The sequence below is a fragment of the Pygocentrus nattereri genome, chromosome 11 (genome assembly GCF_015220715.1).
Source record: "Pygocentrus nattereri isolate fPygNat1 chromosome 11, fPygNat1.pri, whole genome shotgun sequence".
In the NCBI taxonomy this organism is placed as follows: domain Eukaryota; kingdom Metazoa; phylum Chordata; class Actinopteri; order Characiformes; family Serrasalmidae; genus Pygocentrus; species Pygocentrus nattereri.
Genome location: NC_051221.1, coordinates 42302662 through 42374750, shown reverse-complemented (window position 1 = coordinate 42374750; position 72089 = coordinate 42302662). Strand labels below are relative to the sequence as shown.

Below are 72089 nucleotides of genomic sequence, written 5' to 3'. Positions count from 1 at the left end.
TGCAGTGCAATTTTTTATAACATGAAATAAAAATCACTGTAGAGTTATTATTGTCATAGTATTTTATATGTGACACTACAGGTATTGTCTGTTCTAACTTAGTAAATCTCAGATAAACTAAATATTGTGATGCATATCATGTGTCCTGAAGACTGTCATTCATTCTGTCAGTCCTCAGACGGACAAGAACTGCATTTGAACGCAGCAAAGTCACATGACTCTGGAATGGCCTTCGTCCTTTTATCACCGTTCAAGTTCACCTTAGTACTAGTTATGTTTTCTGGGGTTTCTCGTGTCATTGACCTTCTACCTGTTTTTTCATTGACTCTGTTTTTTGGATTTGCCCTTTTGTACTTCTGCCTGGTTTGTTGGGTTCATGGTTTTGCTCATTGCTTGTTTTGTGGACTTGGAATTGCCCTTGTTTGTTATGGTCGTCGTTCGTACTCTGCTGTGTTTACTGGAACATGCCTGTTTTCTGACTATGCTGTACATCCCTGATTCCTCAAGTAAACTTCACATCAGCATGTTCTTTCTGGGGTAACTCATTCACTGGGATCACTACCTCACCTGCAAGCTGAACAACAATCCCAGTTGGCTCAGCTAGTCGCCAGTGTCAAAGGGCTGAGTAGTCAACTTCAGACTCTAAGCTTGATGGAACCTGAAGTCAACACTGCTACTCCTATGGCTCCCGTGTCGAACCCACTTGCTACATTCCCGGTTATTAAGCCGGATAAGTCTGAAGGTATCCCTGAAAATTGCAGAGATGATAATTCTCCTGCTAGTAATGACCAGCCTAAGATATCCTTCATTGTGTGAAGGCTAGCTGTTAAAGCTTTAGAGTGGGCTACAGCCAACTGGAATCGGACTCACCATTTGTCATATTCACAATTCCTTCAAGAATTCAAGACGGTGTTTGACCATGCTTATGAAGGTAAGATCAGTGGGGAATTACTGGCTAAACTTTGGCAAGGAGGTCGTTCTGTAGTTGATTATTCGCTTGAATTTCGAACTGTAGCAGCAAGTAGTGGCTAGAATGAAGCAGCACTCTTAGTTATGTTCAGACTAGGACTCAACCTTGATTTATTGAATGAACTTGCATGTAAAGAGGACGACTTGACTTCAGATCAACTCATTAATCTAGCTATTAAGTTAGATCATCTGTTACAATATTGCAGTAAACCCACTTCTGAAAGAAACACCAGAAGAGTCTGTTCTAGTATAAGAAGCACACCAGAATGAAACGAAGCCACAGAACCCATGCAGTGTGACTCATCTCAACTGTCATCTGAAGAGACTTCGCAGGTTAAGAAACAGCCTCTATTTGTACTGCGGGAACACTGGGTATCAAATACAGGACTGCAGAGTGAAGCCCCAAAAAAGCAAGGCGCCGACCCCTGGACAGCACGGGGAGTGTACTAATGTGGTGAGTGTTCCCACAAAGGGGTTGGTTACCTTTCAGTATATACTGTCATCCCCATTCTCTTGTTGCTTCAGCCCTCCTAGATTCGGGAGCCGAGGGCACCTTCATCTATGCCCAGATAGTGGAACACCTACAAATACCAGTGGAGAATCTACAGACCGTTTTAAAGGTGGCTGCTTTAGATGGAGGACTCCTTGGATTTCCAAGATCACCATACCCCTAACTTTACAGACCAGAACTCTGCACAAAGAAAAAATGCCATTTCTAGTTTTAGAACACTTTGAACCAATTTTAGGAGTCCACTGGCTAGAGAGACACAATCCTTCGATTTCCTGGTCAGAGTGCACCATCACAAAGTGGTTGGATTTCTGCTTACTCTATTGTATTACCCCTCCATCAGTTTCTGTTTTGTCCACCTCTGCAGAAAGCCCCAATGATGAAGCCACATTTCAGCTCCTGCCTGATTATCTAGACCTGAGAGAGGTCTTCAATTAAAATATGCCACTAAGTTACCCCCACATAGACCTTATGATTGTGCTATCGAGTTGGTAGAAAACCCTGCTTTTCCCAAGTCCAGAGTGTATCCCCTGACCCAAGAAGAACAAAAAGCACTAGATGTTTACATTCAGGAAGCCTTAGAAAAAAGGTTTATTAGACCGTCAACGTCTCAATCTCCTCTATTTTTTTCTTTACTAAGAAAAAGGATGGAGGACTGCATCCTTGCACAGACTGTCGAGCTCTGAATCGGATCACCAAATCATATCCCTATCCTCTTCCCCTGGTTCCAGTGGCCTTAGAACAATTAATAGGGACTAAGGTTTTCACTAAAGTAGATCTTAGAAGCGCTTACCATCTTATTTGATCTTATTCTGATCAAACTCATTTTGACTCATTTGATCCGAGTCAGAGTGGGAGATGAGCGGAAGACCACGTTCATGACCACTAGGGGGCACTATGAATACCTTGTGATGCCATTTGGACTGTCTAGAGCACCCTCTTTATTCCAGGCTTTCATGAGGTTCTCAGAGACATGTTAGGGAACTTTATGATAGTCTATCTAGACATCATTCCTTTACTCCCCAGACCAGGAGACTCATGTGCAGCATGTCCATACAGTTTTGAAAAGGTTGTTAGATAACTTTTATGTTAAAGAAGAGAAATTCAATTTAGAATCTGTGGATTTCTGAGGATATTTAATTAGTTCTCAGGGAGTGATCATGGATGATCACAAAGTAGATGCTGTGGTTAACTGGTCAACTCCTACGTCTGTAAAGGATCTGCAAAGGTTCTTAGGATTCGTCAACTTCTACAGAAGGTTTATTAGGAATTTCAGTGTCATCATAGCCCCTCTCACGTCCCTACTCAAAGGCTCTCCCAGAAAGATCAACTGGACTGAGAAGACAGAGACTGCCTTTCAGCGTCTCAAAGAATCTTTCACCACAGCTCCCATTCTCAAACATCCCAATCCGACACAACCTTTTGTGGTAGATGTGGATGCTACAGAGACTGGTGTGGGAGCAGTCTTGTTGCAGAGAACAGGAGCTCCTCAGAAATTGCACCCTATAGCCTTCTATTTCCACACGTTGTTGCCTGCAGAAAGGAACTATGGTATTTCGGATCGGGAATTATTAGAGGTCAAATTAGCTTTAGAAGAATGAAGACATTGGCTTGAAGGAGCTAACCATCCTTTCACTGTACTCACTGACCATAAGAATTTAGAATATTTTCAGAATGCGAAGAGATTAAGCCCGATGGTGCCTATTTTTTTGCCCACTTCAATTTCAGCATCACTTATAATACCAATACTTTGTAATACCAAGGCCGACACTCTCTCCCGAATCCACTAGAGAGACAGAAGTATCTGTGACTCTGAAAGCACAAAACTCATTCTACCCCCAGAAGTATCCATTTCATTGATACATTGGGAAATAGAAGAGGCTATAGAAGCGGCCTTAAACACTTCCATTTGTAATCAGTGCCCTTCCGGAAAACTGTATGTACCCCTTTCATACTCATTTGATAACTTGGGCACGCTCATCCCTACTTCAGGTCAGCCAGGGGAAACACGAACACCCAACACATCAGTATTGATGGGAGTCCATGGTAAAGGATATACAAGCCTTTGTTCAGTCACGCTCTACCTGTGCCCAATGTAAGACCCTGAAAACCCTGCCTGTAGGCACATTAATGCCCCTACCTATACCTGCTAGACCGTGGTCCCATCTAGCCATCAATTTTGTGACCGACCTTCCAGAATCACAAGGGTTCACCACTATTCTGACAGTAATCGATAGGTTTTCACAAGGAGTGAGATTTATACCTTTTCAGAACATTCCCAGCGCCTTCCAAACTGCTGAAGCCTTGTTTAATCATGGTTTTAGACTTTTTGGGATCCCTGAAGACATTGTCTCTGATAAAGGGCCACAATTCACTTCACAGGTATTTTTTGAGCATATAGGATTTTCAATTAGTTTGATCTCAGGATATCACCCGCAGTCCAACAGACAATGTGAACGTATGAACGTATTTTGTGCTTCAAGAACCCCTCAGACTGGTATAGGTTTTTAGTCTGGGCTGAAATTGCATAAAACCAGTTCTACCACAGGGATGACACCTTTTCAGTGCTTTCTAGGTTATCAACCACCATTAGCGCCTTGGATCTACCCCTGCAGTTTAGACTCTCACAATCTTTCCATGTTTCTCTTCTTATCCTGGTTATTGCAGGGCCATTGGATGAGGTGATAGACGGGGCTCCAGTCTACGCTGTTCGGAGGTCACTGGACTCCAGGAGACGGGATGGAATTCTGCAATATCTGGTGCATTGGGAGGGTTAAGGTCCAGAGGAGTGTTGGGTCCAGAGGAGCAGTGTTGGGTGCAGGCTAAGGATGTATTGGACCCAGGTCTCATAGCGGACTTCCACAGCCAGCATCTGGAAAATTTTGGATTTGCCCTTCTCTACTTCTGCCTGGTTTGTTGGATTCATGGTTTTGACTCATCGCTTGTTTTGTGGACTGTTATTGTTATCTTAATATTTTAGTTTAGTTTAATAGAATTCATTGGTCAGGCGTGCACTTGATTAGAACCTTTAAATTCAATGTAAATGTGAAATCAGAATGCGTTCTCCTTTTAGAGGCAGATAAATATTATGTTCTGATAGAAGTTCAAGGGAAAACAAGAAATGTGTCATTTAAATGCTAACTAACATTTAAAACGGTCAGGTTTGATTTCAGATTGACTTTAAATGCACATCTTCCTTATCTGGCTCATACTAAATGAGTGGTGGGCTGAACTGTCCCTCAGTTCTAACACGGGATATGGTCCAGTATTTTTTGTGTAATAGGAATATTGTAATACTGGTGTAGATATCTTATGTTGTAAAAAATCTGCATGTAAGCGTTTGAGAAATGCTGCAGCTGCATATCTGTCTTCCAAAATATAGTTGAATATACTGATTTAGAAATGCTCTGTTTGAAACCTGATTAGGTTTGAGAAAAACTGACATTAAGCTAAATGTTTTTTCAATTACAGCTCCTCAGTTTCAGGCACCAAAATTGCTAAATTATTGACACTGTCGCCATTTCAAAATACCACATCTGCAAAATCTTACACTTACAGAGAGGAAAATGACAGAATAGCAGAAACACTGTAGACACAGCACGGGAGACTCTCAGAAACAAGCCATCATATCAGAATGCCACATACTTACATCATATACTCATCTGTCACAAAGCACCCATAAAACACTGTGTGTCAAACATCGTCCCATCAGATTGGAAAATCCACACGAGAAAGCAATCAGTGAATCAAGTTTGGGCTTGGGAGTAACAACTTTACTGTCATGAATGTTCTATAATAAATTAATTTAATAATAATAAATTTTATTTAAAGCGCCTTTCAAACACCAAAGGACACTGTACAGATAAAATGGGAAAAAGGGTCAGATAAAGCAGAAAATAATATAAAACAATTAAGAGTTATTACAGTGTTCTGATTTTTTTTTTCTCAAAAGCAAAATCTATTTATATATAAAACATGCTTACTACGGATTAATGACATGAAGAAATAATATGAAGGAAAGATTCGAATGTTCAGGGACTGTCCTGTCTGCCTCATGGATTTGGCCTCAGGTTTCCATCTCCATCACAGTTGATATTTTCCCTGGCTAAGCAGTGGGGAAAAACCTCTTAGCGTGGTGGATTTGTGTTTGGCAAGCGCCTGTGTTAACATCATAGGCCTCTGCTATTGCCTTGAAGGCTCGTAAACGGTTACAGTTGTCTACCTACTTTCCCTAAGCAAGCCTCAACTAGACTGAGATGGACAAAACAAAAGGAAAACATGAGACACTGTCAAGGATCCGAATCTACTGAAGTCCTTTACGTTGATTTAGCTGTCCGTTATTAACACTGGTAGTAATGTACTATTACTACTTATACTAATTTTATTACCATTACATTTCCTACTACTAATACTACTACTACTAATAAAAGCTGTGTGACTGAGAAGAATCTCTTTGAAGTATGAACAACCTCCACATGATGTAGGCTACATAAATAATAACAACAATAATAATAATAACAATCTAATAATAACAATATAGCACTTTTTATTATTAGACATGATTAGACAGCACTTTACAGACAGGTAATTCAGCTCAACAGTAATAGAAAAAAAATATGATCAGTAATTTAAAGTCATGTAAGAAAACGACGGATCAGATTGAAGAGATTTAAACAGAAACAGCAATTTTTTTTTTTTATTTAAACAGCAAGTGTAAGAGATAAATACTAATTTCTATAGATAACAGCTTATTATAAGTGAGCACTGAGCTTGACTGACTAATAAAAGGCGGAATTGAGTTCCTCAGTTTAGAAGCATAATGACTTAAAAATGCCTTAAATTGACAAAGATTGCTTGCATTGTGTGAAAGTTCTTCACATCTGATTTACAAAAATTGATCTTTGGGAAACCAACTATACTCCTATTACTAGTACTGATACTTGTAGTACATCTAATGCTGCTACTAATGCTATCACTGTTCCTGCTATAGCAGTAGTGATAAATACTGTAGTAACATTGCTTGTTTAATAATAATAACCACAAGGCAAGGCTCTCGATTTACCGGTCGATCTACGTTCCCACCCTCACCTATGGTCATGAGCTTTGGGTAATGACCGAAAGAATAAGATCGTGAATACAAGCGGCCGAAATGAGTTTCCTCCGCAGGGTGTCTGGACTCTCCCTTAGAGATAGGGTGAGAAGTTCGGTCATCCAGGAGGGACTCGGAGTAGAGCCGCTGCTTCTCCACGTCGAGAGGAGCCAGCTGAGGTGGTTCGGGCATCTGGTTAGGATGCCTCCTGGACGCCTCCCTTGGGAGATGTCACAGGCCAGTCCACCCGGGAGGAGACCCCGGGGAAGACCCAGGACACGCTGGCGTGACTATATCGCCCAGCTGGCCTGGGAGCGCCTCTGAATCCCCCCCGGAGAGCTGGTGGAAGTGGCTGGGGAAAGGGAGGTCTGGGCCTCATTGCTTAGGATGCTGCCCCCGCGACCCGAACCCCGGAGAAGTGGAAGATGATGGATGGATGGATGGATGGATAGATGGATGGATGGATGGATGGATGGATGGATGGATGGATGGACATTGCTTGTATTATTGCTACACTACTAGTATTACTGCTATTGCTGCTGCCGCTTTAAAATTAGTTTTATTTTCTTGTTTGACAAAACAAAAATGACCATTTGAGAGTGGCAGTTGAGCCATTTCCTAAGAACAAGTGTACATTGATTTGACGTAAAACAGGTAATGCTGAAGCTGGTAAATTGAACGTTAGTCCTACAGAACAGGTTTGCTGGTCTAGGAGTTTAGAGAATTCATCACTCTGTGTTTGCATTTATCTTAGAACCCGAGGAACTGGGAAAAATAGTTCTGGAAGAGAAGCATTTCTTCCAGTGCCTTCTATCCTTCTTTGTTTTCTGGATGAATCCATGTGCTAGTTTCATGGAGTCTAGTACTTATAGCTCTGTGTGTGTGTGTGTGTGTGTGTGTGTTTGCTTCTTAGCAGTGGGGTGTGTGTATTTCTCTGTACTTGAGGTTAGTGTGGTATATACCATGTTATACAGGGTTCAGCCTGATGACAGCACACATGCATTCATCACTATGGCAGCAGAAAACAACACAAACAACTGATATTTAGTGATGGGTTTCTGTTACCTTTCTCAGTTACAGCTCCTAGTGCTTCCTGGAGCCTATAACCGCTCCAGTTTGACTGTGGAAGGGGATTCCCCATGTTTAAAAAACTCCTACAGCTTTACCTAGACAAGCCCAGGTGGATTTGCATCCTTTGTCCTGGTGCTGATAGACGGATGAGGCCTAGCTGATTCCTATTAACACACTGCATCTGGTGGTTTTTCTCTACACCAAAAGTACAGTTTGGCCCCTGGAGATGTAATTTGAGATGCAGGAAGCCCACCCAGAAGGGAATAGCAGTCAATTTTTAATAGGTTCATGTGGCATGACACCTTTTCTGTACTTTTATTAGCTTTATGTTAAGTCCTGTCCTATATAGCAGTCCTTTTAAACCTTCTGACCTCTTCTCAGATCCAAACTAGCACTATCCAAAAAAAAAAAAAGCCATCTTGCTAGTTCAACAGAAAAGAAAGTCTGAAACGTGCTGTTCATTTAGGTTGCCATCGCACTCTTTTTCATAACAAAGATTTTTCTAATGTTTTCCAGATGCTCTGGAAGGGGAGAGAAAGCTGTAGAGGCTCCATGGCGGTGTTAGATAATGTCTTGGCAGAGTGAGAAGGATTTCAGAAAAATAAATAAGATCGTCCCAAAAAAAAAAAAAGGTCTCGGCGTCTCGGCGCCCCCCCTTGTTAAGACATGCTAACTGCAGATGAGAGAAGATTTTCTTGTGTGAAGAGCCAATCAGACACTGTCAGACAGAATGTGTGAGTGTGTGAGTGTGTTCATAAATAAATAAACAAATACACATTCATGCACACACACATAACATGTATTTATATCTAACCAGTGAAAAACGGGAGTGACCTGCCAATAAAATACTCCTGAAAAAAAAAGCTCTATGTTTAATTTTAAAAAATCTGAACAGGTAAAACTTTATTTTTGTCTCCGAGTTTAAGAAAAGCATTAGGTTTACGGTTAAGCTTAGAAAATCATTACTTAATTGGACAAAATCAGACTTGAAAGCTTATTTCAGACTTTTAACCGACTTAAAATCCTTTGCTTTGAATGATTCTATAGCTTTATTATGCTTATTTTATTCAGTTAAATGATTAAACATCCCATTTGGTCACTGTCAGTATAAAATACTACTGAAAGTTTACCAAATGTTTGTGTGGCTGTTTCAGTGGTGAAGGTTTGCTCATTTTGAGCAGAACATAAAAACATTACAGAGTGCATCGTTAACAAACACAGCTTTGAACAGGTATATACATAAAATCATATTTTTTAAGAGAACACAATCACTTCAGCACACTGAGATCTAACTGCTGAACATGTGACCATGAGGGACGGGGATGCAGTGCTTGGGATAAGGCGTTTTGGTATTGACATGAGTTTTAAAAAAAAAAGTTAAACTCATAATAAATTTAAATTAAAAGCAACATTTAAAAAAAAATGAAAAAGGTAAGTATGACTTAGGGGTTAGGGTTTGGGACAGGCGTGTCCCAATAGAACAAAACCCTATAAGGTTTTGTGTATATTTAGCTTATTACAATTGCATTTAATAACGTAATTCTTGTAAATATTAAGGTCAGAATACCTAAAATAAAAGTATGCCTAAATAGAGTGCTGAGAATTTCAACTAAATGTACTCTTGGAATATTTGTCAAGTTTCAGGTTGGATGGCAACCATGGGAATGTAGTTTCCTCAGCACTGACGGAGTTACACATGAGCCTGTTCATCCGTGTGTGTGTGTGTGTGTGTGTGTGTGTGTGTGTGTGTGTGTGTGAGAGAGAGAGAGAGAGAGAGAGTGAGAGAGTGAGTAAGAGTGCCTGTAGAGGCGACATCAATCTTGCTCTCAATGACTATCATTATTCTAATGGCTTTGTAATGTTTGCTTTCCGGGGGCCAATAATTGTTACCAAACATGATGTTCAAAGTGCAGGTGGACAGGAAAAAAAGGAAAAACAGGGACACCGTCGGCGCAGCATGAGACAGATTCTGGCTTTCTGGGCTTACCGAACAGCGGTGGGATAAACCGGATGTTGACTTTTTCAGAAACATAGGCACTGAGTGGTCATAATTGCAGTCCAGACATTCCCTTTCATGTACATTAACTCCTGAACTTCAACCAAAACACACTACTGGAAGCTTCTAGGGTAAAACAGTGGCTTTGCCATGCACACAGGCAGAAATGCCAGTAAAGCTATCGCCATGGCAATGTTTACAGGACCTAATGCCATCACGGCTTTATACCATTGCCACTTCTTTGGAATGGCGTTTTTTTGACACTCCACTTAAAACCCAAACTCTCAGATGGTATAATCCAGAATTTTAACAAAAAAATGCCCTTATGGCAAATGACCAGCATGACAAATGTGTCTTTGTGTGTGTGTGTGTGTGTGTGTGTGTGTGTGTGTGTGTGTGTGTGTATGCGTGAGAGAGAGAGTAGCCCACCATCACCCAGTGACCCCGTCAAACCCGCATGCCCCATAAACTCCAGATGAACACAAAGCCTTGTAACCTTCGTTACACAGCAACCCTACAGAGGCCCCACCATCTCCAGCACACTCCACAGCCCTCATGTCACGTCCCTGCAGGGTGAAAGAAAGTTCTCTGAATTTCAGACGATTTTTCGATTTTTGAACATTTTTACTTTAGGCTGTCCCGCCATTTTTGTTCCTTTCATCCCAGATGGCTTTTTTGGCATCTCACTCTTCAAAGTGGACTCAGACAGCCTCACTTCAAAAGGACGGATTCCGTGGCTTTCAAAGTGTTGTAATTACCAGGGTGCGAACACACATGCTCGCCATATTGCAGCCATTGCAGTCAAACACCCATTTTTAATCACTGTGCCACTCTCGGATTGATCCTTCTGACACCCACAAAGGGCAGAAATGTGGCTTTAAAAGGAGAGGACAGAAAAACTCCCGTTGTTACAATGACAGAAAAAGTAGACCGTCTGTTGTGATACATGTCTTGTAGAACGTACGACAATCAAGGAACATTTTTGATGGAGACTCTGATAAAGACCAGGACAATCTCACTGTGAAAATGAACCATATTATATATTTCATATTATATATGTGAATATACCTTTTAATGTATTACCTTTTTTGGAGTAAGGCTAGATTTTTTCTACATGAATGGTAAATGTGTGTGTGTGTTTTGGGGTGTGTGTGTGTGTGTGTGTGCGTGTGTATGTGTGTGTGTCTGTGTGTGTGTGTGTATGTGTGTGTGTGTGTGTGTTTGTCTGTGTGTGTGTGTGTTTGTGTGTGTGTGTGTGTGTGTGTGTGTGTGTGTGTGTGGCTGTGGCTGTGTGTGTGTGTGTGTGTGTGTGTGTTGGTGTGTGTGTGTGTGTGTGTTTGTCTGTGTGTGTGTGTGTGTGTGTGTGGCTGTAGCTGTGTGTTGGTGTGTGTGTGTGTGTGTGCGTGTGCGTGTGTGTGTGCGTGTGCGCGTGTGTGTGACTCAAAGCTGCAAACGCATCTGCTTCTCCTTCACTCTGTACACACTCTGATTCAGTGGACACTCAATATGGACTGACCTAACCAACACTGACTGAATGAATGTATAAACAAGTGAGCTGGTGAAGGAGTGAGTGAGTGAATGAACAGAGGAGTGAGTGAGTGAATGAATCGATGAGCAAGAGAATTGACGAGTGAGTTGGTAAAAGTGCATGAGTGAGTGAACGTTTGTGTGACTTAGTTAAAGTGGGTAAAAGGGTGAGTGAATGAAAGTGACCGAGTGAACGAATGTATAAATGAGTGAGCCGATGAAAGAGCGAGAGAGTGAGCCTGCGAATGAATGGATGAGAGAACGGATGAGTGAATGACTGAACACATGACGCCTTGATGAGTTTAAAAACAAGATAAATGAGCGAGTGAGTGAACAAATGCATAAATGAGCATGTTGGGCAAGAGTGTGAATAGGTGAATGCACGAGGAACTGAGTGAATGGATGAGGAAGGTGGTGAAAGAGTGAGCAGAAGTGAGTAAGTGAATGGATGACTGAGGATGAGTGAGGTAATGATGTGTGAATTGCTGAGTGTGTGAGTGATTGAGTGAAAAACGTAAAGGAAAGTATTATTGAACCGCAAACATCAGCTGAACACCTCTTTCTTTCTATTTCACGTTGGATTCCTCTGTATTTTTCTACGCTTTCTGCGCTTTTCTGTGCGTCTATTTTTCTGCTGCTCCTCTTTTGTCTTTGAAGCAGCATTCCTCCTAAACCAGTTCCATGCGCTTACGAAGCAAACTTGCAAACATCTGCATTTTCCATCAGAAGTGGTTTGAGCTGTGTGCTTTAAAAGAGGCTGGGAGTTTAAAGAGCGGAGGGTGGGGGTAGCCCGATAAACGCTCGACAAGGCAAAGACAGCTAACTCACTGAACTGTAGAAGTGCTCATTTCTGTGGATTTAAACATACCAACTCCTGCAGAAACGCTGCAGAGTGAAACAGCAAGCCAAGCCACTGCCATAAGTAATGAATCAGAACAGTGGTCTGTTAGTTAAAAGACTCACTCCTCAGGCTGTGGATTAAGCAAGGCCTGTATTCAGTTCATCTTCACATACTTCCTGTAAACGTTCAGGTGAAGTGAAAAAGTTTGAAGTTTCACTCCTAAATTTGTTCATCTAACTATACATTTGGCAGAACATTTAAAAAGGCTAATTAAGCCTCAATGCAGCGTACAGTTCATTGTGTGAAGTCTCAGCTCATTTCTGCTATAATTTCTGTGCACAAGCAGGTTTGAAAAACGTTGCTTGATTGTTGCCTGACTGAATGCGTAAATGTCAATTTCTATGGAAATCATATTCTCACTAGACCTGGAATTTCGCTTTGTTCAGTTCTTTCCTTTAGTTGACTGCCAGAAGCTACCTCTCCCCCAAAAAGTGTTCCAAAAAAAAGGAGAAATTACTGCACAAAGGTCCAAGAATTTCCAGAGTTTCAGGGAACTGGTGCTCTAAATCTGTGCCCAGTCTAATCAGACTCGGGTTTAATTAGCTAGTGACTTGGCCATGGAGTCAAAGTGACTCACCTCTCCATTGCAAATGAGCTGTGATGACCTTACCTAGGACGCCCCCTCTGGGGATACCAAACAGACCTGTACGCTTTCCCCTAAGGATGCAGCCGTCCGGCTTGAGTTTCTTTAGAAGACGTCTCACAGATGTGCAGTTTGTGTGCAGTTGCAGCAGGATGAGCGATTGCGCTTTAGAGAAAGGAGGAATACTGTGAAAACGGTGATTATTGCCTTCTACACATTGCCATCGAGTGAGCTGCCCACCATCTGATCGTCACGGCCTACACTCTTAGCAAATAGGGTTATATATAGTACCAAAAAAGGTTCTCTGGTTTGTACCAATAGTGGAACCATTTTTAGTGTTATATAGCACCCTTTTCAGAAAGGTTCTTAGAACCGTTTGCAGCACATTCTCCAAGCTTTTTCACAGTGCAACCCTTTTTAGGGTTAAGAGGGAGGGAAAAAGCTTAAGGACTCCTGATAGACACTGTGTATTCAAAGATACAGACCACCTTCTAATCAGTGAATTCAGCCAACTTAGGGTAGACATTGCTCAGTTGCTACACAGCTCATATAATCTCTGTAGAAAACCTAATAGAATGGAATCCTATGGGGCAGCTGCACATGAACCTTAGGCCAATGTCAGTGTCAGCTACAGGGGTGTAAAGCCCCCCAGCAGTGGGCTGTGAAGCAATAAAACAGTCTTATCTGGAGAGATGGAGCTCCGTGACAAAGATGAGCTGGAGTGAAGTTTGTGATCCAGAACGAATCACCCAGCATCAGTACCTGACCTCACCAATGCTTTCTGGGCTTAATGCAATCAAATTCTCACAGCAATGTTCCAACATCTAATGTAAATCCATCACACGACTTAATAAGGCACGGAAATGATATAATTGAGTCGTGGCCACGACTCAGTAAGGTGTGGAAATTAGATAATTAAGCCACAGCTTAATAAGGCGTGATCTTGTTCCCATGCCTTACTAAGCTGTGGCCATGCATTATTTTTATTTTTACAGGATGTCATGAGCAGAGCTCTGTAAACACCACCGGAGGTGTCTACAAACCTTTGGACATGTAGAGTAAATGGAGGCAATTCACTCAAAAATCCTCCAGTAAACTTGAAATTAATGTTTCATAAGTTTGAAGGGGCAAATAAACAGCACTGCCATAATTACACAATACTTTCAAAAACTGAATGCAATCATTTTTATTCACTGCTTCACAAACTTCACTAAATTCAGTATTGATTATGTCTTTGTAACGAAACAGATGGAGATGGTCAGCATTTTTAAGTACTGATGATAACCACAATATGCTTAAAAAAATTCGTTCTTGTATAATTTGATGCCATTTATCGCGATGACGATACATGTCGTATTGCCCACCCCAGCTTGAGCTCAAACCATATTTCATAACATTTTAACACTGCAAGTCGCTTAATATTCAACATAAATCAGTTTAGCGAGTTGTCTGGTGAAAGGGCTGCAAGAGGTTTCCAAACCATTTCCAAGTAAACTGAAGATCTGAACATGATAGAATTTACAGTATATACAATCATCAGTTCTTATTAGAAGCGCATGTTTGTCAGTGATGGGTCAGTGATGTGTAGCATGCTGGTGAATCTTTCTCCCAGGAGTTTGCCAGAACCTGTTAGATCAGTCAATTCCACTGACTACTCATAACTCGTGAGAAATATCCCACTACTGCCCCCCAGTGGCAATAAAATATTTTTATCCTCACCTCTGCTGATCCCGCCTCTTGGATATTGTATTATTTGTTCTTTTTAAGACGTTTAGTCTTCCTGAATTGTGTCTTTATTAGCTGCACCAGAATGTGATCCGTGAATTTGTTTATCATTTTTGACAGCAAACGCCTCCTTCAAAGCCCTGCTTCAGTGTGTATTTTCTCTTTGTGGACCCAACAACAAAAATGACTCAGGAAAAAGACGGGACTTCGGCTAAATGTGAAGAAAACAGTGGTTTTGACAACATAAACGACCTTAGCATTGATGGAGAAGATGTGGAAGTGGTGGACAGCTTATGCCTACGTGATGTAGTTATGAGCAACAAATCATCCCAGAAATATGACACAGATTGGCACAGATTGGCACTTGGCATAGCAAATATAAAAGAACGTAAGATCAAATTTATTGATTTGCCTCTACACAGATCAGAATTGTCCTGGTTAGGAGGGAGGCATGGCAATAGGATGCAAGTGCGAGTTTCTTTAGTTTGAGTCCAGGTTTGAAGTGACAAGCATGGTAGTGAAATCCATGAAAAGAGATGACCAAACAAAACCACAGAGACTGGAAAACTTGTCAACTAGCAAGAGAAGAAAAAACGGGAAGCTCAACAAACTAAGCAGGAGTCGAGATCCCATCCAGGAAATACACTAAATAATCATGCACAGTGCAAGACAAGGACAAGGCAGATCAAGAGGGTTGAAATACACTGAACTTTGGCGTTGGCAAAGACTTTTTAGAGCACTTTGGACAGCAAAGAAAACCAAATGGGTCGACCAAAGCAAGCCTCACCTGTCAAAGCCCTCGAGGCCCAGATTACTCGCCTCATGATTAGATGCATAAAACAGACAAAATGATATATGAAATGAGAGATTTCAGCAGGGGGAGATCGTGGTCTTGCAAGGCGTCTGGACACAGGCATCTTTACAGCCCCCCTTAACAGCAACATGCAAACATGCATGTAAATGAACAGACAAATGCCTGAAGAGTGGAATTACACCTGTCACTTTTCTCTCGCCATGGTTTCTCTCCACTGTGGCTCGTCTCCAGTCAACTCCATTCCATGTGGATTTTATCTGCTCAAGCCTGGCCCAACAAAAGAGTTTAAAGCCTCTGAGGAGCGTATTACACACAATGGTTACAATTACATTGCACGATACCTGAAAACGATAGTTTTCAGACGGCTTTGGACTAAAATGTATTTATTTAATATATTCTTGGCGGAGGGGTACTTGCAGGGTATTGTGAGGCCAAATAGTACCCAAATAAAACTTTTAATTTCAGATTTACTCCTATTTTACCAATGTCAACTTGGCAAATTACAATTTATAAGATGTGTAGGTTCACCAGTGGTTCTGGATTACAAATAAAAACGGCTACACTTGAGTTGTAGACATCCCTGGTTCTTATCACCACCACTGACGAAATCAGTGAGTTCCTCCTTAAGGAACCATTTCACAACGAACCGCTCTGAACGACTTTGTTTACATCTCAGCAACTAAATTGATGCTTGCAGCATCAGTTAATCCGTTAATTTTCCCGTATGCCAGTGTTTATTCCACCTACTAAACCTGTAGTCAGTAACCCATCAGTGGTGTGGTTAATGCTTATAACAAATAATAATATCTAGAGATATTATGAGGCAGTTATGGAGCTCTCTGAATTTATATGGCCTCTTAACAGGAACTATGCCCCTGTATTAGCCCCACCTAAAAAGAAATCCAAGAGTCGCTCTTCTGTTTGTGAAACTGAGGAATGTAGAGGAATTTTCACCTCACACCAACTGACGGCAAATACATTTCACCTTTACACTTCAGGACATAGCATGATCATATTCTCATTAATCAGAATCAGAATCCTTTATTGATCCCAGAGGGAAACTGCATTACATGCCAAGACCACAATTAAGTCTATTAACCATAGCAAACAAAGTGCCAGGTTCACTTACAGCACAGACGGAGTACAGAGCGAAGCCAGACGTTAAAAGAAATGTCTATACACTCCTCTTTAGAGCAGCGTGGCTCTCCATCAGAGTCACTGAGCTCAGATAATAAGTATTCAAAGTGATAATTATGGACATCAACCATTACGCAACTGTTATTGGTCAATTATTATAATAAGCTGTTTCATATTTTTAAAAGATGCCTCTGAACAAAAAAAAAAACAGATTGTGATGGACATGAATGTAAATGGAGGCCAACGAAGGGTCCAACTGTTACTTCTTCCTCCACCCGAGTGTAAAGTCATTAGTGTGTTCGTTATGTGTTTGCTCTTGGTGACTTTTAATTGCTCAAAGCCCTTGGCAACAAAGCCTTTGATACAAAGGCTGATTAGGAACAACAAGAGCTGTGCACTGTTGACTCGAGGCCGCCTGCAACTCCCATCTCTGCGGCTAATGAGACCGAGACGCAGCGTTGGATGTGAGGGGAGGTCAAAAAGCTGGACTGCGGGAAACAAAAGAAGGATGCCATCCCCGCTAATGAACCCCCTGCGGATTTCAGACCCGCCGAGGTTACATGCAAATTGCAGATCCAGGGTATCACTGGCCACACTTCCAACAGAGTAAAAGTTGATTGTATCATGTTCTTGCTACTGTATGATCAAAAACTAGGCTAGAATGTACAGACCAGGTCTATGTGAAGGAGGTCACAGGCCTTACCACTCAACCATGCCAAAGACGGTGTGCACAGCTGCGGTTACATCCTCCTTATCCACTGATGTGTGAAGAGAGAATCTACTCATTTCACTTATCACAGTGCAATGAGATCTGTGATTGGGACCACTGGGTGAGAGACAAAGGAGCTCCAAAACCCTCTGGTCCTTTTTTTTTTTTGGGTAGTATGCCGTCCTTGCAGGAGAAGCTCATTTTCTCAGCTCCAGTCGTTTGGGTTCGTGTCCCCCGATATGCCTGAGGCCAGCAACTACAAGGCGTGACAGATCCGGCCGGCAGGAGAGGCACTCTCACTACCAGAGAGAGGCAAAGGTTAGCTTAATTTGGCTCATAAGGGACACCACTTGGACACCCTTCTTTTTTGGTACCTCTGGCCATTTTTGGACCAGTGTGAGCTGTTAACCTTTAGTGCAAGGACTGTCAGTGCTGGTATCAACGCCATCCTTGAAAACAGTTCTGGGATTACATTAAATCCACAAACAAGATGCGAAAAGTCCTAAGAAGTTATTCTAGACATTTTCACACTATTCTGCATTTCTGTTCCAGAAAAGAAAAGCGCTCCCATACTTTCCACCCACGCTTGCACTTGGACTTTCACCATCATTAAGGCTGTTTTGATTCTCAAAAGGTTCGAGTAAAGTTTCTGTAAGCAGCCCCTCAGATCCTCAGTTTTGCTTGTCTGCAAACTTCATACAGTGCTAAATCCTCAAATGCAGTTCAATTTGTCATCGCAAGCCTATGGCAAAGAGCTACTCCCAAAGCTAACAGCACAAGATGTACCAGCTTAGTTTGTACCAGAGCTACAACACTCACCGGCCACTATATTAGGTACACCTTCCTAGTAAAAGGTTGGACCCCCTTTCACCTTCAGAACTGCTTTAATTCTTTGTGCCACACTTTCAACAAGGTGTTGGAAACGTTCCTCAGAGATTCTGGTTGGTTATTTGAGTTCCTGCTGCCTTTCTATCATCTGGAACCAGTCTGCCCAGTCTCCTCTGACCTCTCACATCAACAAGGCATTTTCATCCACACGACTGACCGCTCACTGGATATTTCCTCTTTTTCGGACCGTTCTCTGTAAACCCTAGAGATGGTTGTGCGTGAAAATCCCAGCAGATCAGCAGTTTCTGAAATACTCAGACCAGCCCGTCTGGCACCAACAACCACGCCACGTTCAAAGCCCCTTAAATCCCCTTTCTTCCCCGTTCTGATGCTCGGTCTGCACTTCAGCAAGTCGTCTTGACCACCTCTACATGCCTAAATGCAGTGAGCTGCGGCCGTGTGATTGGCTGATTAGCTATTTGTGTTAACAAGCAACTGAACAACCTAATAAAGTGGCCGGTGAGTGTATATTGCATATTTCAGTGAGTCATATGTTGCAAGACTGTCGCTTACTATTTGAGTGTTGGAATGATGCTTCTAGCATCTCCCACACTGCAGTCATCCTGGGTTTTTTGTATACAACAGTTTCAAGAACAGTTGGCTTCCTTTTTTTGAGAGGTGATTAACAAGATGCCCCCCCCCGCCCCACACTGCTTATGTCACTTATTAAGTAGAGCCAGCACAGCAGCTCTGAAGGCCAAAGGTAAAGGGGAACACTACTACATAGGTGTGCTACTCAGAGCAACCTTTAGCTGTGATGTTATATTATGATATTATAGCTGTCTGTCTGTGTCAATTGCAACGATTTCAGTAACCACAATTCCTTTAAAGGAAATGCTGACTAACCTTCTATTTTCAGCATTATGTTAGATTCTGACAGCAGCATGGTATGCATGTTATCTAGTGCAGGGCAAACCACTGGAGTGACAGTGTTTTCTGACTTCACGCAGACACAAAGTTTAGGAGGGCGAAAAAGACATCGAGAAGAAAAACAAATGGAACTGGTGGTGAAGGGTTACAATCCACAACTAATTGAGGTCTGTTCATTTATTTATTTTAAAGAGAAAATTCCACCAATTTTTCAAGATTTCTGTGTTTTCTGTGAGGATGATTTTCCTTTCTAATGCCCTGCATGCATCTCTCTCTCCATAAATGTATTTTAAAAAGTCTTAAAACTTTATGTCTCAAATGTAAAACATCTCAGGCATCAGGCAACTAATTCATAACCATTTAAAGCAATAACTTTCTCTGAAGTGGCATTTAGAGCCTGGGTCACCATCCTTATCTGCAGAGGGTCGGTGTGGCTGCAGAAGCCCCTCAGTAACACTAATCACCTGTTTGAAGACGTAGAACTTCTGATTAAACAGGTGGAATCAGGTGTGCCTTCTGTTTGATTTGAATGGAAACCTGCAGCCACACTGGCCCTGTGAATAAGTCTAGTGACCCCTGCATTAGAGGTCCGGTTCCTGTCACCACTGCTGTGAGCTCAGTATGTTTCTTTAGAACAGCTCATTTCACATCTAACCACTCTTAATGACTCATTTCACATCTTAATGACTGCATTATGCATGAAGTTTGAATTTTCCTTCAACATTTGCGACATTGAACGTCTCCTTCAGAGCTCTGTTCTCACTGTAGGAGTATGTTCACCCTGTGGACTCCAGGAATCAGGACAAAAGTTCTGTGTTTTACTGATCCATGTGCAGACGTGGATGGACCAGGAAGATCTTACGGCACACAGTCATACAATGGTATCTTACCGATGGTCTCGCTGTTTAGAATAACTGTGACTGTTGTTTTCCCTTTGTTTCTGGCATCTGTGACCATTTCTGGATGTTATTGTAAAGAAGCTTCTTTAAATGTTTTTTAGTAAAGATTCAAGAGTTTTATTGTTGTGTGCACAGCAGAGCAGGCAGTTGACCTGTACAATGAAATTCTTACTTTGCTGCTCCTCCATTCACCAAATATAATCTTAAGAGAATAAAAAAAGAAATAAGAATAACTCTAAAAACAGTAAAAAAAAGTAAAAGTACAAGTAAAAATGTACAGTATGTGCAAAGTTGAAATAAAATTAAAGTGACACGTGCGTATGTGCAAATATGTAGAACAGCTGTTCATAAAGTGCATCAAGTAACAGTAAACAATGTTAGTAATAGATGTAATAGTGTTGTTCTAACAGCAGCAGTGCAGTGCAGGTAAGGTGCAGTTGTTGAGTGGAAGGTTAAATCAGTTCAGAGTGGGAGGGGAAGAGGTAGTGAGTGAGATGTTCACCAGCCTGATGGCCTGTGAATAGAAACTGTTGGTCAGTCTTGTTGTCCTGGACTTCACACTCCTGTAACGTCTGCCTGAAGGTAGGAGTGTGAAGAGTCTGTGCTGGGGGTGTGCACTGTCCCTGATGATGTTGCAGGCCCTCCTGATGACCCTGGCATGATAAGTGTCCTGTAGTGAGGGGACGGCTGCTCCTGAGATGGACTGGGCAGTTTTGATCATGCGCTGGAGAGCCTTCCTGTCCTGAGCAGTGCAGTTTCCATACCAGACCATGATGGAGCTGGTAAGAACGCTCTCGATCGTGCTCCTGTAGAAGGTGCTGAGAATTATGGCTGGAATGCCAAATTTCCTCAGCCTTCTCAGAAAGTACAGTCACTGCTGGGACTTCCTGATGATGAGGTGTGTGTTGTGTGACCAGGTGAGATCCTCACTGATGTGGATGCCGAGGAATTTGAAGTTTCTCACCCTCTCCACCTCTGTCTCACCAACATACAGGGGTGTGTGCAGCTCCCACTTTCTCCTTGGATCAACAATCATTTCCTTGATCTTGTCTGCATTTAAGGAGAGATTGTTGTTATGACACCAGGCCACCAGCTCAGCCACCTCCTTCCAGTACGCCGTCTCGTCCCCACCAGTGATCAGTCCAACGACTGTAGTATCATCAGCGAACTTGATGATGCTGGTGTTGTTCTGGGAGGACACGCAGTCATACATGAAGAGCGTGTACAGAAGGGGGCTCAGCACACAGCTCTGGGGGACCCCTGTGCTCACTGTTCTTGTGCTGGATGTGCAGCTGCCGACTGACTGACTGGGATCTGTCTGACAGAAAGTTCAGCACCCAGTTACAGAGGGCGGAGGACCACTGGGATAGGCTCCAGCACCCCCCGCGACCCTCAGGGAGAAGCGGCTCAGAAAATGGATGGATGGATGGATGGATGGATGGATGGATGGATGGATGGATGGATGGATGGATGGATGGATGGCTGGCTATCGATTTCATAATGAATCGGATGGATTATATGAGCAGGGAGGAAAGTTGGTCAAGGTTTCTACGACAGGGGGCTTCATTAACAAACATGCAACTCGCAAACGGAGAACATAGCTCCTCTCCCCCAGGACGAGTCCAGTGCTCACTATGCAGATCATTTAATTAATAACACACATATCATTAGCAGAATGAGTATTCACACCACGTCTGAAAATACTAATTACTGTGTTGTGAATGCTGACAATGTTTATTATAATTGAGATGCGTGGAAGCACAACGAGCTATGATCATATATCATCTTTACAGCATGGCAGGCTGAGCTTTGCTTGACCTTCACCTTATTTGTTAGAGTATAAATAGATAATTAGTAAATAAACCACTAGGAAGCCGACTGTTCAAATTAGACCTAAAAATGTTGTATAGTTGTTAACTACGGTACCAGCACCACACTCATAGTGTCACTGCTGTGTTGGGAATGTTCTTATTACAAACTTTATTATCAGCATAGCAAGCGGAAAGTAGATTTTTAAAAAATATTCAGACTAATTTCAGAATTTCTAAGTATTGAGTGCAGAAGTTCCCCCTTGTGCTTTAAGGAGCGGGCACTCTAGCTGGTATGGACTCCACATACTGGCCAGAGATCGTCCAAATGCCTCTGATAAGGAGATCAGACCCACCTGAGACTTGTCCAAATTTTGTATAAAGGCCTTTTTGCAGTGGAAGTGACAAATTGGCTAAAATTTGCATAGTGATAGAGAAATCGTGCGAAATCTGCTGGGTTTTTTTTTTTTAAATTCTAAAACTTTACTTCCAAGTTTAAATGAAAAAAATCCTAGGTTTTCAATGCTGTCTCAGACGTTTGAAACCCACTGAACAAAACATGACATTATCCTGCAATTTTTAATGCATGATTTTGGTTTAGTTTAACATATAAAACATGAATAAAATATAAGATTCAAGAATTTTATTGTCATAAAATAAACACAGAATAAAAAAAGAAAATAAGAATAACTCTAAAAACAGCAGTGAAAAGTAAAAGTAAAAAATGTACAGTATGAAAGTTGAAATAAAATTAAAGTTACACGAGTTCTGTGCAGTAATAGATGTAAACAGTGTTGTTCTAACAGCAGCAGTACAGTCACATAACATGCACAGGCCATATTTTACTGCTTAGACACCTTGTTTAGGTTGATAGAACATTCATTTTACAAGTTAAGAGCTGAAGAAGGCAACAGTGCAGGCCTAACAGAGCAGGCAAAGGCTTACAGCATTTAATAGTTACAGCATTTAAACAATCACTTATAATCGTCACACGCCCTAAAATAAAAATTGTAAATATCCAATATTCAGACATTAATTCAATTATATAATAAGAAGCCCTCTATTAATAGAATTTATCTCCAAGGAAGAAAAAAGCAAATAGATGGTGTGAATCCCTCAACTGTTATTTCTAGGTAAGTGCTGCCCCCTCGTGGCATGCCACAGCATTACAATCATCTTACTCATTCTAGTCAAGACTTAACTTTTACAGACAGGCCAGTTAGTGTTGTAACTAGGATTGTATAGACCATAGCGCCAAAAAATGGCCCTTCATTATGATAATAACTTTAAATGAATAATAATAATAATGACAATGTAATTTGCTGGGTCACCCAGTCTTAAACAAGCTGATGCTCTCAAGGAATGCCCCTCAACCCACTAACATAAACCCAAGTGTTTGTTAGATTATGTATTTAAGAATTTAGAATTATACATAATAATTGATCATGTTGCAGGTCATTAAGAACCTGATTGAAAATGGTCACCATGGATGAGATGCATCTCGAGATGGACATAAACTGGTGAGGTATGTTGTTAAGTAATTGAATAGTAAAAACACACAGAGCACAAGGTTTCATAACAACACTGTGTGAAACATTCAGTTATAGTTCAGTCACAGCAGTGGATGTAGTCGTCCACATGGCATTGATCACAGCAGCTGCAAGATCCCTGATAGTCACTCCCACTCCCACTTCACAAGCTTCTCATTCAGTCTGTCTACCCGGCTCAGACTGGTGTCCGCCCTGGTTTGTCACAGCAAGTGAAGTCAATGAGTATTCATTTATTTGCCCTTTGTGAAAACAAAAAGCAGGGCAAGTGTTTTAGGACATTCTATGATAAAGGGTGTCTCATACTGTTTTCACTCATTACTCAGTCATAACTTAATACCATATATTTAAAGCATATTGACGCTTGAAGGATCGAATTAAAATGACATTCGGAACCATCTCCTTAATAATAATAAGAAAAAAAACACAACAACATGCCATCATACTTTGTTATGAAGTTCTCCTTTTTCAGTATAATGTAATAAACAACCACACAGAAAATACAAATGTGGATCATGAATATTATTCAATTTAATTCAATTCAATTCAACTTTATTGTCATTATATAATACAGGGTAGTTTCCAGTGCAGTAATAAAAGATGCATAATAAACAGTGCAGAGACAAAAGACAGTAAAAGACAGACAGAATGTGCAGTCAGTAGGTTCAGGTGTTGAACGTAGACAAGATAAGCAAGGTGCACTGGACGTATAGACAGTTAGTGCATAGTCAGATATTCAGTGTATCAGCTATAGAGACAGAAATGTGCTGGTGAACTGCAGTCCAGTCCAGTAAATGCAGAAGTACTAGTGGTGTAAACAGTGATCTGTATATAAAGTGTACAGTGCAGGTAGAGAGGAGCAGCATAACGTTCAGGTAACATCTTAAATAAACAGTTACAGTATAAATATATAAATATACTAGAAATAAGGTTCAGTCAGAGATGAAGTGCACAGCATGCAGTCCTCTGAGCTGGTGGAGCTCAGTGTGTAGTGTGCGGGGTTGTCAGGCTGATCATTAACAGACTGTAATGTTATAACAGAGGTCTTTTGAAGATAAAGAGCCACCAGCGTTCTGTCCCTCTGTTCACACTGGAGCATGACTTTTTACTGTGTCAGCACCTTTAGGGAAAGCTGAATGCCTTCGTGCTGTTTCTCACAGGACGGTTTAACTGTTATAGGTTTGCGTCGTTAGTATCGTTATAGGTTAGTATCGATCCCTGTTTTCAAAATCCCTGCAGGCAAACTTGCCGTCCTTCTTGCTGTGAGGGATGCAGCCGAATGGGGTGTGTTCACTGAAGCAGCTGTCGAACTCTTCGCCCACGACTTTCTCCTGCAGGGGGTGAGGGGAGGTGCATGATGCTCATGTGCTACACGGTGGTCATCTATATGAGGAGGGAAATGCTGTTTGCATTCAAAATGTAGGTTAAAAATCAATTGGAAGTGATGCGTCATCACCCCATTAGTCACATTTATTATCATTAAAAAATTACTTATTATACAGCTCTTCTAAACGTACGGCCAGGAGGAGTTACAGTAGTGTTAGAAGAGCAAGGCAGGTTAAGGGAGTGGGGTCCGCAGCAGAATGGCAGGACATGTATAATGACTAGTACAGTTGCTCCATTGACTTATTTATAACTCAGTGTTGCTTCTGCATCATGTTTACATTTTATTCCAAACTTATAACTCACTACATGTTTAAACATGTATGGAAGCCCACAGAGAGAAAGAGCGAGTAAAAAGCTTGAGGACTGTTATCGGTCTTATGTTTTCTTCATGACCATGTTTGCTATATTTATGTACAGATAGAGCCGAGCAATATGATGATGTTTATCATTATCGTGATAAATACATCACCTACAACAGTTTAGTTCTGCCTATTCATCACCTATAAGTGTTAAGGAGTGTTTCCATCTAGACTGAATGGCAAATCAGAACGGAAGACATTTACATCAGTCTTAAAGGCAGAGAAACAAAAATAGCCTTTTAATTCTAAGGGGATAAAGAGAGGTTGGAAAATGGTCGTGTAAAAAACTAATGATTACAGTTTTGGGTAAAACAACACAAATGTCGAGTGAACCTTGGGGAAGTTCACAAAATAAAAGAAAAACTGAGGATAAGGCTCTCCATGATGATTTTTGGTCATCAGAAGATATACGTCATCATCTTTTTAAGCATTTTAACACAGGCAATTCACACGTAAACACTTTACCTGATGGTGCTGTTTGAGGCCCAAATTAAACCTGGAGAGTTCGTTACCAGCATTTGGATAAAGTGCCACTGCAGCTTAACAGAATGTCTCCGGCAAGTGAAAACACTGCTACTGCAGCATCCCGTCTCACCTCTGAGCAGGCCAAGCGCTTGAAGTTACTGAACCAGTCGACGAGTGCCCGGCAGTGGTCAAAGGCATGAATGAGCTCATGTGTGACCGCTCTGTTCACATGAGCCTGCTGGTGAATGTTATTTTGACATAACACAATCTGCAAAAGATGTTTTTTTCGCAGGAAACCTTTCTCATTTAACATTATGTAACATTATGCATTACAGAATGAAGTATAATTATTCACAGTTCTTTATTTATCATTGAGGCCTACTTGCCCTCAAGCATGCACAAGATCGTAGCTGAATTAAAGTAAAGTCAGTCCACATTTACAGACATTGAAACTAACATTTACATCATCATTAGTCAAGACACAACTCCTACCTGAGACGTTGTAGCATCAGTTCCAGTCTTCACAGGAGAAATACAGTCTTTGTAGACTGTACAAAGGAGATAAGAATCAAGATATTGTCAGTGACATACCGCTCAAAATTTAGATGTGTAATGACATAGACGACTGAAGCAGTCAATGACGGCAATAACTGTATCTGTACACACCAGCCTGAATTCTTCATGGCTCCAAGGAGATGTTTTGCATATGGACCTAAACGAGGAAGAAGCAGAAAGACCTGGTTTCAGGTTTGTATTTTACACATATCGTGATTATTTGCCTGGACATTTTTTCATTCAGACACGCCTTGCTGACTGTATTAGCCTGAATACCGTAGTGAACCACATTCAGCAACCAGCAGCAAGAAACGTTACGCCATAGCCCAGTGGTTCTCAGAAGTACTGCCAGTCATTATAAACCATATTTTAACTATAGTAAACTCGTCCCTTAGTCTGGGCCATGTACCCAAAGCTCTTACACTAGCAGTTATCAAACCCCTGATCAAGAAACCAAATCTTGATGTTGCCGTTTTGTCTAATTACAGGCCTGTTTCTAACTTACCGTTTATATCTAAGATCTTAGAAAAAGCTGTGGCCCAACAACTTAGTTCATATCTACACAAGAACCATATATATGAAAAATTTCAGTCTGGATTCAGGCCACATCACAGCACTGAGACGCTCTAGTTAAGATAACTAATGATCTTCTTCTTGCCTCTGATCAAGGCTACATATCTCTCTTAGTGCTACTTGACCTCAGCGCAGCTTTCGATACAATAGACCACAATATTCTCCTAGAAAGGTTAGAAAACATGGTTGGAGTCACAGGGACGGCCCTATCATGGTTCAGATCTTACCTAGCAGAACGTTATCAGTTCGTTAGGATAAACAATTTATCTTCCACTTATTTTAAAAGTAAGATTTGGAGTTCCACAGGGCTCTATTTTAGGACCATTATTATTTACACTATACATGTTACCATTAGGCACAGTTATAAGTAACCATGGCGTAAACTTTCATTGTTACACAGACGATACGCAACTATAAAGGTTTCTTCCTCAGCTCTGAGGGAGGTTCTCCTTGCCACTGTTGCCCCTGGCTTGCACACACGATCATCCCACTTCCACATCAGTGTCACTGCAGTGCTGAGAATGACCCACCACCCAAATAGTACCTGCCCTGGGGGTCCTGACCACTGAAGAACAGGGTAACAGAGTATCAGAGAAACAGATGGACTACAGTCTGTAACTGTAGAACTACGAAGTGCAGCTATACAGTAAGTGGAGCTGATAAGATGTACAGTGAGTGTAGATCCAAGCACCTAATGATGTGACTGGTTGGTATATGTTTACTTACGAATGTTAGTTGTGTACACAAGTAAGTCTTCATAGTCGCTCGTATTTATATATCACGCTTAACATGCGTGTGTTTATTAACTGTGGTCCTATTTATTGCTTATTTAAAAATCAGTTAATCAGTCCAGTCCAACCAAAACTATTTTGGAGGTAGGTTTTACAAAAACGTTACATTTTTATTCAAATAATTTCTGCTTCAATGGCCAAACACATATGGGCACATATGGGCACATAAACAACTCTGACAATCGTTTAAGTGCAATTTAGAGAGTTTCAATTTGTGGCTTATCCCATCAGAAATCAGTTATTCTAGCTGCTAAACTAAGACAGAGCTAGCTGAAAAGAATTGGTAATGTGAATTCAGGCCGTGAGCTTCTCTCAGCCGCCACCAAAACGAGATTCATCTGTCCTACTGCCAGATGGAGAATTCATCACTGCGGCGAACGTGTTTCCTCTGTTGAGAGCTTTAACAAGGTCCCATTCTGTGTGGCCTGCTGCTTCACGCTGAGCTGTTGTTAGTCTCAGATGTTTGCTCTTCACAGTAACAGTGCCACTGAGTTATGAAGACCACACCTGTTAGCATAGGATGCGACCAATACAACCAAATCCACTAATTAGGAGTGCCCTCATACACTCACTGGCCACTTTATTAGGTACACTAGTACCTAACGCTAGTAAAAGGCTGGACCCCCTTTTTCCTTCAGAACTGTCTTCATTCTTCATGGCAGACTTTCAACAAGGTGTTGGAAACGTTCCTCAGAGATTTTGGTTGGTTATTTGAGTTCCTGCTGCCTTTCTATCATCTGGAACCAGTCTGCCCATTCTCCTCTGACCTCTCACATCAACAAGGCAGTTGGGGGTTAGGCGTCTTGCTCAAGGACACCTCAGTCATGTGCTGTCAGCTCTGGGGATTGAACCGGCGACCTTCTGGTCACAGGGCCAGTTCCCTAACCTCCAGCCCATGACTGCCCCAATATAGTGTATGTTGATTACTGTAATCTGTATTTAAAGTAGCTGTTTCCTCTGATATTACAGGGTAACCAGTTCTTTAAAGATGGAAAGTATAACGACGCCGTTGAAGGCTATACCAGAGGAATGAGTGCAGATCCGTACAACCCCATTCTGCCCATAAACCAAGCAGCCTGCTTCTTTAGACTTCAGAAGTAAGACCATCTTCAAGTTCCACTCTGTTCTAGGGGCATAATGATTCAGAACGTTCAGAATTCAGGTCAATACTATACAGTGGTGTCTCGGTTCAATACGCTTCCTTTCTATAACTCAAATAAGGAGTGGCCGAAATGTGTCTTTCATTAATATGTTAATGTTTCCGTTTTAAGTTTATTAGAGCATTCAACCTTATTAAATTACTGCAGTTATTAGTGTACCTTTGACATACTAAAGAACCTTCAAGGTAATAAAAATACACTATTATTATTATTATTATTAATAAAATTTCCCTTTAGTAGGACCAACCTGAGCTTACAGTCATTTTAAAAGGTTTAGGTAAACACACTAAAATAATAACAGTATGTTATTATTTGGCACATCTACAGATGCCATCATTGTGCTAGCGGAGTCTTTCCCTCTTCTCTTGTTCGACAACATTTTTTTAATAGAGCGGAATGCGGAATTGTGTTTTCAGACATCAAACAAGTTCTTGGTTATTTTACACTTGCTTGTTACCTGATATGAACATTGATTAGAAATCGCTGGTCTAACAGAAATGTCTCGTAGAAATCGCAAAATATTTACAAAATTTTTCACTGTTTGTCTGACCTACAGTAGTGCACTCTTATCTGTAATACATAGACCATGAAGTGCTCTATAGCGAGAATTCCACCTCTTTTAAAATTTGCTACGTAATTAAACGGTTAAGGTGTAAATAGTCTATCAAAACATTTTAACATGAAATGCTCCATTATAGAAAAACTTCAAATTATTCACAGTGGTGCTGTGTCACGATTGGCCCCTCCCAGTCCTGTCCATGTGTTCGTGTTGTGTTTTGATCTTTCATGTGCATTTGTTTTGGTTTCCTAGTCCGGCCCCTTGTTTTGGTGACTTCTCCCCTGATTATTCTCACCTGTCCCTTGTTACCCTTGTATTTAGGCCCTGTGTTTTCCCCGGTCTGGTTACTGGACTTTGTTTGATGTATGTTTGAATCGCTGTCTGTGTTGTTGGTGTTATCTGCTGTGTTGGATGTTCTGTTTGTTCTGCTCGGCTTGTTCTGTTTGATTCTGGTTTATGTCATGTCTGTCCCCCGTTCTATCCGTGTTGGCTCACTGACCCTGGACTGTCTCGACCCTGATTTTGGATTTGCCCTTAATAAATCTCGCTTATCTCAGCACATGCATCCGCCTTCTCGCTCCCTGGCACATGCTGATAGAAATGTTTAATGCCTCTTAAAGCTCCTTCGCAGTCATTACATGAAATCATTATGTATACATTGCCCAAGGCAGTGTTTTTTAACAATGACGCAACATAATCTTATGGTGAAAAGGTACATGCAAGGTGTTCTAAAGCAAAATAGTCCCCAAAGAAAACGTATATGTTTTTGTGGATTCACCACCGCTTTGCCATTATCAACATTACATATAAAACTCAGAAGATACGTGTAGGTTGACTGAGTTTTGGATAAGAAATAAAATTGCTATATTAGTGTTGTAGACATTATGACCCCTGGTTCCTATCACGACCACTGTAAAGAAAACGGACTCATTTTTGGCAGTGAACTATTTCACAACAGTCCCCTCTAAATGACATCTCAACAACTGAACTGTGTAGAAATTTTTAAAATTCAGAAGAATTGTGTTTTAAAGGTGCTGTGCTCCACTCTCATAGTCAGGGTGTTTGTGAATGTTGGGCAGGTATGCTGAAGCAGAAGAGGACTGCACTAAGGCCATTGCTCTGGATGGCACCTACACGAAAGCTTTCGCCAGACGGGGCACAGCCAGAGCTGCTCTGGGCAGGCTTTCTGAAGCCAAGGAAGGTCTGGTTCCATCTGTCTGTCTGTTATGCTGTAGATCAGCATGCCAGTAATTGCAGCCGGACTGATCAATTTTACATGATGTGTATATATATTTACTCAGAAATACCAAGCATTATTAAGATAAACGAGTAACTACACCAAGCATTTGAGCAATTTAAACAACTTAAACATTAATGTGAAAACAATTGTTACACCTTTTTCTGCAAAATGCTTATATTTGTATTGCTTGTGGTGCAAATCAGGTCAATAGCAGTCAAATCCAGTACTGTTATGGTAGTTGACACATCATCTTAACCTTTCATCATTTTGTCATCCTTTTTGTCATAAACTCTATTGTAGCCATGGCTAATGCTGCCAAAAACAGTGATTGTGTTTATTTTGAAGTAGTATTTTCAAATGACTTGGTTATTTATTATAGTTAAAGGGCATTTTTTGCATAATTAAACAGTTAAGATGTAAACACAGTAATTCAGAGTGGTTTAATGTGAAATGGTGTATTGTAGAGAAACTTACGGTAACACCTTACGGTTCATAAGGCTGCATGACAGCTACATAAGCTTGTACTAACAACTGACACAACCCTACATAAATGTTTATAAATGTTTGTTTCAACAGACATCATCCGCTATAAAGGTTACATTTGCCAATTTTGATCAAAGTCAGCTAAAGTAGTCTATATGACAGATGATGCCTGTTGGAATAAGCATTTATAAACAGTTATGTAGGGTTATGTCAGTTGTCATGACAAGCTTATGTAGCTGTCATGTAGCCTTATGAACAGCACCCTACAGTAAAGTGTTATCAAACTTACTGAGTCAGAAATATACACCGTGGTGGTGATGGGAGCCAGAGGGTAAATGCCTCTAAAAGCTTCCTCAAAGATTAAATTAGATTATTACACACAATATTTATGAATATGTTGCCAGACGCTTGAGGCACTGTTTTACAGAAGTTTTGTGATAACATAAAAATGCAATGGAAACTTTTCAAGATTTGCTCACCACAGAGATCATGATTTTGCAATAATAAATAAATCAAAATAGTTCTGTGATCTTGGTGCGTCTGTAATCAGGAGATGACAGCTGGTGGGCTACAGCAGGCAGATGGCACTCAAAGGAGAGCAATTCAACCAGTCAGCAAACCAGAACATCTCAGATCTACTGTGTCAGTCCTAATTAATCACAAACCTTTAATCCAACAAATTCAGCTTTTTCCATTCAGCATTTTTTATAGGTTTATAGATTTATCTGTTATTACCTCTGTTATTAAAATGGATTATTAGCGTAATTCATTGATGTTTTATCCAAAAGACAAAATTCTTGTTTTTCTGTACTCATTGATCAGAGTGTAATAATGACTTTTGTCCTCCTCTAAATGCCTCTGATGTTTGGTTTTGGGGAAAAATTATTCAAACCAAACCATCTTGTAGAACATATAGCATATAGCAGAAGTTCTAATCTATTGCATAGAGAAGGCAATGAAAGCAAATTTCAAATGTTTAGTGATTCTCTTACAGCATGTTTTGTCCTTAAAGTCTGAACCTGTTCTGTCTCTGCTGTGGTACTGCAGAAGCCACTGAGGAGAATGCAGATAGAAGAGGTTGGTGGAGAGCTCAGAGCTTTAATGGAACCACAGAGATCCAATGGAAGCTCTGCAAGCCTGGGCCAGTGCCCACTGTGTCAGCTTCTTTTTCAGAGAGAGCGGCACAGGGAGAGGCGTCACCCCCCCCCCCCCCCGTCTCCCACCCCCCCCCCCCCCCCCCCCCCCCCCGTCTGCCGAGATCCAGAAGATAGAAGAGCTATCAGACTGTCCTTCAGAACCACCAGCCAAGCAAGGGTCTGTTGTTAAGAGGATGGATCAAATTATAGTGCACGTGCATAACGCCAGAAAGCCATAATTAGGGCTTATATACTATATACTTACATACTGTATTATACTATATATGGTTTATATACAAAAGCTATTACAGTTTTCTATTTCTGTTCCATGAGCATTTCATTGTATTTGCACTTAGCACAATAAAGAATTGAGCTTTTGCTGCTTGAATGTTTTTTTTCGTTTACTTTAAAAGAGAGGTGAGTTAGATTGCAAATCTGGTCAGAGAATCACCATTTAATCACATTTAATCACACTGCATCGCATTTTATGTCTGTATAGTGCTGCCTCTCTGTAAAGCCCTCACCCCGGTGTCGTCATAGCTCATAATTAACTGGCTGCTGTTCATGAGGCATTCTGAAGAATGCATGTGTGTAACCACGTATATATTCAACTTGGTTATTATTTGTTGCATTTCAGAGCTCCTGACACAGACCCCATGGGCAAACAAAGAGGAAAAAGTAACCAGTAGAATGGAGCAAACTTCATCTACGTCCTCCTCTTCTGTCCAGCCTGAATTCCTCCACCTCCCACAAACGGCTTTCAGCTGGAGTCGGACCTGAGGAAAGCTGGGGATCACCTTGAAGTCAGTGACTGTATTTAAAGTTGGGTGCTACACTTTACAGTTATGAAGTCTTCTTGCTGGTTGTTGATCACATGATTTAGTAAAGGGCTACACATCTTGTCTGCAAATTTGGTGAAATAGGATATTGGTCTTTGCATATTTCATTTCAGCAAATTCAGCCGGAGGCCTACGAAAAGATTTTCCAAAACTCTCTGGAGCCTGACATTCTCAACAAGGTTTTGAAAGTAGTTCAAAGCTTTTACATCAAGTAAGTGTGGTGCACATCTGACGTCTGATCCAAAGTCCCATGGAAGAATCGTAGTCTTGCAGATATGAGTGTGAGTTTGCTTGAGCTGTGTATGTAAATTCTTCTGATATTCAAATCAGTTCTGTGATCATTACTTTTCAAATGTCTTAATATTTCTTAATATTTCCCTTAATCTCCTGAGCCATCAGTCATACTGGCTGTCCTGAAAAGCTTGTTAAAGGTGAGAAGGTTTGTCATGGCTGTCTGTTGAAAAGAAAGGTCTCTCTGTCCATTCATTATGTCTTCATTTGTCAGTGAAGTGATCTTTAGTCAATCTGTGTATTATTTTTCATGTCGCTGTTGTTGTGAGCGTATAATGTTGTCTGGTTTATTTGTTGACATTTTCTTGATCGTTAAGTCATTTTATGGCTACTGTATCACACTATATGTATTCATCCATCCATCCATCCATTTTCTAAGCCGCTTCTCCGTCAGGGTCGCGGGGGGATGCTGGAGCCTATCCCAGTGGTCTTTGGGCGGAAGGCAGGATACACCCTGGACACCCTGTCCAATTGGCCTGACTGCATGTCTTTGGACTGTGGGAGGAAACCGGAGAACCCGGAGGAAACCCACGCAGACACAGGGAGAACATGCAATCTCCACACAGAGAGGACCCCGGTCACCAGGCCGGGGAATCGAACCCAGGCCCTCCTCGCTGTGAGGCGACAGCGCTACCCACCACGCCACCGTGCCGCCCCACACTATAGTTATATATATATAAGAAATAGACTTGAAACAAAAAGTTCAACATTTCTATTTCTAGACGTTACAACAGAAGTTTATTTATATTTTATTTTCTTTAATGTTATAGTAGCTTACCCTGTTCTTTGTTTAATGATTACGTCTTGTAATATTCTGACAGTCCCTCACACTGAAGCTTCGCCCTTTGCCGCCTTCTCTGAAGTCAGAGGCCGTTGTTTTTCATGCTGTGATGTGAGAACCTGCGAAAATATAGTTTTCCTTTGATGCCGCTTTCTGTGCCGGCCCGCCTGCAGCGCTGATCGTGTTTAACCAGTATAGCTGTGTTTCTAGAACAATCTATGTAAAGAACAATAAACTTGGGTACAATAAATGTAGTATTAATGTTTGACATCACATCACAAAAATCTTTTTTTTTTTTTTCTGGTGGCACATCAGTATTTCCCCTCACTGGGGGCTGTTACTGCAGTGACTCAACTAACCATCACTGGGCGCATCTACACCTGACCAGATGTTTGCAGACTATCCGATTAAACGAGTGGAATCAATACTCCTGCTTTGTTGAAATAAAAAACCTGTGGCCACATCTGGCAGACATCTGTGGCAGACAATTTCATCTCTGCCAATGAAAAGATGAATTGAAAGGGGCAAATCTAATCGAAATTTAATGTTATGTTATGCTCTCTAGTCTGGCCTCTAAACAGTTATTTTTTATTTTGCTCCTCAGGATAATTAGTTCATTAATATTCACACGGCTTGTCTGGTCATCAATGACTTGGAACACGCATGGCATGATTCTGTGATGATGTTAAGGTTTTTGGTCATCACTGTATTAACATTTCGTATATTATTTGATTGAGAGCAGGAAACTGAACACCCCCCCACCCCCACCCCCACCCCCCCAGTATTACAGGAGCTGTAATGTATTTCACACGCTGGACGCGCTGGACTGGAGGATGACTCAGTATGAGTTCTAATTATGGAATATAACCAGAACTGGACTCACCTCTGTATTAGTGGTCAGTTTCTCAAAAAACGCAGAGACTCTGTTCCCAGACACCGGCTAATTCAGTATCGGCTGTTCAGGACCTGACGCCCCAACATCTCCCAACTAGTGCTGGGTGGTGACTTTAAGCAGGTGTTTAACAGCAAATCAAAGCAAGTTGTTCCTGGCTTAATTTTGATGAATTAAAATGTTTAAATGTAGTCTTTGAACGGGCTGGAGAGCCGTTAAATGTGTACAGTGTCTCATAAGAGTGTGTTGCTGCCATAATTTCACAAGTCTCACAAGTACGAACACAGAATAAGCACATTAGTGGTTCTTTAAACAAAAAATTGGACCCTGACTAATTTATTAATATGAAGGAACTGCCATTTAGTCAAGAATTAGTTAGTCAAGAATAAGTGCTCTCTAGTCAAATGACTGACTTTCAGCAGTTTATTGTGATAGTAGTGGGTAAGGGAGTAACTGTATGTTAAATAATGCATCATTATTATAATCAGCTCTTAACTGATTTCTAAAGTGATGCACTGATCTTCGAATGCATCTTAGGTTTTCCACTGAAACGTAGTATTTTTAATATGATCTATTCAATACAAAAAATGCCCCATGAATGAATATAATAATATTCATAACTGCAAGTAAATGTGAACATTTTATTTATTTCTAGACAGAATTCTCCATAAGATCTCTATAAGATCAAAGGTATTCTGACAGCAGAAACATTTCGTATTGTTCCAGAATAATGAATAAAGTGTTCTTTAATGGGAGGATTCACTGCTAGTCTGACAGGCCACATATTGAGACTTTAGACAACAGATCACGCAAGAATGGCTTAAAACCACTGCCTGAGAAATGTTATTTATTCCCACTGAGGTCTCTAAAGGCTTTATCTATGTATACTATAACTTCTACAGTGCACCAGTCTACTACTTAGACACGCCCACACCTCAACACACTAAAGGGGAGTGTTCATCTTTGAGTGTAGGAGCTCGACAGCCAGGCACTGAAAAAGCAGCATGAGAGCAAAATGAATGATGACGAGTAATGAAGCTTTCTGAAGCAGTGCCGGGCTACGGACTCAGTTTCCATCTCCTGAGGCTCCTGAACGTCAGTGTCAAGGCTAACATCACTAACAGTCCTTGATAATTAATGTACCTGTACATGTTTTGCTGTGCAGGAGTGTGTAAATTACAAGAAAGCTTTTGTTTACCATGACGTGTTGAACCGTCCAGGCAATTCAATACAACCTAAAACTGCTGTGCATTGACTGGACATCATAACACCATTCAGTGAAAAGCATAACTCTCTTTAATCAATGTAGTTTATTAAAGTTGAACTGTCTTTTTAAGTGAGCACATTAGATTTGGACTTATTACCATATTAAGACAGCATGAATACAATTCTCAGTTAATGTGGCGAAGCTACACAGTATTGTGCATTTTTAAGAAGATGGAATGCAATAATGTATCAAATGATAGTTTAAAAAAACTAAAAAGGAAAATGTACATTTTATTTGTATTTTCAAGTCATTCTTCTTACAGACAAAATAATGCAACGCTCCACCCTTTTGCATCCAAATAATTGATCTGTAAGATTAAATGAAAGTTAAAATAAACATCACATATAAAAAGCAACCCTATATAAAGTTAATTATGTGAAAATAGGTGCATATCCCATGTACTATTGGTGTGGTATTGGTATATAAACAAAATACGGATTGTTTCTGAAATGCTTCAAACCCTTTTGAAAAATTCTAGATGGGTTTTTGCAGAAAGTGTCATGTATTATGAACACGATGTGATGATCTTTCACTTTCGAGTCATTTATCCCAGTTTGTTCATCAGAGTTGATTTCAGCCTTGTTATGTTTGTAATAACAGTAATGCGGCACATTCAAAGTATTCAGTGAAGTATTGATACTCTGTACTGGTTCATGGTGGAATTACTGCTAGTAAAACTGACACGAATGCAAACAGCAGTTTTGGCAGCAGCTCTGCGTCTTCTGATGAGGACCTGCCGTAGTTACCTGGCAGAAATAAACACAAAAAAAACATCAGAACTACTTTAAAATGGTCAACATCAAATCTTACCGTACTGTGCCTGAATACAAACGAAAGTTTGAAACGGTGCATTCCAAAATCTGACTAGTAATTGAGCTGATTTAATGAACAGTGTAAAATAGTAAACATGCCTGTATGACACCAAACTTGTTATATTAAAGATCCACTAAAGATTGAATGAAAAATGTAAGATATAATAACACATTGCTTAAAAAAAGCTGACCAGACCTGTCTGAGAACTGTGTGGGTGTGGCTAATGAGCAGTTTGATTGACAGCTCTTTCTCTGTCCAACACTCCTAACCTGCTCTGCTACTCATACAGAACTGAAATCAATGTTCAAGAGATGTCAGCCTTGAGGCTGATAAGGGGAATGCTTATGGAAGCGTCACCCAAGATTAGGACCACCCTGTTTACATCAAGAGAAGAAATATGTTGAGCTGTATTGCTCATTGATACAGTAAACGCACAGTAAACATTCCTGGGGTCATTCATGCATGAAAACAAAACGTGTTTTAGGCCTAAACCTCATCTTAAAACTATATTTCATGTAATAACTTTCTGTGAGGGAGCTTTTAGAGGCACTAAACACTTCAAATGTCTACTGCGTGCTGTAAACTGCACCCTGTACCAGTGTATGTACTGTATACTGCATGCTACTCACAGTAGGACACAATGAAGTATTCAGGATGCAATAATTACCATCATGCACCATCATGTTTGAACAGATCCAAGTACAGTCACACTAGCCATGAAACGCAGTTCCTGCCGGCTTTGGAGGTCCCTCAAAATTTTTTTCATTAATTTTAATGGAAAATATTTCATTGTTTGGTGGATGACGTAAAAGACTGGAAGCAAACTGAATTTCCGTCCTCGTGGTTGAGCAAGTAAGCCAAAATTTATTACGTTTTTTATTATGGCAGCACGTAGTTTTCTACATCAAAAAGGTGCAGCTGTTTTATCTCAGCAAAGCTGTCTCTGTATACAGGTGTGAATTTTTTCACAGCAGGAGGATCTCATTCCTCCCTTTCTACCCCTCATTGCTCACATGCAGCTTAACGCAGAGTCAGGCTCCTGCACACAGAGAGCCAACAGTGTTCTAGTTAATATGTTCAAGTAAATACTACACTCACCGGCCACTTTATTAGGTACACCTTGCTATTAAAAGGCTGGACCCCCTTTTACTTCAGAACTGTCTTAATTCTTCATGTCATACTTTCAACAAGGTGTTGGAAACGTTCCTCAGAGATTCTGGTTGGTTATTTGAGGTCCTGTTGTCTTTCTATCATCTGGAACCAGTCTGCCCATTCTCCTCTGACCTCTCACATCAACAAGGCGTTTTCGTCCACACAGCTGACCGCTCACTGGATATTTCCTCTTTTCGGACCGTTCTCTGTAAACCCTAGAGATGGTTGTGCGTGAAAATCCCAGCAGATCAGCAGTTTCTGAAATACTCAGACCAGCCCGTCTGGCACCAACAACCACGCCACGTTCAAAGCCCCTTAAATCCCCTTTCTTCCCCGTTCTGATGCTCGGTCTGCACTTCAGCAAGTCGTCTTGACCACCTCTACACGCCTAAATGCAGTGAGTTGCAGCCGTGTGATTGGGTGATTAGATATTAGTGTTAACACGCAACTGAACAGGTACCTAATAAAGTGACCCATGAGTGTATATTGATAATATTAATCAAAAATAGGCAAAAGGTCATCTAGGGGCCTGCAGAACGTAGCTACTCTGATTTCTTTACCTAAGAATCCGAAAATAACACCACTGGTTATCCACAATGCAACTCTTTCTACTGAAAAATCATTGATGCTTACTTGTACTTGAAACAGCTATTTTTTGCATTGCTGTAGCGAACAATCCAGACACGCTGTTTGTGGCCTTGCAGATCAGTGTTTCTGAGGTGGCCTCTGTAGATTGTCTGACGACCAGTTCATCCCCAGAGGCATCCACTGGCTCTCCATCAATAATCCAGGTGTAGTTACAGGAGGGCCTGCAGGTGGCAGTGCACAGGAACCGCTCATGTTCATCTGAAGTGTGGTTGTGTGGGCCGCTGATGGAGACGTTTACTGGCCCCTCTGGAAGAAACAGAAAGACAGCAGAAACTTGTGGACTGATGGATGTTTATTTCATATCTTGCATGGAGAAGTGAGTGGATCCATCTGCTATAACGACTACAATGACTTCATACCCAAAATCTGAAGAGTCTTGGTGGTGCTGGAGGAAAGTCCATCGACAGAGTTTTTAGCAGTGCAGGTCACTGTTTTGGAGCTCTCCCACTGCTTTAAAGTAAAGGCCAGCTCATTGCCCTCTCTGCTCTGACCATCAACTCCGATGGTATAATTGCATTCAGGTGAGCACTGAGCCAAGCACACAAAGCTACAGGGCACGCCCACTGTGACCACATCTGGACCATAAATGGTAAGACTCACTGGTCCATCTGAAACAGACAGAGATGATCAGAAATTACAAGTACATTACAGTATATATTAAAAATCCCCCCAACCCATAATACAACTCCTGAGAAATGATTTCTTAAGAGATTCTTGGAAGATCTATCCTGATCTATATGTAATGTTGTAATAGCGTAGTACACCGTACTGTTGCTAGGGTGTTTGTAGCATCCTGCAGCAGTTATGCCACAGCAATCTACCAAACAGCCTCCCCTGTTTCTTTCCTTTGAATGATGATTCCATAGTGCAGCTCTGTTTTGCTCTGTAGGATCCTTCCTGCACTTACAGCCAGCGGTAAGACCATAGTATGTGCCTAGTAGTGTTGTAGTCAAGGCCAAGACCTGGACACATTGAGTCCAATTCAAGACAAAGACTTGGTCGTAGTCGAGTCTGAGCCAAGACCAAGACCAGATTCAGACTTTTTCACAACATAAAAATAACTGGAATTTGTTTGTAGTTAACAGTACCTTCATTATTCTTCATTATACATGATATTTATGAATAATATATTTGGTAAAATGCAACATTAATAATTTACAGCCTACAAATATTTATATTATAGTCTGAGCCCAATGTTGCATTTTAATTTTTGGAAGCAGATGATGGTGAGGTTATTCTCCATCTCTTCTTCTCTAAAACTAAAGTAGGCCTGAAAGTTTAATATTAATATATTTAATTATATATTCCATCTGAAATATTGAAATTATATTTAATTTAATTGTATTTACATTTGATTTAAATTAATATAATTTTTTCAGTTATAGCCTACATTGTGAAAAATACTGTCTTAAGTTTTAAAAGGGGAACTTTATCCTAATAACACTTGTAGTTGAGTTCTATACTGCCTGTAGAGCTCGACCAATCAGAGGCAACAAAATGTATGACCTCACAGCCACAACTGACTGGCACACTACATTAAGGGGTCAAGCCTCAAGCCATAAAAAAGTGGATATTCTGCTCTTATTAGTTAAATGTGACGGGGAGCGAGGAGGCGGACGCATGTGCTGAGATAAGCGAGATTTATTAGGGGCAAATCCAGGGTCGTGGTCGAAACAGTCCAGGGTCAAGGAGCCAATACGGACAGATCGTGGGTCAGACATGACAAACTATAAACAGACTCAAGCAAACAAACATAGACCAATTCAAAGACCGGCAAAAGCAAGGGGCAAACACAGGGCTTAAATAACAGGGAAAACGAGGGACAGGTGCAAACAATCATGGGAGGAGTTACAAAACCAAAACAAACACATGGAAACCCTGCTCTTTGGTGGTCCTGAGGGGGTCCTGAACATTGAAGACAAGAGTAAAAAGGGGCTAACAAAGTACACAGAGGAAAAGACAGATTGCAGTCTTTAAGTGTAGAACTACTAAGTAAGTACTCTATGGTGAGTGGAGCTGAAAAAATGTTCGATGAGCGTAGAAACGAGGGGACGGTTTTAATGAAGTGGCTTGTCGGAACCTGAACCTGAAGCTTATTGAACCTGAACCGGAAGCTTTTTGAAGCTGAACCTGAAGCTTATTGAACCTGAACCAGAAGCTTATTGAACCTGAACCTGGAGCTTATTGAAGCTGAACCTCAAGCTTTTTGAAGCTGAACCTGAAGCTTATTGAACCTGAACCAGAAGCTTATTGAACCTGAACCTGGAGCTTATTGAACCTGAACCGGAAGCTTTTTGAAGCTGAACATGAAGCTTATTGAACCTGAACCTGGAGCTTATTGAAGCTGAACCTCAAGCTTTTTGAAGCTGAACCTCAAGCTTATTGAACCTGAATGTGAAGCTTATTGAAGCTGAACATGAAGCTTATTGAACCTGAACCGGAAGCTTATTGAACCTGAGCCTGAAGCTTACTGAACCTGAACCAGAAGCTTATTGAAGCTGAACCTGAAGCTTATTGAACCTGAACCGGAAGCTTATTGAACCTGAATGTGAAGCTTACTGAACCTGAACCTGAAGCTTATTGAACCTGAACCTGAAGCTTATTGAACCTGAACCGGAAGCTTATTGAACCTGAATGTGAAGCTTATTGAAGCTGAACCTGAAGCTTATTGAACCTGAACCTGAAGCTTATTGAACCTGAACCGGAAGCTTATTGAACCTGAATGTGAAGCTTATTGAAGCTGAACCTGAAGCTTATTGAACCTGAACCTGAAGCTTATTGAACCTGAACCAGAAGCTTATTGAACCTGAATCTTAAGCTTATTGAAGCTGAACCTGAAGCTTATTGAAGCTGAACATGAAGCTTATTGAACCTGAACCTGAAGCTTATTGAACCTGAATGTGAAGCTTATTGAAGCTGAACATGAAGCTTATTGAACCTGAACCGGAAGCTTATTGAACCTGAGCCTGAAGCTTACTGAACCTGAACCAGAAGCTTATTGAAGCTGAACCTGAAGCTTATTGAACCTGAACCGGAAGCTTATTGAACCTGAATGTGAAGCTTACTGAACCTGAACCTGAAGCTTATTGAACCTGAACCTGAAGCTTATTGAACCTGAACCGGAAGCTTATTGAACCTGAACCAGAAGCTTATTGAAGCTGAACCTGAAGCTTATTGAACCTGAGCCTGAAGCTTATTGAACCTGAACCAGAAGCTTATTGAAGCTGAACCTGAAGCTTATTGAACCTGAATGTGAAGCTTACTGAACCTGAACCTGAAGCTTATTGAAGCTGAACCTGAAGCTTATTGAACTTGAACCTGAAGCTTATTGAAGCTGAACCTGAAGCTTATTGAAGCTGAACCTGAAGCTTATTGAAGCTGAACCTGAAGCTTATTGAACCTGAATGTGAAGCTTATTGAACCTGAACCTGAAGCTTATTGAAGCTGAACCAGAAGCTTATTGAACCTGAATGTGAAGCTTATTGAACCTGAACCTGAAGCTTATTGAAGCTGAACCTGAAGCTTATTGAAGCTGAACCTGAAGCTTATTGAAGCTGAACCTGAAGCTTATTGAACCTGAATGTGAAGCTTATTGAACCTGAACCTGAAGCTTATTGAAGCTGAACCAGAAGCTTATTGAACCTGAATGTGAAGCTTATTGAACCTGAACCTTAAGCTTATTGAACCTGAATGTGAAGCTTATTGAAGCTGATATTGAGTCAATATAATGAGTGTTGTATGTTACTATGCTGTAAACATTATAATTGTTCCCTTATGAAGTTTTTTGGTGATAAATATAAACACATGGGAATGTAGCCCTACCAGATTAACACCTGAATATGACGTCTGGCTACTAAAACCTATGAATCCAAAAATAATATGATTTGTTATGCAAATGTGACTCTGTTGGAAAAAAAAGGTTAGCACTTACTGAGTCCCCTTACTGAAGCACCTAGCATTCGTACTGCTGTAGCGAACAATCCCGACACGCTGTTTGTGGCCTTGCAGATCAAAGTTGCTGAAGTGGCCTCTGTAGGCGGTCTGAAGACCACCTCACCTCCAGAGGCATCCACTGGCTCTCCATCAATAATCCAGGTGTAGTTACAGGAGGGCCTGCAGGTGGCAGTGCACAGGAACCGCTCAGGTTCATCTGAAGTGAGGTTGTGTGGGCCACTGATGGAGATGTTTACTGGCCCCTCTGGAAGAAACAGAAAGACAGCAGAAACTTGTGGACTGATGGATGTTTATTTCATATCTTGCGTGGAGAAGTGAGTGGATCCGTCTGCTATAACGACCACAATGACTTCATACCCAAAATCTGAAGAGTCTTGGTGGTGCTGGAGGAAAGTCCATCGACAGAGTTTTTAGCAGTGCAGGTCACTGTTTTGGAGCTCTCCCACTGCTTTAAAGTAAAGGCCAGCTCATTGCCCTCTCTGCTCTGACCATCAACTCCGATGGTATAACTGCATTCAGGTGAGCACTGAGCCAAGCACACAAAGCTACAGGGCACGCCCACTGTGACCACATCTGGACCATAAATGGTAAGACTCACTGGTCCATCTGAAACAGACAGAAGTCAATTTATTTCAGTAACAATAGCAACAATAGCCCTACTCTATATATTAATTAGGTGTGTACCCTCATCATAAAGCACATCAGAGAAATGATTTCCCGAAAAAGATCTGTCCCGATTTTTTATTTAATGCTCTAACAGTTGACATGGTTCCATATCTCCACATAGAGCCTCTGATCAAATTGCATGTTTTATTTATTTTTTTCTAAATGTAAAAATAAGTTAACACACCCTCTATGGAGAATCTATTTTAATGCACATTTAATTGCTGAATTTTTGAGGAAAAAATTAAACATAAAATGTGGCCTGTGCAAAAGTTCTGGCATAACTTGTGCAATTAAATTTGCATAAAATGCCACACTCAGGTTTGTTCTCTGCAGAGGATGTGTTAATACACTTAGAAAATCAACAAAACATGCAACTTGACCAAAAGTGTTCAAACTTTTGCATACGAGTGTAAGGCACAGGAATTTGTCCATCAGCTTCCCTCATGCAGTTTCCGTCTAGTAATGCAGTGTTGCTGTTGGTTTTATTCTAGAATCCTTGCTGCACTTATAGCTACAGAGAAGCTGAGCTACAGACATGGAAGGTACTCATAATTTGTTAATGAACAATGAAGCATGTGAGTTCAAACGCTACTTTAAATGATAAAATGATGTAAATTCTACATAGAAATATTGAAAAATCAATTCATAAAAGCACCCAAACACACACGGAAGTACAGTGGGGTCCAAAAGTCTGAGATCAGACTGAAAATCTTGCATTTAATTCCATTTACACCTGGAAATAAACAACAGAAAGTTTTAGCCTCTTGAAAAAACCAAAACAATGAAATTTATGACAAGTAGTATGAAGAAAAAACAGAAATGTCAAGTTCACTATTGTTAAGTTTTCGTTTTATTCCTTCCATTGAAACTCATGTTCAGACACCTCTCAGATGGATTCGATCTACTGATCAGAGGCTGTTGCCTAAACATGAAGCCAATGAGCGCAGTAGGACCTGCTAAATACTAAGTTTAAATTGATGTGCTAGAAATGTCATTTGTAATGAAAAAGTTTGTATTTAAATAAAAATAAATGCAAAAAAGTGGTCTCAGATGTTTGCACCCATAGTCAAAAAGCACAGTAATGTAGATGTGAAAATGTATGTAATGTTTGATCAACCATCCCATTACACAGTCTAATGTGAATGAACAGAAAACGTTGAAATTTTACCATTGCCATGATGTTCATTCATCCTGGATTTACTTTGATTGGTAAATATAGCTCATATTTCAATTAATGAAATATGTAAACATGATAGAAAGCGACTGTGATGTGCCCCGATTTTAAACCCTGCTGTTGCATTGACCTTACTGTCTACAGCGACTAACGTGAAGCTCATGTCATCGTCCTCCTTGTAAAAATTTGCTGGTACTCACATAGTTGGCCAACAGTTTCCTGGTAGGTAGAAGGAATTTCCTTTTCTGCCTTATCTGTGCTCTGAGCTGTAGCTGAAATGGGCATAAAGAACATGTATAGGATGCAGTGTTAAATCGTCAGTATAATAAAGAAAAGACACCTGTCCAGTCTGAGCTGCAGAAGGGTATCATTTGATTCAATATCAGATATTATCACAGCTCATAGAGCTTTGTGTGTTTGTGTTGAAGTAACTGTACAGGTTTGCTTTACTGCTGAACAACAACAACAAAACAAGAGATTTGTGTGGCATCTATAGTGAACCATGTGTTGCAACCATTCCTGTGAAGTGCTAGGAATCTTTCAGAGCCCGTGTGTTGATGGTGTGACTCACATGGAGCTCTTAGTTTTAGAATTGCAGTAGCAAACAATCCAGACACGCTGTTTGTAGCCTTGCATATGAGGGTCCCCGAGGTGGCCTCTGAGGGTGGCCTAATGACCACCTCGTCTCCAGAGCCGGCAATTGAATCTCCATCAACAACCCAGATGTACGTACAGAAAGGCCTGCAGTGTGCCGTGCACAGGAAGCGCTGAGTCTCACCTGGAGTGAGAGTGCGTGGGCCGCTGATGGAAACGTTTACTGGCCCTTCTGGAAAGAAAACAGTGCACAATATAGCAACAGTTAGCATTACTGTTACATTATTATTATTTTTTATTTATTTATTCTTTTTTTTTTTTTTTATTAATCTCTTATCTTCTTCTGATCTTAATCTCCTATCAATTAAACCTCAAGTTTTATTTTTATTATTATTTTTATCTATTTTTAGATTTATATTTATCTGTCTTTTTTCACTGTTATTTTAAAATTTACTTTTAATTTTTTTTTTAATTTTAGATTTTTAAAATAGATTTTATCTATTTTAGATTTATATTTATCTGTCTTTTTTCACTGTTATTTTTAAATTTACTTTTAATTAATTTTTTTTTTTTAATTTAGATTTTTAAAATACATTTTATCTATTTTAGATTTAGATCTTTTTTCACTGTTATTTTAAAATTTACTTTTCATTAAAAATGATTAAATATAGATATTATTTTCTTTGTCATGTCAATCCCTGGTTTTGTAAATGCTCGGCTACATTGAAAATGAGGGTTGCCCTCAATGTACTTGATTGATTAATTGACTGATTACAAAACTCTGAAACCGTCTACTGAAAAACAGAGAGACCAGCCCAGTGGAACAGTCACCGCCTGATGACTTTAATGACATCGTACCCAAAATGTAGAGAGTTTTCCTGACTGTGGAGGAACTCCCAGTGGCAGAGTTTTTAGCAGTGCAGGTCACCGTTTTTGAGCTCTCCCAGTGCTTTATAGTAAAGGCCAGCTCTTTGTGCTCTATGCTGCGGTCATCAATGCTGACTGTGTAACTGCATTCAGGTGAGCACTGAGCCAAGCACACAAAGCTACAGGGCACGCCCACTGTGACCGCATCTGGACCATGAATGGTGTGACCCACTGGTCCATCTGGAACAGAAGAAAAGTATTAACAAATCTCTTCACTCTGAAAATGTTCACTTGGTTTTCAGGATGTTTCTTTGTGCATATTTTCTGCACAATACATTACATTCAAGATTAAAGCGTTTATCATATGCACAGAGAAAAGAAACAGACAGATAACAGATAATTAAGAAAGTTAAGAAATTAAGTAAATTAAGAAAATTTACTATATATATATGTACACTATACAGTCTGGGTGTGTTTGTAGCTCACAGACTGTATGATATATACAACCTCAATTCCAGTGAAGTTGGGACGTTGTGTAAAACATGAATAAAAACTGAATACGATGATTTGCAAATCCTTTTCAACCTATATTTAATTCAATACACTACAAAGACAAAATATTTCAAGTTTAAGCGGATAAACTTTATTGTTTTTTGCAAATATTCACTCATTATGAATATATATATATATATATATATATATATAGGCTTGTGGAAATGTATACTTTCAACATTCAAAGAAAACTCAGTCGAACTTGGTGAGTTATCTTCTGTACTCTTCATAGCTTCATCAGTTTAATGTTGATTTTTGGATTTGAGAATGTATATGAAACATTGAAGCCTTCTTTTTGATACTGGCATACAATGTTGACCTGAAAACTCCCGCAAAATCCAACCCATCACTTTTAATGTGACTTTTAATTTATTTCAGGCTTTATTAATTTGCGCACACACATCATGTAGCATGTTTTTTTTTCCCTCCTTCCGTTAGTAATGATACTTCTTTCAATTTTAGCAAAAAGAAAACCTTACATAAAGAAATATTAATGCAGCACTACATTAAATTAAAATTACATGTTAAGTCTCTAATTCTTATGTATGTGTAGTAGTATATCTAGTAAAGTGTCATCATGAAGGGAGTAGGATGGAAAATTTTTTAATTTATTGGCAAAACGTGTCTGGTAATCTAGTCACTCGGGGCAGACAAATGATTAATTTGGAGTGACTAATAATGATGCACAGCTCATTTGATTATGATATTATATTGTGAAATACATTTGTAATATATACTAAATCAAAATGTTACACCTAGTTAATATTCAAACTGAAAATACTGGTTAACAGTAAATTCAAAGTACCTGTATGACATATTATTAGGTCTTGTTCTCTTATCGGGAAACACATGTTGCTTGGTGATGAATGCGCAGCCGTTGATAAAGACCAACCTTCCACTCAAATAAATCCCATCTAATGATTTCATTTCATAGTTAAATTTAGGCCTAATCAGCCATTCGGTGTGTTAACACAACGTGAACGCTCATTTATTGAAGCATTTCACCTTCTCTGATCTCGCTGTGTGAATTTGCTATTACTTACAGGGCTGTTGTTCTTGGGCCACGGTGAATGTAGAAAAGTCACTTTCTGCCACACCTGTGCCATGAGCTGACAATGAAACCAACACACAAAAGAGCTTAAATTATTATCGTGTGCATAATGCTTCATAACTGTTTAACTGGAGTAGTGTCCTGTTGCTTGAGTGACTTTATCCAAACCTACCATATATTCTACAAAGCAAATGAGTCCAGCCACGGCGCATTTTAGAAACAGGAATGGCTTATAAACTGGTAGACGTACCTGTAAAACCGAGGAGGTGTAGAAGCAGGCAAAGTGAAACGTGCACGTAGTCCATGGTTGGAAAACAGTGGCGGATGTGAAATGCAGGGAATTCTGAGATAGCAGTGGCTGTTTACCACAGTGCATGAATAATAAAGCAAACACTCCTTATCAGAGAAACCAACCAACAAGCTGTTCTCTTCCTCTCTTCTACTCTTTTGTCCCCTCCCTACTCCAACCTCTCCGACTTTGTCTCCCACAGTCTTTCACAGACTGTAGTATTTTGTCACACAAAAAAATATTTTGTACAAAAAAAAGTCTCTGTGTTTTTCAATGTTTCATTTTTCTACATCACAGCAGCCATCCTGCACATTTTGTTAACACTTAGTGATGAATGGACCAACTGAGATGCTCCAAAATGACTTGGAATAAAACCTCGCATTCAGAACATTTCGCTTTCTCCTGTGAAGTTGACGTTTTTCACTGTTTCAACTGTTTTTCACTCCAAATTGTGTCAGTCATTTGCAATCAAGCAAACAAGCAAAGTTTATTTATACAGCGCTTTTTACAGCAAAGCAGCTTTACAGAACAATCAGTATTACAGAAAGAAAAGAAAAGAGAAATTTGGGTCCGAGCCCCCATGAGCGGCGACGGTGGCAACAGTGGCAAGGAAAAAACTCCCTAAAGAGGAAGAAACCTTGAGAGGAACCAAGACTTAGAAGGGGAACCTGTTCTCCTCTGGTCGACATCGGACAGCAAACATTATTAGTATGAAGTTCTATAGAACAAAGTGGGGAAGAAAGAAAGCAGCGGCTGATTAGATCAGCTTATGATGATGCAGCAGCAGCAACAGCAGTGGTGGTGGTCAAGCCGATGGTTGGTGAGCAGCAGCACCCGATCAGGGCGGAAGGGCCAACAGCATCAGACGCACAGGATGGGCAGCTGATCAACTCGGCAGAGAAAGGAAGAAAACACAGAGTCAGTTCTGTAAAGAGTGGCTGACCACAGATTACAGTAAAACAGAGCAGCAGAGACTCCAGCAGGTCCAGACCTGACAGGGAGACTAATCACCAAAGGCTCCACTGTACAAGTGAGTTTTTAGCCTAGACTTAAAGACGGAGGCTGAGTCTGAGTCCCGAACATTAACAGGAAGAAGTGAAAAAAGTGTGAATTCTGCTGATTCTGCAGTTCGTTTTTTGTCCTTACATGAATACAAACACAAAAGCAGCATAACAAATAGAGCATATATATATATAATATTATATTATATATATTGTTATGGAACACATTATCAACAATAAGCAAGTCGGCTTAGCAAGTTTTCAATGAGGAAATTCAACCTAATAGCCCTGGACTTCATTCACCAACCAATCTTAAGAAGAAATTTCTACTTAAAATACAGTTTTCGCAAAGATTCTGACATTCACCAGTGTTTTTTTCTTTTTTGGCATTTGTTCTTAGATAAGAACAGAATCCACACACACTCAAGAGCACAAAAGTGTGAATTCTGCGCTTTACCAACACGTCATGAGTGAATTCTTCACTCATTTTTCACTCCTGTTCTGTAGATTTGACCACAGCCATGACAACTAAGCAGTCGTTTGAACCGCTCATCATTCAGGCTTTACATAAAAGAGGACGTTCTTGTCCAAAAAAACAAAAACAAAAAACAGCTGGAAAGTAATTTTTAAATTAATGCATTTTAAATTTAATGCATTTAAATTGCAATCACAAGTGTTAAAAGTGTCAAAACAGACTAAATATACTCCTGTTCAAAAGTATGAAATCACCATCGAAAGATCTGGAGTCACTGTTTTTAATAATATTACACCAACATTGTCGCAGGTACCTGCATAAAATGATTCTGATACTAATAATCCACAAGTTTAAAGGTTCCAACTAGTTTGCAGAAAGCTGAAATTAAACTGTACATGCGTCTAAAATGATCAGAGCCGAGGACGATTCTAAAACTTCTTAACATTGAAAATGTAGCTACAACAAAGTTCATATCCAGAATAGCTTGTATTTCAAAAGTGATCAAATCTCAAGGCAGTGAATAAATCATCAGTGTATTATTCATCATGTAACAACTTATTGGGCCCCCCCGCCCCCCAAAAACACTTGAAATATTGCACAAACCATATTTAATAGCCCTCTCTCTCCTGCTTATACCATAACAATCGACATTGTTTATCAGGGACTAAAACAGCAGCAGGTATTAACATGAACTCTTTGAACGATCATGTCTTTTAGCCTCAGTGTTTCCCCTCTCACAGACTTCAAAATCTAACACACACATTCATGCAGCACACAGTGCGATTCACTCCTGAAACCTAAAGACATTCATAAATTTACCCCCTAAATCTGTCACATACATTACATTACATTTACATTTAGCAGACGTTTTTATCCAAAGCGACTTACAAATAATGAGGTACATAGAACAAACATAGTCAGGCCTTAAAGGAGGCCAAGGGGTAATAGCGGGGTAGAGAAGGGAAGGAGGGCAGAAGGAGCTGAGGTTGGTAGTGGTTAGATTGCAGGAGGCGATTAGAGCAAGTGCTCCCTGAAGAGCTCCGTCTTCAGGAGTTTCTTAAACACAGCGAGGGACGCCGCTGCTCTGACAGTGGAAGGTAGCTTGTTCCACCATTGGGGAAGCAAGTATGAGAACAGTCTCGATTGCTTTGTGTGAATGTTTGGCAAAGCTAAGCGACGTTCATTGGAGGATGGCAGCGGCCAGGCGGTGCTGTAAGCCTTTAGGAGCGAGTGCAGGTAGGAAGGAGCCTGCTCTGTTAACACCTTGTAGACCATCGTAAGAGTTTTAAATTTGATACGAGCAGCAACCGGTAACCAGTGGAGCTCAATGAGCAGTGGGGTGACATGCGCCCGTTTGGTTGGTTAAAGACCAGACGCGCTGCAGCTTCTGAACCATCTTCAGTGGTTTTACAACACAGGCCGGGAGGCCCGTCAGTGTGGCATTCACTGGTGAAAAGTACATGTTCATTTCTAGACACACCCCAGAGAGATTACATCTGCACGTTTAGGTGTGGTATTTGAGTGAGCTGATATTAATAGGCTTTGCGTGCACGTTCAGGCGCGGTGTGTGAGAGTTGAACATGTGACACTTCTTCTTTTTATTGGAAGAGATTGTTCAATTAAGCAAATCGGATTTCCAGTAAATCTGCCTTTTGTAACATTGCTGATATTACATATAGACTAAATTCATGCTTAATTTTTTATAATTAACAATAATAATTAATAATATTTCATTTAAATTAATAATTAATTTGCTTAATTTCCTTCGGGATCAATAAAGTATCTATCTATCTATCTATCTATCTATCTATCTATCTATCTATCTATCTATCTATCTATGTGTTGCATCCTGGTAGTTTATGGAAAGGCCCATGCTACTGAACTGACTGCCCAAGTTTGAAAACTGGTCAACATGGTCAGAATCCTGAACTCAAATGGCTCGTTGAAGCCTCATTAACTTAAACCAAAAGTGCTGTTAAGCTGGTATGCGAGGGATTATGGTGTTAATCTGAAGTAATACCCAATGACATTGGTGCTATTGGTAGTGATGCTTTCTTAGTCTCAGTACATTTAAAAAAGAAAACGTTTACATTTTAATCTCCAGTTCATAAACATAACTATGCATTTACAAAATCCTGTACTTTATTCTTTGAGAAATGCATAACCAGGCATTGTCATAACTTTACTTTCTAGCAAATCGGATCCGTGGTCGATTTGCAGAGCCGGACATTTCAGGTTCGACTCCCGTTGAGTCCGATGTGGAATATTATGTGGTCAGTCGTGGGCTGGAGGTTAGGGAACCAGCCTTGTGACTGGAAGGGTGCTGGTTTGATCCCCTCGGCTGACAGTCCGTGACTGAAACACCCTTGAGCAAGGCACCCAACCCCCAATTGCTCCCCAGGTGCTGTGGACAGGGCTGCCCACCGCTCTGGGCAAGTGTGCTGTGTGTTCACTAGTGTGCATGTATGTGGGAATTTCACTGCACGGAAGGGTTAAATGCGGAGGTCTGATTCCACAGTGTGCAGACACAGAGACACATGGGTCAGAATTATATTAAGAATTCTAGCAGTGAGGTAGGCTGTTTATTAAGCGTGTAGCTTTATTTACATTAGAGCATTACGACCAATACAGTCCTTTTCCCAAACTCCCATGTCTCTTTTGTCCAGCGCTGTAGTCACTGGAATGCTTGAACACAGTTTTATTTGTCCTGATGATGCAGTTCATCTACGCGGGATGGGTCGGCGGCAGAGCATGGGTTAGCTTCATCACGGTAAAATGCGTTTACACTGAGAGGATAATGTTCATCTTTTATCTACAGGGGTTGGACCGTGTATATTAATACTCATATGATCAGTGAGTCACTCTTATCTTACATTTTCTGAGAGCCACAGGATAAATGAGCTAAATGTCTGAATAGCTTTATGATAATGAGAAGTGTGTGTGTGTGTGTGTGTGTGTGTGTGTGTGAGTGTGGGCAGACCTGGATTATTACAGGGCTGTTATGGACACATGCTCAGGGTCAAACAGGGCCTACATGAGCAAATATGTCAAAGTAGTACCAAACGTTGCCTTTTTATCTTAAGGCCCCATTTATAGACACGTGAGACTCGTTTTATTTGACAGAAGATAAAGTGTCTCTGTAGTTACTCTATAGAGTCCACAGGACAAAGGGCCTCTAAGCTGTGAAACTGCTTCATCTCAGAAACTATTCATTACTTTAGCTTCATGCAAAAATATGTTTTCAGACTTACAACCCCAATTCCAGTGAAGTTGGGACGTTGTGTAAAACATAAATGAAAACAGTATACGATGAGAATACAATGAAAGGTACAGTCGTGAACTGGAGGTCAGGGAACTGGCCCTGTAACCAGAAGGTCGCCGGTTCGATCCCCAGGGCCGACAGCACATGACTGAGGTGTCCTTGAGCAAGACACCTAACCCCCCAACTGCTCCCCGGGCGCCGTAGATAGGGCTGCCCACCGCTCCGGGCAAGTGTGTGCTCACTGCCCCCTAGTGTGTGTGTTCACTAGTGTGTATGTGGTGCTTCACTTCATGGATGGATTAAATGCGGAGGTGGAATTTCTTCGTTTGTGGGATCAAAAAAGAGTATCACAATCTTAATACAGGTTTTGGAGCAACATCTTTTTCAGGGACGTCCTGCTTATTTCAGCGAGACGATGCCGAGCCACATTCTGCACGTGTTACAACAGCGTGGCTTCGTAGTAAAAGAGTGCGGGTACTAGACTGACCTGCCTGCAGTCCAGACCGTCTCCCATTGAAAATGTGTGGCGCATTATGAAGCTCAAAATACGACAGCGGAGCCCCCGGACTGCTGAGCAGCTGAAGCTGGACATCAAGCAGGAATGGGAAAGAATTCCACCTACAAAGCTTCAACAATCAGTGTCCTCAGTTCCCAAATGCTTATTGAGTGTTAAAGGAAAGGTGATGTAACACAGTGGGAAACACGCCCCTGTCCCAACTTCTCTGGAACGTGTTGCAGGCATCAAATTCAAAATGAGTGAATATTTGGAAAAAACAATAAAGTTTATCCGTTTGAACATTAAATATCTCGTCTTTGTAGTGGATTCAACTGAATTTAGGTCGAAAAGGATTTGCAAATCATCGTTTTCTGTTTTTATTTATGTTTTACTCAACACTTGGCACTGCTGGATTCAGAGTTATGAGACCTGAAATCTACCTGTGTTGTCCAGTATCCGTGTTTGGAAGCTGTGCAGGTTGGTGATGTGACATCACATAACTGGAGCAAAATAAAACAATGCATGTCAGACATATTCACACAGTTTATTGGTTCCTTGAATTCTTTTCTCCAGCTGCATCTTCATCTTCCTGCCTGCATGTTCAGCTCCAGCTGTGTGTTGAGATGATCTGGAGCTGCAGAACGTTGTTATGGACAGAATGAAACAGTAGATGAAATATAGATCTGACCAATGTACGGTTTATACAGACGTTTCTGAACGAGCAGAGCTTCTCACCTGCTTATTCAACCACCTCTCCAGATGCACAGGTGAGTCTCTGAGCCCAGCCTGCCCGTCTGATACAAACACAGGAAAACTTCTTCAGTCCTCAAAATGTCTCAGTCTGTTTAACTGAAAGCTAAACTGGTGATAAAGCAGAAACTTTTGAATACAGGTTTATATACAGGTACATATATAGATTTCTCATGTTGGACACTAATAAAAAAGGTTAAAGGTTTTAACCAATTTGTATGGTTTTCTTCTATTAATGTGCTGATATTAAAGCTTTATAGATGCTTTATAAATACAGTACATTTGTGGAATATATTCACATATTGTATAAATAAGGTTTTAGCATATTGAGAAATAAAATAAAACATACAGTGTAAAATGAGCCACACCTTTAGTAAATGTATTACAAATTACAAATGAATAAGTTTCAAATATGTAAATACATAGGTAAATATTTACTGCTTAAAAATGTAAATCAGCAACGTTTTTGAGTTTGAAATGTGCTTTTTAAAAAGTTTCTTTCTGCTCACCTTTTGTATCCCGGTGTGAATGTTCTGATTTCAGCCTTTCATCTGCTTTTTATCAGCTTCCTAGCTCAAATGTGACATCACGCATCAATTACGATGCCATGCGCCAGCGGGCGGGGTCAGCTGGCGGGGTACCTGTCAATCATTTTCGACTAAATCAAAGCCCAGATTTGTGCTGTAATTCACTTTTTATGAAGCCTCTCACTGGCCGGAGTTTTGTCCATCATTTTGTGCTTCAGACACTCGCAGTAACTCTCCTGAGCTGCTCCTCTAAAAGAAGGCGGTACCTGTGCTGCTATTGGTCAAAAGCACAGCACTGGAAAAGGTGCAATGAGCAAAGCGCAGCAATATTTCAACATCTTTATTCACATTAAATACCAGCCAACATTCTGATTCTGTACATTTCATTCAGAAACTGCTTCATGTCTTTCTAAAGTATTTAATAAAGATATACAACCTTCACAAAGAACAAGAACGAGCAGTAAACTAAACTGTTCCGGAGTGATTCTGCTGTTTTAATGACATACGAAACACGACAAAAAGCCTCGTGCCCTCAGAGAGAAGTCTCTTTGGAGTCTCTGAGCTCTGTGAGTGGAGGCTGGAAGGAGAGGATCTCTGTAAAGGTGTGACCTGTAGAGGGAGACAGAGAAGAGGAGAAAATGTGAACTCATCTCTGACCAGATAAGATAATCCTTTATCAGTCCCACAGCGGGGAAATTCACAATGATGTGGCAGTTGGTTCCACTGCTGCCACCAGTTAATCATCTCTCTTTAATCCACTCTCTCTGTGTCCATCTCCGCCTTCGTTTTCCACTCATCTCTCTCTCTTTGCTTTTTCTCTTTCTTTTGCTTCCTGCTCCCCCTCCCCACTCCTTACGTTTCCACTGCTCCAGAGGCAGGTCAGTGTTGTCCATGGAATGGTCATAGGGTAGCGCCTCTGTCTCCTCCTCTGGCTCTCTGAAATCTGAGAACATCGGGAGCTCCAGAGCCTCAGCAGCACTCACACGCCCGTCAGGGTCCAACACCAGCATCCGTTCCATGGCACTTACCACTGATAGACAGATAGTTAGATAGACAGATAGACAGGTAGAACTATCTATCTATACACACAGATGTGTTCTACTTACCATCTGAGCTGGCTTTGAAGAAAATGGTGTGCAGGTCTTTCTTTGGCACTTTGGGCAGACTTCTAATGTAATTCTTTGCCTAATGACACAAGAGATCAATGTGAGAACTATACATTACACTGAGATGTCAGTTTATCAGCTATAACTACCTAGTATCTCACTCAGTAGTCATTTCATCAGTTGCACCATATGTAGGTAATCTGGTAAATCTGGTAGGAAAACTGCTGCTGCAACAATTTATCGCCTACTCTGCAACATCCATCGTTTGAAAATCTATGAATCATGCACTTGATTAAAAGTCTGCTCAGTGTAGATATGCTGTGTATGTTTCTCCCAACCACTTACATCCTGACTCTGTAGCTTCATGATGAAGTCCGGCGCTGGCGTTCCTGTGATTTTCATGATTTCTCTCAGCTGGTCCAGATCTGGAGCTCAGGGTTAAAGGCTAAACCACACAGAACACAGCTAGAGGCAATATCACAGTGGAAAAGGAACCAAGCGAGATGAACCAGTGCTTTTAGTTCATGTATGCACTGTGGCAGTAATGAGTGTTCATGTGTCTTTTGTTTTATTTTACAGAAATTATTTTAAAAAGACCAAAATTAGACTGTAAGTCTACTCAGGATTACTCAGGATTAGGCTGTGCTAAGGATACGATCATTTCCTTTGAAGAGCGGCCTCCCAAGGAGCATCTCTGCCGTAATGCAACCAACTGACCAGATGTCAACTAAAAGACAGAACGGCGTTCAGTAAGTAACAAGAAGATGGAAGTAATCAAACAGATAAATACTGATAACAGTTGTGACAGTGACGCCTTGTGGCTAAAGACTGAAATTACATTAATCTTTGACTTTAAAAGTACAACATATTGTACAACAATAAGCTGTTTATCATTATTTTTAACTCTTTTTGGGGCAATGTGTTGTGTCCTGAAGATAAGTCCATAGCTGTGTTGCAAAAGTCAGGATGCAGTCCAGGTGGGCTGCATTTCCAGACTGAATGCTGTTCCAACCAGCAGGATCCTTCACACACTGCAGCCTACATTCTGACCATTTTTGAGGGTGCTAACCAGAACATGTCCCATTATCTTCTGCCACTTTTAACCCTTTGTGCACAACTCTGACCTGAAGAAAGTTCCAGCAGACCAAAACCTGAAACCTAGGCTTGCTCTGAGACCGTATAAAACAGGCCTATAAACTGGACTACCACTTATAATAGTGCTATATTATTTTAGTTGTGTATGTTCAGGAGGTTTTAAATAAAACGCAAGGTGTGAAGTGCACCTGCTTTCAGTGAGTTAGCAGACAAGTTGTCCTCATCAGCTTCCTATCATTTATATCAACATCATTTCTTCCAAGTGATTTCGTGTGCTGCACTGTTACATCATCAGAAAGGAGGTGGTGCACAAACCTGCTTGGAGGAAATGATGTACTGAAGTGTTATAAATGGATTATACATCTGTATAATCCCTTCTCTCAGAAAGGACTAGTTTTACTCATTGTGTTATTATTGTAAACTAACAAGGATTATGAAAGTAACAAGTAATTCTTTTCACAGTGTACAGTACAGTCTGCTAAATCAAAGAATTCAGCAACTGCCCACTGACTTCCATTATGAGTGACTTTCGAATGAACAGTGTGACACAACAGACTCAGAAACTGAAGAAGGGTCTATGTGCAGGTTTAATAGTAGAAGAGGCAATCCAAAACTCGCGGTCAAAAGACTTTAGTGGTAGAAAGTCCGTTCGAACACCAAACATCCAAAACAAAGGGGCAAAAGGCAAAAATCCAAGAGTCCAGGCAGAGAGTCAGATACACAAAACAGGTAGATATTCCAAAACCTTCAGTATGCAGACACAAGCGAACTGGCAATACTTCACACTGCCTCGCTGAAAGGAAGGGGTTTCTAAGCAGTGGCTGATTACTGAAATAAGGTGAAGGTGGTTAAGATGCAGGTGGTTAAGATGCAGGTGGTTAAGGTGCAGGTGGTTAAGATGCAGGTGGTTAAGGTGCAGGTGGTTAAGGTGCAGGTGGTTAAGATGCAGGTGATTAAGATGCAGGTGATTAAGATGCAGGTGGTTAAGGTGCAGGTGGTTAAGATGCAGGTGGTTAAGGTGCAGGTGGTTAAGGTGCAGGTGGTTAAGATGCAGGTGATTAAGATGCAGGTGATTAAGATGCAGGTGGTTAAGGTGCAGGTGGTTAAGATGCAGGTGGTTAAGGTGCAGGTGGTTAAGATGCAGGTGATTAAGATGCAGGTGATTAAGATGCAGGTGGTTAAGGTGCAGGTGGTTAAGATGCAGGTGGTTATGGTGCAGGTGGATAAGATGCAGGTGGATAAGATGCAGGTGGTTAAGATGCAGGTGCTTAAGGTGCAGGTGATTAAGATGCAGGTGGTTAAGATGCAGGTGGTTAAGATGCAGGTGGATAAGATGCAGGTGGTTAAGATGCAGGTGCTTAAGGTGCAGGTGATTAAGATGCATGTGGTTAAGGTGCAGGTGGTTAAGGTGCAGGTGATTAAGATGCAGGTGGTTAAGGTGCAGGTGGTTAAGATGCAGGTGCTTAAGGTGCAGGTGATTAAGGTGCATGTGGTTAAGGTGCAGGTGGTTAAGATGCAGGTGGTTAAGGTGCAGGTGGTTAAGATGCAGGTGGTTAAGGTGCAGGTGGTTAAGATGCAGGTGCTTAAGGTGCAGGTGATTAAGGTGCATGTGGTTAAGGTGCAGGTGGTTAAGATGCAGGTGGTTAAGGTGCAGGTGGTTAAGGTGCAGGTGGTTAAGATGCAGGTGGTTAAGGTGCAGGTGGTTAAGATGCAGGTGGTTAAGGTGCAGGTGGTTAAGATGCATGTGGTTAAGGTGCAGGTGGTTAAGATGCAGGTGGTTAAGGTGCAGGTGGTTAAGATGCAGGTGGTTAAGGTGCAGGTGGTGAAGGTGCAGATGGTGAAGATGCAGGTGGTTAAGATGCAGGTGGTTAAGGTGCAGGTGATTAAGATGCAGGTGGTTAAGATGCAGGTGGTTAAGATGCAGGTGCTTAAGGTGCAGGTGATTAAGATGCATGTGGTTAAGATGCAGGTGGTTAAGGTGCAGGTGGTTAAGATGCAGGTGATTAAGATGCAGATGGTTAAGATGCAGGTGGTTAAGGTGCAGGTGATTAAGATGCAGGTGGTTAAGATGCAGGTGGTTAAGGTGCAGGTGGTTAAGATGCAGGTGGTTAAGGTGCAGGTGGTTAAGATGCAGGTGGTTAAGGTGCAGGTGATTAAGATGCAGATGGTTAAGATGCAGGTGGTTAAGGTGCAGGTGGTTAAGATGCAGGTGATTAAGATGCAGATGGTTAAGATGCAGGTGGTTAAGGTGCAGGTGATTAAGATGCAGGTGGTTAAGATGCAGGTGGTTAAGGTGCAGATGGTTAAGATGCAGGTGGTTAAGGTGCAGGTGATTAAGATGCAGGTGGTTAAGATGCAAGTGGTTAAGGTGCAGGTGGTTAAGATGCAGGTGATTAAGATGCAGGTGGTTAAGGTGCAGGTGGTTAAGATGCAGGTGATTAAGATGCAGATGGTTAAGATGCAGGTGGTTAAGGTGCAGGTGGTTAAGATGCAGGTGATTAAGATGCAGGTGGTTAAGATGCAGGTGGTTAAGGTGCAGGTGATTAAGATGCAGGTGGTTAAGGTGCAGGTGGTTAAGATGCAGGTGGTTAAGGTGCAGGTGGTTATGGTGCAGGTGGTTAAGATGCAGGTGGCTAAGATGCAGGTGCTTAAGGTGCAGATGATTAAGATGCATGTGGTTAAGATGCAGGTGGTTAAGGTGCAGATGGTTAAGATGCAGGTGTTTAAGGTGCAGATGGTTAAGATGCAGGTGGTTAATGTGCAGGTGGTTAAGGTGCAGGTGGTTAAGATGCAGGTGGTTAAGATGCAGGTGGTTAAGATGCAGGTGGTTAAGATGCAGATGGTTAAGATGCAGATGGTTAAGATGCAGGTGGTTAAGATGCAGGTGGTTAAGATGCAGATGGTTAAGATGCAGATGGTTAAGATGCAGGTGGTTAAGATGCAGGTGGTTAAGATGCAGGTGGTTAAGGTGCAGGTGGTTAAGATGCAGGTGGTTAAGATGCAGGTGGTTATGGTGCAGGTGGTCAAGATGCAGGTGGTTAAGGTGCAGGTGGTTAAGATGCAGGTGGTTAAGGTGCAGGTGGATAAGATGCAAGTGGTTAAGGTGCAGGTGTTTAAGATGCAGGTGGTTAAGGTGCAGGTGGTCAAGATGCAGGTGGTTAAGGTGCAGGTGGTTAAGATGCAGGTGGTTAAGGTGCAGGTGGATAAGATGCAAGTGGTTAAGATGCAGGTGGTTAAGGTGCAGGTGGTTAAGATGCAGGTGGTTAAGATGCAGGTGGTTAAGGTGCAGGTGGTTAAGGTGCAGGTGGTTAAGATGCAGGTGGTTAAGATGCAGGTGGTTATGGTGCAGGTGGTTATGGTGCAGGTGGTTAAGGTGCAGGTGGTTAAGATGCAGGTGGTTAATGTGCAGGTGGTTAAGGTGCAGGTGGTTACGGTGCAGGTGGTTAAGGTGCAGGTGGTTATGGTGCAGGTGGTTAAGGTGCAGGTGGTTAAGATGCAGGTGGTTATGGTGCAGGTGGTTAAGGTGCAGGTGGTTATGGTGCAGGTGGTTATGGTGCAGGTGGTTAAGATGCAGGTGGTTAAGGTGCAGGTGGTTAAGGTGCAGGTGGTTAAGATGCAGGTGATTAAGATGCAGGTGGTTATGGTGCAGGTGGTTATGGTGCAGGTGGTTAAGGTGCAGGTGGTTAAGATGCAGGTGGTTAAGGTGCAGGTGGTTAAGGTGCAGGTGGTTACGGTGCAGGTGGTTACGGTGCAGGTGGTTATGGTGCAGGTGGTTAAGGTGCAGGTGGTTAAGATGCAGGTGGTTATGGTGCAGGTGGTTAAGGTGCAGGTGGTTATGGTGCAGGTGGTTATGGTGCAGGTGGTTATGGTGCAGGTAGTTAAGGTGCAGGTGGTTAATGTTACAGCTCATTGCGATTAGGTTGAAAAATGCAAGAGAACCTCTTGAGTCATAGCACATTAGTATATCATTATTTTTTATGTGTGTGTGTGTGTGTGTGTGTGTGTGTCTCACCTGTTTGCGAGTAGCGCATCCAGTTAAGAATGACCTCGGGTGCTCGGTACCACCGAGTCACCACATAACCCGTCATCTCTGAGTCCGCCTGCCTGGCCAGCCCAAAATCGAGAATCTGCACACAGCACAACACTAACCTCAATATCAAAACATATCTATATACCACACCAGCTGTAATGCCACAGGGTTCGGGTGTAAATTTATGCTGAGGAGGACAGCAAAGCAGCAGTGAACACCTTCATAAGAGTAGCAGCTTCGCCACACTAGTAATCAGTCTTCACATGTTCATAGAGTCAAGCCCAAACGGTGCGCCTGTGGTCCTGCAGTCCTTATTCGTGCATGCGTGCAAGACTGCGGTCTGTAGGGTCTCTCATTTCTCATTTTGTTGTTCTAAGGGATACACACAAGAGCCCCCTATGAGTGAGGTGAGGAGCTATCTGCTATCTGGCTAACATGGCAGAGGAGAATATATTCAGATGTGAGTAAAAAGGCATTTGCTTATTTGTCACTGAGCTGCAATATGCTTGCAATCCTAATAAAAGATACTGTTGATGAGCACATTAGCTCATTTAATCTCATTTAGTGCATGCGTCTGCCCCAAGTGCATGCTTTAAACCTAGAGCCCTCAAGGTTTCTTGCCCTACAGGTCTGTACATTGTTGATGTCACTAAAGCGTGGACTATGAGAAGGACCGCAGGGCTGAGGGCACCATTTGGGACTGAGCTACAGTGACAGGAGTCTTAGACCCTTTTCATTGTATCACAGATGTCACCTTTAAAAATATATATATCATTTTTGTTATTTAATAATTAGGGCTGGGCAAAATGATAATGATATCATCTATTGTGATAAATGATGTCACAATATAATATAATATGCTTTTCTGAACATATTGTGGATATTGCCAGTACTTGTAGAACACTGACCAACTGCATGTTTCATTATATGAGAGCAAATTTCCCTCCTCTGATAATAATTATGAACACATTGTAGATTTACACGTTAAGTGATACTTTATTAATCCCACCTCTGCCTTTAACCCATCCGTGAAGTGAAACACCACATACACACACTAGGGGGCAGTGAGCACACTTGCCCGGAGCAGTGGGCAGCCCTATCCACAGCGCCCAGACAGCAATTGGGGGTTAGGTGTCTTGCTCAAGAACACCTCAGTCATGTGCTGTCGGCTCTGGGGATCGAACCGGCGACCTTCCGGTCACAGGGCCAGATCCCTAACCAGTTCTCTATGTTACATACAAGTCAACATAAGAAATCTAACATGTCTAAGAAGGTCACTAAGAAGGTATTAAATGATAAATAATGGACTGTAATTATTCATCTACAGCAATTTTTGTTGAATTTTGTCAAGTTCTTCTTTTCACTTCAGATTCCCAGATTCTGGATCATCAATTCCAAGCTTTACAACTGTAGTGTGTACACATACTAGTCAAAGGCAACCCGACAGAACTGAACTGTGTAGATTGCATCGAAAATAAGTACTTTTGATGCATTTAATTACATTTTTTAATTTCATTTTGGGAAGAATATGGACATAATAAGAATATTAGTACCTTCAGCTCACAGTTCTGGTTGACAGCCAGGTTTCCTGGTTTTAGATCCTGTTGAAGAGCAACCAAAGAAAGGCATCTTACAGAAACCATATGAACCCATACTTTTTTACCAACACACAAACACACATGCACTGTCGAGCGTCTCAAACATTACATGCACAGAAATTCTCTTCAAACGCTTTTGTACAGACAAATGCAAGAGCTAAAGGCTATTTTAAAGAGAGAGAAGAGTTGTGGAGAGAGGATGAATGGGTGTGGGTGTTGAATGGAGTGGCCATCCTACCGCCCAGCCCCCTCACGCATATAATTAACATGTCAGGGGTCACATACTCTGTGAATGATCCCAGCAGAATGAATGTACTGCGGAGGAAAAAAGGCAGGGAGTTAGCATGAAGACTGAAATTACGAAGGGAAATTCCACAGCGCCACATTCCTTAATCTACCTTCATAAAAGTTGCTGGAGTGCATAAAAATTAGTGTGCATTTAACCTTTAGGCCCCTCAGCATTTGATACACCAGAAACTGCACCCTGTCTTCAGACAATCTTTCCATCTTCATCAGCTTCCCAAGGTCAGTGCCCATGAAAGGCATCACCAAGTAACTGCCAGAAAGAGGAAACCGAGGGATCTCAGAAAGTGGCAGTAGATTAGAAACACTGCCTGCATGATTACTAAATGGGGAAAAAGCAACTCACAAATCCTGGAACCTGTCCAGCGATATTTCGGAAGTGAAGACATCCAACAGCCCAATCACCTGTTTCGCACAATAAGGATTTGGTCATCGAAAGCTATGATGTAGATTCCTTGCTGAGTAAAGCTGAACAAACATTGGATGCTACTAACTTACGTTCTCATGCTTCATGTGTTTGAGCAGTCTCAGTTCTCTGTAAGCTCGCTTGGCGAAGAGCCTGGACTGGAACGGACGATGGAGTTTCTTGATGGCCACCCGCACACCCGTCTTCCGGTCAATGGCAGAACTGTGAAGAAAAGCAGAGGATAAACCAGGAGAGGCCAAATATATGAAATCTCTCTTGGGTGACTGTGGCCATTCATTAAGAAAATACAGCAAGGATTGATGTTAGATGATGCTTCTATGACAAAGGCAATGTACAGGACACTTAACATCCCACTTAGAAACTTCATTAATACAACCAGATCTATAAACTATAAACTATCCTATAACTTACGAAATAAACTCTATAAACTACTCCATAAACTCTATATAAGCTCTACAAACTCTTAAAAATAACTTCTATAAATGTAAAATTAACTCTGTAAAACTGTATAAACGAATCTACCAACTCTTAAAATGAACTTTATAAACACTTAAAAATGAACTTTATAAACACTTAAAAATAAGCTCCATAAACTCTTAAAATGAACTTTATGAACACTATTTAATCTATAAACTCCTAAAAATAAACTATAAGCTCTGAACAACTATATCAACTCTTAAAAAGAAACTTTATAAACTAATCTATAAACTCCAAAATGAACTCTTAAAAGTAAACTCTAAACACTAATCTGTAAACCTTCTGTAAACTCTTTGGAGCGACGCCATTAAAGAACCACTTTTACGCTGCTAATACTTTAGTGGGTGATGTTCATAAGGTTACGCTGCACCCTTCATGACAACTGACATAGACCTACACAGACATTCAGAAAGGTGTACTCCCTGGAGTAAGTCTCTATTAACCTTTATGTCAGTGGTCATTACTCTAGGAGTCATGTAGCCTTACAAGCACTGGCCCTCAGTAAAGTGGTGCTGAAACACTTTCATAATGAGATGTGTGAGCGTGAAGAACCTTTCTAAAGTGTGAAGACCCTCCACATGATGTGGAGGTGGAGGTCCAGTGCCAATTCAGTTTCACCTACATCCACACAGCCTGGCTGAGATCCATTTAGGACCCTTTATTTTCACACCTTTATGAACGTGCCTATGTAGGAAGACTAACTCTTAGACAGCCACTGTTGTAAAGAAATAGAGGCCATTCGAGGGGCGAATACCCCCCCCCCACACACACACACACCCCCGTCTGCACCCCCCCACCCCCCACCCCCCCAAAACTAACACAGCCATTCAGATGCTCAGTGGACTGTTCGGACCTTTAAACGGGAGATTAACGACTTTATTCATTGTATTCGTAGTGACCATTAACAAAAGTTCGCACCAAAACCCAAATACATGATTAGAGAATGCAAAACCTGCAGGGCAGAAAAGGCTGAGAAGGAGTTCACGCTGAAACGAGTTTTCATGAAATTCAGCTGCTTCTGCTTGTTAAACACAAACAACGCAATCGACACATTGTTACTGACACGGCCCGCACGGAACACTTCGAAGGGGAACTGAAACTGAAACTGCTCTAAAACTGCAATGAAAAAAAGCCTCAGTGCGGCAGTCAGTTAAGACAGCGGTGGTCAGCCTCTTCGGGGAACAGCGGGTCATCTGCTTCTGTTAGAACAGCTACATGTTCACTGAAAGGCAGGCTGGTGTCTAGGCTGCTTCACGGAAAAGCAGTGTACTCACCAGACGGTTCCGTACGCCCCTGTGCCCACCTGCAGCAGATCTCGGTACCTCTCCGGAACATCCCACACTGTTTTGTTGACCTCTTGGCGGTAAAATCCTGCCCTGATGCGAAACGACATTCCGACCTGTGATAAAGTCCGTTTCTCCAGCTTTGAGCTCTATCATGAGTCTCTGTCCTCCACTCAGACACCCAAACACTGCTATACTGATCTCTCAGGGGCGTGGGGGAGGTGGTCTTGGGTCTATTGGGGGCGTTTCGCTTCCTCTGGACTTCATGTGCTCAGGAATCTCCCAGTAAGGCATGCCCACACATCCTGTCCGAAACACTCTCAGATACTAATAATCTAATAAAGATTCGATTATTTTGGTTATTATTCCACTAATTTACCTCATGCAGAGTTTCTCTTTACCGAGCTTCCTAAGAAAACGTGGCACTTTCACTAAGTTCATTAAAAAAAGACACTTTTCTTTGCTGTTTTTAACAAAGTATTAATGAAAGGAAGTGCTTAACCTTCAGAAAATGCTACTGTCCCGTCTCAGGCTGTCAAATGGGACCATATACAAACTATTTTCACCATAAATGACCGCATTACAGGTTTGAACACAGATCATAGTCCCTGTTTAGTTGATAATAATGCATTAAAAACCATATAACGTGTACAGCACACAGTGAAAGGAACGATAGTTTCATTAAAATGTTTGTTTCAAGCCGTTTTAATTTAATTTTCCTTTAAGTAACTGAGTTTTGAAAATGGGAAGAGAGTAACAAGTAAGCATTCAGGAGTGGTTAGCTGATTGCTTGAGAGACTACTAATAACCATGTACATAAATTAAAAAATATATATACTTTTTCTTACAATAGTTTTGGGTTGAATGGTCAAACTTTAACCGGGCAGTCAAATCTGTTTATTTGTGTGTAAATAAAATAAAAAAAACTGACTTTTTTGATAAATAAATACAATTTTAGGGGGAAAAAATTAATTTAGCATTACATTGCTTGGAACTTAACCAAATAACATTGTAAGTATGGTGTTATTATGATTTTAATGAAAATATTTCATAGAGAAGTTCAATGTTAGTGAGGTGGGGCAACCCAAAACCATCATATCATAGGACAAAGATATTTCATTCACAGCATTTTGGCAGACGCTCGACTTACAATTTGATCATTTTATGCAGGTAGCCTAAGGTGGTGTTAGGAGTCTGGCCCAAGGACTCTTATTGGTTTAGTGTAGGGTGGTTACCCAGGTGGGGATTGAACCCCAGTCTACAGTGTAGAAGGCAGAGGTGTTAACCACCACACTAACCACCACATGTTTATGACCATTTAAATGCTAATTTATAAAATGTTTTAAATTAAAATTTCAAAACATTTTACAAAAGTGAAAAAAAGGCAATAACAGTCACTTAACGGCGTCACTTTCGAAAAGGAAATAGGACGTTAAGTGAACTCATGGAAAAAGTCATATCCTCTAACACTCGTACAAATTGCAGCAGCAAACAAAATAGAGCTCAAAGCACCTGCTTACCTCACATAACGTCTGTTTATGTTACAGCACAGATTGGCCTTCTACAGAAACCCCCAGTGAAATACAGAAAACTCAGAGAGGCACTTAGACACCCAAACACTGCTATACTGATCTCTTAGGGGCGTGGGGGAGGTGGTCTTGGGTCTATTGGGGGCGTTTCGTTCCTCTGGACTTCATGTGCTCAGGAATCTCCCAGTAAGGCATGCCCACACATCCTGTCCGAAACACTCTCAGATACTAATAATCTAATAAAGATTCGATTATTTTGGTTATTATTCCACTAATTTACCTCATGCAGAGTTTCTCTTTACTGAGCTTCCTAAGAAAACGCCTTTGCTGCAAAAACAGCCTCTCTTACATATATCCACCTATTAAGCCTATGGCAGTTTAGCCCCACCCACTCACATTGAAGATATAAGGTGTGTTTCAGCCCTGAGTGCTTTTTGAACCAGGCACAATACAGGGCAGCCAATCAGAACAACGCTAATTTACATATATCAGGCTAAACAAAAACAGCCTGTTTAACTCTAAGGGATAAAGAGCGGTTGGGAAATTTAGAAGAAGTTTAAAAGACCTCAGTGTAATTCAAATGTTCTATACCCAGTTAAATATTTTTCCCCGTACAAGCCAAGAATCATTTAGGAAACTTTATTCTTAGACTGTATGTTGGTGCCATTCCCAGAACTAATAAGATATATAAAACTTCACCTCACCTATAAAAGAAGTTCATTTGACTAGTCTAGAGCTCGCCTACCAAAGGCAGGTCCAAGCCATGGTCCAAAAGACCACCTTTTTCTTGATCTTGATTTAATTTAGTTGAAGATTCTTACCCCACTCACTTTACTGCCACTAGAGAACTCTTGACTTTTCCGAGGGGGAGGGTGGGACTGGACTCAAGTGAATAGGGCTGGCTGGAGCCGTAACAAAGGCGAGCAATTCCTCTTGTCCTGAAGGAGCGCCTGGGGGACAATTGTTTTAAAGGCATGCTGGGAGACGTAGAGGAGAGAAACGCATCAATAAAGAAACGTTTTGGTTGCTTTTGACTTGAATGCATTTCGTAAAACAAAACTGTTGTAATGTTACCATGACTGCATCAAAGAAGAAAATAAACAACGTGAGCAAAAGCCCAATATTCTTTCCAGCTACTGATCTATACAGAGGTAGTCTTTTAGAGGTACATCAGTTCAATTAAACTCTACTTGGTTAAAACAATTTCTTTTACTGTTGCTTTTGGCGATGCACAAAGAATTATATAGAAATGAAAATGTTCAGCTCCGTTTAGGGCTATCTACATATTCTGAAGATACATTAATTTAAAGATCCTACACCTACATATCTACAGTGCTGTGTAAAAAGTATTTGCCCCTTCCCAGATTCTTCTATTTTTGCAGAAGAATTCTCTATTTTTTTGTTTCAGATCATGAAACAAAACATATTTTGATATTAGACATAGTTGACAAAAGTAAACACAAGGTGCTGGTTTTAAAATGACTTTATTTATTGAAGGAAAAATGCTGTTCAGAACTACTTGGCCCTATGTCAAAAAGTAACTGCCCCCTTAGCTACTAAACCCACCAGTTAAGAATAGAAACTGTTTGGCAATGTGAAGCAGACTAGAAGGTCTCAAAAAGCAGCACATGATGCCATGTTCTAAAGAGATTCAAATAGAGATGCATAACAAAATCATTTGAATCTACCAACCTGAGAGGGATTACAAAGCCATTGCTAAGGCTCTGGAGCTCCAGCGAACCACTGTGAGAGCCATTATCCACAAACGGAGAAAACTTGGAACGGAGGTTAATCTTTGCCTTTCCAGCAGTGGCCGGCCGCCCAGATTTCACAAAGAATCCAGGAGGTCACAAAAAACCCACACGACCATCTAAAGAAATGCAGGCCTCACTTGCCTCAGTTAAAATCAATCAATGAACATGGTTCCACAGTGAGAAAGTCACTGGGCAAAAATGAGAGAGTTGCAAGGCAAAAACCACTGCAGTCTCTCATTTGCCAAAAATCTTAAGATGATCCCCAAGAATTTTGGGACTGAGGAGTCAAAGGTGGAACATTTTGAAAGACATGGCTCTTATTACACCTGGTGTAAAATTAACATTGCATTCCACCACAAGACATTTACGGCATTCAGCTGACGCTCTTATCCAGAGCGACTTACAATTTGATCATTTTTACACAGGAAGGCGAAGGTGGTGTTAGGAGTCTTGCCCAAGGACTCTTATTGGTATAGTGTAGGGTGCTGAACCCCAGTCTACAGTGTAGAAGGCAGAGGTGTTACCCACTACACTAACCAACCAGAATAGCATACCAACAGTCAAACATGGTGGTGGAAGTGTGATGGTCTGGGGCTGCTTTGCTTCTGCCTGGACCTGAGCAACTGCTCTTTACCAGAAAATCCTGAAGGAAAGTGTCTGCCTGTCAATTCAAGACAGTTGGGTTAAAACTCAGGCATAGTTGAGTTATGCAGCAGGTTTTGGAGTGGCTGAGTCAAAGTGAACCCCAATGAGATCCCTCACCTGAATCCCAATGAGATGCTTCGGCAAGACGATAAACAGACCGTTAAAATGCTTAAAAATCATCCAGTGTAGCCTAATTAAAATGATTCTGCAAAGATTGGGCTAAACTTCTTCTGCAGTGATGCAAAAGACCCATTGCAAGTTTCAACAAATGTTCCTCTGCAGAGTGGCAGAACCCGTTATTAGATTTAGGTGGCAACTACTTTTTCACGTGGATGATAGCGGTTTTGAATAAATCTTTATCTCTAATAAATGGGATGTTCATTTAAAAGCTACATCTTGTGTTTACTTTTGTTGGCTTTATCTTAGATTAAAGTTAGTTTGATGATCTGAAACATTTAAAGGCCCTTTTTTATGTCCTCCTTCTTTCATCATGCATAGTTCAAGGCAAATGTCAATGAAATGTGATTCTTTGTATAAGATATAGCTAAAGGTCTTATTTAATCCACAGTTGCAGGGCACAAATCCAGTCAAAATCTGAAGAACATAATGAACAAGGAAAATACAAATAGCACTACGGAAACCAACAGATCCTAAATCCAGGGGAAAATAATAAACCCAGTCATGAAATATAAAATATACTTCACAAACATCAAAGACATTCAGAGTAGATCAGATACTTTTCAGGGTAAAACATTCGTCACATTCAGTAGAGAATAGAAACACCGGACAAACAATTACAACATTTAAAAAGAAGCTGGAGTGTAAAAGTCCCTCTTCAGTATCTGCTCTACAATCGTTTAAAAAAAGTAACGTCAAAACTGACTAAAGGTAGCAAATCTTTCGTTTTTATGCTAATTGGGTTAAGATGATGGGATGATTTTAGTCGTTACTGGATTACTGCAGTTTAAACCACCTATAGATATTTATGCCTCCTGTTTCATCCACACGTCGTGAAGCACTGACAAGAAAACAGTGGTATTTCATTCTGAACAGGGGCCTTTGACCTCCTGTCCGTTTGGTCAATGGAAGAACATTTTCTTTCGACACTTTCAACAAACAGCACGTGACACAAAACAAAGCGAGCTCCAAAGTCAGATCATTCATGTTTAAGTGAACAGAAAGTGTCTGAGGTATGTAAGATCTTTATAATGCACCCAAGAGATATTATGATGAATAAAAGATTGATTGTTATGAATACTGAGACACCACACTTTCACATTTAGACATGCTGAATGTACTGTAGACGTGAACCTTTCAAAAATGGAAATGAAGTCGGTGGACAAAATAACGGAAACACAGAGAACTATACCGTCACTGTTGGAGTAAAACCTTGTAACTCCAACTTTACAGCAGAAGGAAAAAACGTTAACTTGTAACAGAAGTTCATGTAAAAATATTTTTAAAACGTAACGTTAGACCATTTCTTTTGGTACATTCATCAAGGAATTTTAACACAATGCAAATCGTATCATTCTGTCTTCAGAGATTCAGACCTGGTGGACTAATATCATATGTGATAAACACAATTTCTATTGGCATTCTTCAAGAAGAAGCAATCCAATATCGGTTAAGATCAGGCAAAAATGGTTTATGGATGTAAAAAAAAAAAACATTACTTGTGTCCATTGCTGACAGACATTACACCATGTTATGTCTTAAGTTACCAAATTTCAGTGATGTCATATATTGTTACAAGAGGTTACAAGCAGTTTAACTAGTTTCCCCATCATGAATATCAGCTTTGTTAAGATAATTGATGCACAGTTTTGGCCAAGACAGTCAAGCAGGTTTAAAAAAAACATTCTAGTGTCTTTCTATAGACACCATGTCTATTACTGCTGACTGAGCTTCAACATACAGACACTGCTACTCCTTCCTGAGGCCACATTAAAGAAGAATACCACAGATTTCTCAAAAGGACTCTCTTACGCAGTCACTTAGGGCTGGGTTTTCCCAGCAGCCTCTTAACACAAAGACGTTTACACGATCTTAACACTACGGTGCTTTTGAGAAAGTGAGCCCAGATCATTAACAAAGCCATTCAGAGTGGTTCTACACAAACTCACTGAACCAGAATTGTTCACAATGGTGGTGATAGGTACCAGACATCAGGAGACTTTAGTCTCTCAAAGCTCCGTCACAGAACGTTAAATAAATTGGTTACGAATCTGCCTAATGCCTGAGACATGGTTTTATAATAATTTAGAGATCAGCTTTTGGGCTATGACGTATAATGCATTCATGGCAGAGGGGTACATGCAGGGTGCTGTGGGGTAAAACAAGCCAAGAAGGAAGAGTTGTAGGTTTACCACTGTTTGACCATCATCAACATTACACATACAACTCAGAAGACAATGTGAAGGTTCACTGATCACTTTGGGCAGTAAATAGAACTGCTTTGTAAACAATGCAACCCCTGGTTCCCATCACCACCACTGGAAAGAAACTCAGAGTCAGTTTCTCCATTTCACACCAAAACACTCAAAAATTAAACTATGCAGAAACTTTGAAAAATCAGTGGAACTGCCCTTTGAAATGTGACACTGAGACGCCACTGAATCGCTGCCCAGAGACATTACCTGTTTTCACCATAGGCTGGCCATTCGTCTTTCGTCCTCCTTCATAATTTGTAATGTATATTATTTCACACTTTTTTATTTCTTTGTTATTTTTTAGCAAAACTTACTGTAAATTATACATTTTGATCCGCTATTTACTTAGTGTTTCCGTTATTTTGTCCAACTGCAGTACGTTCCAGTCATTCCTATTCCGTAAACATGTGACTCAAGACTGACCCTATCCTTTTTGCTTTGACTGACACCCGTATCCTGTTGCATCTTCCTTTTATCTCCCTCAAAAAAAAAAAAAAAATACAATGAATATACACAACAGCATGCTCCCTGTAATAGTAATATACTGGTTGTGCATATAATGTGTCTATAATGTGTTCTCCAAACTAGACACATGCTACCCTCCAGCATTCAGGAAAACAAGCAGGTACAAACTTGCATGTATGCGCACACACACACACACACACACACACACACACCCACACACACACACACACCCTACACACTCAAAAAAGGCATCATGCCTAGGGAATGCATCATTATTCTTCTGATTAGCTCACAGTCATCCATCAAGTCCTTAGATCCTCAGTGCTAAGTCTACCAAGACCCCTTCATAGGTAGTAGACTCAGTGTTGGAGGGATGAATATAGTGTCTTTTACTGTTCAGCCTGGAGGCTGTCTGATTTGCTGACAGGTGCTTTGAAACTGTTCACTTCCTCAAACACCAGCTCTGTGGAAAAGGTACAGGGAGTGAAGGGTGAAAGAACAATTACTTTCTGCAGAAAGCAGTGAAAAAACATTATGCATCATACAAGTCTGAGAATTACTGTGCCTACCTACCTCAACACTGACAAGCCCATGAGCAAAGCTACTGAAAACCATGTAAGATCCATTGGATCATGTGACACTGAGCGCATCTGCATGCACAAAGTAATCTGGCTGCGTTCCAATAAGCAAGAAATGGTCCAGTGCAATTCAACGTTTTCAACAGCAATCAGAAACGAATAATAATATTCAGCTTTGGGCGGGCGGCACGGTGGCACAGTGGCACGGTGGCGCGGTGGTAGCACCTCATAGCAAGAAGGCCTGGGGTCGATTCCTCGGCCAGGTGACCAGGATCCCT

General features: G+C 40.9%; 3 protein-coding genes across 3 annotated transcripts in view; all 3 read right to left on the bottom strand.

Annotated features, from left to right (window-relative positions):
* Nucleotides 1–35851: 35851 nt before the first annotated feature.
* Nucleotides 35852–47637, bottom strand: LOC119264399. The gene is made up of 10 exons (XM_037542981.1): nt 47540–47637; nt 47282–47347; nt 45678–45926; nt 44797–45051; nt 44426–44497; nt 42743–42991; nt 42363–42629; nt 38791–39039; nt 38417–38677; nt 35852–36564 (listed from the first exon to the last, which is right to left on the bottom strand). Exons 1-10 carry the CDS (start codon nt 47592–47594, stop codon nt 36470–36472), a joined length of 1818 nt encoding a protein of 605 aa, XP_037398878.1. The 5' UTR covers nt 47595–47637; the 3' UTR covers nt 35852–36469.
* Nucleotides 47638–54414: 6777 nt separating this feature from the next.
* Nucleotides 54415–64610, bottom strand: mapk12b (mitogen-activated protein kinase 12b). The gene is made up of 12 exons (XM_017722310.1): nt 64400–64610; nt 62720–62849; nt 62568–62626; nt 62363–62474; nt 62204–62233; nt 61874–61921; nt 60303–60417; nt 55851–55922; nt 55541–55620; nt 55196–55274; nt 54946–55119; nt 54415–54698 (listed from the first exon to the last, which is right to left on the bottom strand). Exons 1-12 carry the CDS (start codon nt 64516–64518, stop codon nt 54622–54624), a joined length of 1095 nt encoding a protein of 364 aa, XP_017577799.1. The 5' UTR covers nt 64519–64610; the 3' UTR covers nt 54415–54621.
* A 4260-nt stretch (nt 64611–68870) lies between these two features.
* Nucleotides 68871–72089, bottom strand: part of mapk11 (mitogen-activated protein kinase 11) — a 22226-nt gene continuing 19007 nt past the window's right edge. Inside the window, exon 12 of the mRNA XM_017722312.2 lies at nt 68871–71696. Coding sequence (XP_017577801.1) covers nt 71623–71696 — 74 coding nt within the window. The 3' untranslated portion in view covers nt 68871–71622. The remainder of the gene's footprint in view (nt 71697–72089) is intronic.

Bases quoted from the DNA above. Each gene is read 5' to 3' on its own strand.
- LOC119264399 (XM_037542981.1), bottom strand. From the start codon at position 47,594: ATGGACTACGTGCACGTTTCACTTTGCCTGCTTCTACACCTCCTCGGT. The intron at 45,927-47,281 runs GTAAGTAATAGC...CTTCTGTTCCAG, and splicing joins GGCCCAAGAACAACAGCCCT to ATGGACCAGTGGGTCACACC. The intron at 44,498-44,796 runs GTGAGTCACACC...TGCCCATTTCAG, and splicing joins TCTAAAACTAAGAGCTCCAT to CTACAGCTCAGAGCACAGAT.
- mapk12b (XM_017722310.1), bottom strand. From the start codon at position 64,518: ATGTCGTTTCGCATCAGGGCAGGATTTTACCGCCAAGAGGTCAACAAA. The intron at 62,234-62,362 runs GTTAAATGCACA...TTTCCTCCGCAG, and splicing joins AAATGCTGAGGGGCCTAAAG to TACATTCATTCTGCTGGGAT. The intron at 55,923-60,302 runs GTGAGACACACA...TCTGTCTTTTAG, and splicing joins GATGCGCTACTCGCAAACAG to TTGACATCTGGTCAGTTGGT.